This window comes from Cervus elaphus, chromosome 22 (genome assembly GCF_910594005.1).
Source record: "Cervus elaphus chromosome 22, mCerEla1.1, whole genome shotgun sequence".
In the NCBI taxonomy this organism is placed as follows: domain Eukaryota; kingdom Metazoa; phylum Chordata; class Mammalia; order Artiodactyla; family Cervidae; genus Cervus; species Cervus elaphus.
The window spans coordinates 63,017,635-63,088,417 of record NC_057836.1 but is presented as its reverse complement, the minus strand read 5'-3'; positions in this window follow the sequence as shown (position 1 = coordinate 63,088,417).

The following is a 70,783-nucleotide window of genomic DNA, read 5'->3' as shown; positions in this document are numbered from 1 at the left end:
TGCTTGTGGTAAGGTGGTATTCCTCTGGATTTAAAGCCAGGGACTAACCTCTCATCTCGAGTTGATTTTTGGTCCACGGAGTTCTTTCGTGTTGCTACAGTGACCTCAGGATCCCTCGAGCCTTGAAACAGTGTTTTTGGGGTTTCTCTGGAGTCCCATCAAGGAAATCAAGGCTCCTTTCATGTGTGATGTGCAACACGAAATTACTCTGCACGCAGTGCAGGGGAATCGGGCCTCATTTCGCGGCGAGGGGGAAGTCTCATGGTTTTTCTCGAGTTGCGGCGGGAACCTGGGGTATATTCTCGAGTTACGACGGGGATGGCCCTTCCACCCACGTGTTTCTTCAGCGACGTCAGGACTCCTGCCTAGTTGCGAGGGACAACTCGGGATTCTCCTCGAGGCTTGGCAGGGCAATTGGGACGCCTCTCCAGCTGAGGCGGGAGACCAAGGGTCCCTTTCCACGTGCCACAGGAATCCTGGGACCCCTATCAAGTTTCACGAGGAGTCAGGCATTGTCTCCTTTGGAGGCACTGATCTCCGCGTACCTCTGGAGTTTTCAAAGGATGTGAGGCCTCCGGTCGCGATGAGGTGGGGAACTAGGTCTTTCTCTGTGGTCTCACCAGGGGATTCAGACATCCTTTCATCTTGGGAGATGCAAGACGAGCCTGCATTCAAGTCACTGCAGGGATATCCGGCCTTATTTCGAGTCAGGGCATCGCGGTGTCCATTCCACTTGAGGCCGCACACTCCTGGTCCCTCTCACATACATAGAGCTGAGAGAAGCCTCCTCTTGAGGTGCTTGTGGTAAGGTGGTATTCCTCTGCAGTCGAAGCCAGGGACTAACCTCTCATTTCGAGTTGATTTTTGGTCCACGGAGCTCTTTCTTGTTGCTACAGTGACCTCAGGTTCCCTCTAGCCTTGAAACAGTGTTTTTGGGGTTTCTCTGGAGTGCCATCAAGGAAATCAAGGCTCCTTTCATGTGTGATGTGCAACACGGAATTGCTCTGCACGCAGTGGAGGGTATCGGGCTTCATTTTGCGGCGAGGGGGAAGTCTCATGGTTTTCTCGAGTTGCGGCGGGAACCTATGGTATATTCTCGAGTTACGATGGGGATGGACCTTCGAACCACTTGTTTGTTCAGCGATGTCAGGACTCCTGCCTAGTTCCGAGGGACAACTCGGGATTCTCCTCGAGGCTTGGCAGGGCAATTGGGACGCCTCTCCAGCTGAGGCGGGAGACCAAGTGTCCCTTTCCACGTGCCACAGGAATCCTGGGACTCCAATCAAGTTTCATGAGGAGTCAGGCATCGTTTTCTTTGGAGGCACTGATCTCCGCGTACCTCTGAAGTTTTCAAAGGATGTGAGGCCTCCGGTCGTGATGAGGTGGGGAACTAGGTCTTCTCTGTGGTCTCCACAGGGGATTCAGACATCCTTTCGTCTTGGGAGATGCAAGAGAAGCCTGCATTCAAGTCACTGCAGGGATATCCGGCCTTATTTCGAGTCAGGGCATCCCGGTGTCCATTCCACTTGAGGCCGCAAACTCAGGGTCCCTCTCACATACCTAGAGCTGAGAGAAGCCTCCTCTTGAGGTGCTTGTGGTAAGGTGGTATTCCTCTGCAGTCGAAGCCAGGGACTAACCTCTGATCTCGAGGTGATTTTTGGTCAACGGAGCTCTTTCGTGTTTCTACAGTGACCTCAGGATCCCTCTAGCCTTGAAACAGTGTTCTTGGGGTTTCTCTGGAGTGCCATCAAGGAAATCAAGGCTCCTTTCATGTGTGATGTGCACCACGGAATTGCTCTGCTCGCAGTGCAGGGGAATCGGGCCTCAGCTCACGGCGAGGGGGAAGTCTCATGGTTTTTCTCGAGTTGCAGTGGGAACCTGGGGTATATTCTCGAGTTATGACGCGGATGTCCCTTCCACCCACGTGTTTGTTCAGCCACGTCAGGACTCCTGCCTAATTGGGAGGGACAACTCGGGATTCTCCTCGAGGCTTGGCAGGGCAATTGGGACGACTCACCATCTGAGGCGGTAGAACAAGTGTCCCTTTCCACGTGCCACAGGAATCCTGGGACTCCTATCAAGTTTCACGAGGAGTCAGGCATTGTCTCCTTTGGAGGCACTGATCTCCGCGTACCTCTGGAGATTTCAAAGGATGTGAGGCCTCCGGTCGCGATGAGGTGGGGAACTAGGTCTTTCTCTGTGGTCTGCACAGGGGATTCAGACATCCTTTCATCTTGGGAGATGCAAGACGAGCCTGCATTCAAGTCACTGCAGGGATAACCGGCCTTATTTCGAGTCAGGGAATCGCGGTGTCCATTCCACTTGAGGCCGCAAACTCAGGGTCCCTCTCACATACCTAGAGCTGAGAGAAGCCTCCCCTTGAGGTGCTTGTGGTAAGGTGCTATTCCTCTGGAGTCGAAGCCAGGGACTAACCTCTCATCTCGAGTTGATTTTTGGTCCACGAAGCTCTTTCGTGTTGCTACAGTGACCTCAGGATCCCTCTAGCCTTGAAACACTGTTCTTGTGGTTTCTCTGCAGTGCCATCAAGGAAATCAAGGCTCCTTTCATGTGTGATGTGCAACATGGAATTGCTCTGCACGCAGTGCAGGGGAATCGGGCCTCATCTCGCGGCAAGGGGAAAGTCCCATGGTTTTTCTTGAGATGCGGCGGGAACCTGGGGTATATTCTCGAGTTACGACAGGGATGGCCCTTCCACCCACGTGTTTGTTCAGCGACGTCAGGACTCCTGCCTAGTTGTGAGGGACAACTCGGGATTTTCCTCGAGGCTTGGCAGGGCAATTGGGACGCCTCTCCAGCTGAGGCGGGAGACCAAGTGTCCCTTTCCTCGTGCCACAGGAATCCTGGGACTCGTATCAAGTTTCATGAGGAGTCAGGCATCGTCTCCTTTGGAGGCACTGATCTCCGCGTACCTCTGAAGTTTTCAAAGGATATGAGGCCTCCGGCCGCGATGAGGTGGGGAACTAGGTCTTTCTCTGTGGTCTCCACAGGGGATTCAGACATCCTTTCGTCTTGGGAGATGCAAGATGAGCCTGCATTCAAGTCACTACAGGGATATCCGGCCTTATTTCGAGTCAGAGCATCGCGGTGTCCATTCCACTTGAGCCCGCAAACTCAGGGTCCCTCTCACATACCTAGAGCTGAGAGAAGCCTCCTCTTGAGGTGCTTGTGGTAAGGTGGTATTCCTCTGGAGTCGAAGCCAGGGACTAACCTCTCATCTCGAGTTGATTTTTGGTCCACGGAGCTCTTTCATGTGGCTACAGTGACCTCAGGATCCCTCTAGCCTTGAAACAGTGTTCTTGGGGTTTCTCTGCAGTGCCATCAAGGAAATCAAGGCATCTTTCATGTGTGATGTGCAACACGGAATTGCTATGCACGCAGTGCAGGGAAATTGGGCCTCGTCTCGCGGCGAGGGGGAAGTCTCATGGTTTTTCTCGAGTTACGGCGGGAACCTGGGGTATATTCTCGAGTTACGACGGTGATGGCCCTTCCACCCACGTGTTTTTTCAGCGACGGCAGGAATCCTGCCTAGTTACGAGGGACAACTCGGGATTCTCCTCGAGGTTTGGCAGGGAAATTGGGATGCCTCTCCAGCTGAGGCGGGAGACCAAGGGTCCCTTTCCACGTGCCACAGGAATCCTGAAACTCCTATCAAGTTTCACGAGGAGTCAGGCATCGTCCCCTTTGGAGGCACTGATCTCTGTGTACCTCTGGAGTTTTCTAAGGATGTGAGGCCTCCGGTCACGATGAGGTGGGGAACTAGGTCTTTCTCTGTGGTCTCCACAGGGGATTCAGACATCCTTTCGTCTTGGGAGATGCAAGACGAGCCTGCATTCAAGTCACTGCAGGGATATCCGGCCTTATTTCGAGTCAGGGCATCGCGGTGTCCATTCCACTTGAGCCCGCAAACTCAGGGTCCCTCTCACATAGCTAGAGATGAGAGAAGCCTCCTCTTGAGGTGCTTGTGGTAAGGTGGTATTCCTCTGGATTCGAAGCCAGAGACTAACCTCTCATCTCGAGTTGATTTTTCGTCCACGGAGCTCTTTCGTGTTGCTACAGTGACCTCAGGATCCCTCTAGCCTTGAAACAGTGTTCTTGGGGTTTCTCTGGAGTGCCATCAAAGAAATCAGGGCTTCTTTCATGTGTGATGTGCAACAGGGAATTGCTCTGCACGCAGTGCAGGGGAATCGGGCCTCATTTTGCGGCGAGGGGGAAGTCTCATGGTTTTTCTCGAGTTGCGGCGGGAACCTGGGGTATATTCTCGAGTTACGACGCGGATGGCCCTTCCACACACGTGTTTGTTCAGCGACGTCAGGACTCCTGCCTAGTTGCAAGGGACAACTCGGGATTCTCCTCGAGGCTTGGCAGGGCAATTGGGACGCCTCTCCAGCTGAGGCGGGAGACCAAGGGTCCCTTTCCACGTGCCACAGGAATCCTGGGACTCCTATCAAGTTTCACGAGGAGTCAGGCATCGTCTCCTTTGGAGGCACTGATCTCCGCGTACCTCTGGAATTATCAAAGGATGTGAGGCCTCCGGTCGCGATGTGGTGGGGAACTAGGTCTTTCTCTGTGGTCTCCACGTGGGATTCAGACATCCTTTCGTCTTGGGAGATGCAAGACGAGCCTGCATTCAATTCACTGCAGGTGTAACCGGCCTTATTTCGAGTCAGGGCATCGCAGTGTCCATTCCACTTGAGGCCGCAAACTCAGGGTCCCTCTCACATACCTAGAGCTGAGAGAAGCCTCCTCTTGAGGTGCTTGTGGTAACGTGGTATTCCTCTGGAGTCGAAGCCAGGGACTACCTCTCATCTCGAGTTGATTTTTGGTCCACGGAGCTCTTTCGTGTTGCTACAGTGACCTCAGGATCCCTTTGGCCTTGAAACAGTGTTCTTGCGGTTTCTCTGGAGTGCCATCAAGGAAATCAAGGCTCCTTTCATGTGTGATGTGCAACACGGAATTGCTCTGCAGCAGTGCAGTGGAATCGGGCCTCATCTCGCGGCGAGGGGGAAGTCTCATGGTTTTTCTCGAGTTGTGGCGGGAACCTGGGGTATATTCTCGAGTTACGACGGGAATGGCCCTTCCTCACACGTGTTTGTTCAGTGACGTCAGGACTCCTGCCTACTTGCGAGGGACAACTCGGGATTCTCCTCGAGGCTTGGCAGGGCAATTGGGACGCCTCTCCAGCTGAGGCGGGAGACCAAGGGTTCCTTTCCACGTGCCACAGGAATCCTGGGACTCCTATCCAGTTTCCCAAGGAGTCAGGCATCGTCTGCTTTGGAGGCACTGATCTCTGCGTACCTCTGGAGTTTTCAAAGGATGTGAGGCCTCCGGTCGCGATGAGGTGGGGAACTAGGTCTTTCTCTGTGGTCTCCACAGGGGATTCAGACATCCTTTCATCTTGGGAGATGCAAGACGAGCCTGCATTCAAGTCACTGCAGGGATATCCGGCCTTATTTCGAGTCAGGGCATCGCGGTGTCCATTCCACTTGAGGCCGCAAACTCAGGGTCCCTCTCACATAGCTAGAGATGAGAGAAGCCTCCTCTTGAGGTGCTTGTGGTAAGGTGGTATTCCTCTGGAGTCGAAGACAGGGACTAACCTCTCATCTCGAGTTGATTTTTGGTCCACGGAGCTCTTTCGTGCTACTACACTGACCTCAGGTTCCCTCTAGCCTTGAAACAGTGTTCTTGGGGTTTCTCTGGAGTGCCATCACGGAAATCAAGGCTCCTTTCATGTGTGATGTGCAACACGGAATTGCTCTGCACGCAGTGCAGGGTATCGGGCCTCATTTTGCGGCGAGGGGCAAGTCTCATGGTTTTTCTCGAGTTGCGATGGGAACCTGGGGTTTATTCTCGAGTTACGACGGGGATGGCACTTCCACACACGTGCTTGTTCAGCGACGTAAGCACTCCTGCCTAGTTGCGAGGGACAAATCAGAATTCTCTTCGAGGATTGGCAGGGCAATTTGGAGGCCTCTCCAGCTGAGGCTGGAGACCAAGTGTCCCTTTCCACGTGCCACAGGAATCCTGGGACTCCTATCAAGTTTCACGAGGAGTCAGGCATCGTCTCCTTTGGAGGCACTGATCTCCGCGTACCTCTGGAGTTTTCAAAGGATGTGAGGCCTCTGGTGGCCATGAAGTGGGGAACTTGGTCTTTCTCTGTGGTCTCCACAGGGGATTCAGACATCCTTTCGTCTTGGGAGATGCAAGACGAGCCTGCATTCAAGTCACTGCAGGGATATCCGGCCTTATTTCCAGTCAGGGCATCGCGGTGTCCATTCCACCTGAGGCCTCAAACTCAGGGTCCCGCTCACATACCTAGAGCTGAGAGAAGCCTCCTCTTGAGGTGCTTGTGGTAAGGTGGTAATCCTCTGGAGTCGAAGCCAGGGACTAACCTCTCATCTCGAGTTGATTCTTGGTCCACGGAGCTCTTTCGTGTTGCTTCAGTGACCTCAGGATCCCTCTAGCCTTGAAACAGTGTTCTTGTGGTTTATCTGGAGTGCCATCAAGGAAATCAAGGCTCCTTTCATGTGTGATGTGCAACACGGAATTGCTCTGCACGCAGTGCAGGGAAATCGGGCCTCATCTCGCGGAGAGGGGGAAGTCTCATGGTTTTTCTCGAGTTGCGGCGTGAACCTGGGGTATATTCTCGAGTTACGACTGGGATGGCCCTTCCACCCACGAGTTTGTTCAGCGACGTCAGGACTCCTGCCTAGTTTCGAGGGACAACTCGGGATTCTCCTCGAGGCTTGGCAGGGTAATTGGGACGCCTCTCCAGCTGAGGCGGGAGACCAAGGGTCCCTTTCCACGTGCCACAGGAATCCTGGGACTCCTATCAAGTTTCACGAGGAGTCAGGCATTGTCTCCTTTGGAGGCACTGATCTCCGCGTACCTCTGGAGTTTTCAAAGGATGTGAGGCCTCCGGTCGCGATGAGGTGGGGAACTAGGTCTTTCTCTATGGTCTCCACAGGGGATTCAGACATCCTTTCGTCTTGGGAGATGCAAGACGAGCCTGCATTCAAGTCACTGCAGGGATATCCGGCCTTATTTCGAGTCAGGGCATCGTAGTGTTCATTCGACTGGAGGCTGCAAACTCAGGGTCCCTCTCAGATACCTAGAGCTGAGAGAAGCCTCCTCTTGAGGTGCTTGTGGTAAGGTGGTATTCCTCTGGAGTCAAAGCCAGGGATTAACCTCTCATCTTGAGTTGATCTTTGGTTCACGGAGCTCTTTAGTGTTGCTACACTGACCTCAGCATACTCTAGCCTTGAAACAGTGTTCTTGGGGTTTCTCTGGAGTGCCATGAAGGAAATCAAGGCTCCTTTCATGTGTGATGTGCAACATGGAATTTCTCTGCCCACAGTGTAGGGGAATCGGGCCTCATCTCGCAGCGAGGGGGATGTCTCACGGTTTTTCTCGAGTTGCGGCGGGAACCTGGGGTATATTCTCGAATTACGACGGGGATGGCCCTTCCACCCACGTGTTTGTTCAGCCATGTCAGGACTCCTGCCTAGCTGCGAGGGACAAATCGGGATTCTCCTCGAGGCTTGGCAGGGCAATTGGGACGCCTCTCCAACTGAGGCGGGAGACCAAGTTGTCCCTTTCCACGTGCGACAGGAATCCTGGGACTCCTATCAAGTTTCACGAGGAGTCAGGCATCGTCTCCTTTGGAGGCACTGATCTCCGCGTACCTCTGGAGTTTTCAAAGGATGTGAGGCCTCCGGTCGCGATGAGGTGGGGAACTAGGTCTTTCTCTGTGGTCTCCACGTGGGATTCAGACATCCTTTCGTCTTGGGAGATGCAAGACGAGCCTGCATTCAAGTCACTGCAGGGATATCCGGCCTTATTTCGAGTCAGGGCATAGCGGTGTCCATTCCACTTGAGGCCGCTAACTCAGGGTCCCTCTCATATACCTAGAGATGAGAGAAGCCTCCTCTTGAGGTGCTTGTGGTAAGGTGGTATTCCTCTGGAGTCGAAGCCAGGGACTAACCCCTCAACTCGAGTTGATTTTTGGTCCACGGACCTCTTTCATGTTGCTACAGTGACCTCAGGATCCCTCTAGCCTTCAAACAGTGTTCTTGGGGTGTCTCTGGAGTGCCATCAAGGAAACCAAGGCTTCTTTCATGTGTGATGTGCAACACGGAATTGCTCTGCACGCAATGCAGGATATCGGACCTCATTTTGCGGCGAGGGGGAAGTCTCATGGTTTTTCTCGAGTTGCGCCGGGAACCTGGGGTACATTCTCGAGTTACGATGGGGATGGACCTTCCAACCACGTGTTTGTTCAGTGACGTCAGCACTCTTGCCTAGTTGCGAGGGACATCTCGGGATTCTCCTCGAGGCTTGGCAGGGCAATTGGGACGCCTCTCCAGCTGAGTCGGGAGACCAAGCGTCCCTTTCCACGTGCCACAGGAATCCTGGGACTCCTATCAAGTTTCAGGAGTCAGGCATCGTCTCCTTTGGAGGCACTGATCTCCGCGTACCTCTGAAGTTTTCAAAGAAGGTGAGGCCTCCGGTCGCGATGAGGTGGGGAACTAGGTCTTTCTCTGTGGTCTCCACAGGGGATTCAGACATCCTTTCGTCTTGGGAGATGCAAGACGAGCCTGCATTCAAGTCACTGCAGGGATATCCGTCCTTATTTCGAGTCAGGGCATCGCGGTGTCCATTCCACTTGAGACCGCAAACTCAGGGTCCCTCTCACATACCTAGAGCTGAGAGAAGCCTCCTCTTGAGGTGCTTGTGGTAAGGTGGTATTCCTCTGGATTTAAAGCCAGGGACTAACCTCTCATCTCGAGTTGATTTTTGGTCCACGGAGTTCTTTCGTGTTGCTACAGTGACCTCAGGATCCCTCGAGCCTTGAAACAGTGTTTTTGGGGTTTCTCTGGAGTCCCATCAAGGAAATCAAGGCTCCTTTCATGTGTGATGTGCAACACGAAATTACTCTGCACGCAGTGCAGGGGAATCGGGCCTCATTTCGCGGCGAGGGGGAAGTCTCATGGTTTTTCTCGAGTTGCGGCGGGAACCTGGGGTATATTCTCGAGTTACGACGGGGATGGCCCTTCCACCCACGTGTTTCTTCAGCGACGTCAGGACTCCTGCCTAGTTGCGAGGGACAACTCGGGATTCTCCTCGAGGCTTGGCAGGGCAATTGGGACGCCTCTCCAGCTGAGGCGGGAGACCAAGGGTCCCTTTCCACGTGCCACAGGAATCCTGGGACTCCTATCAAGTTTCACGAGGAGTCAGGCATTGTCTCCTTTGGAGGCACTGATCTCCGCGTACCTCTGGAGTTTTCAAAGGATGTGAGGCCTCCGGTCGCGATGAGGTGGGGAACTAGGTCTTTCTCTGTGGTCTCACCAGGGGATTCAGACATCCTTTCATCTTGGGAGATGCAAGACGAGCCTGCATTCAAGTCACTGCAGGGATATCCGGCCTTATTTCGAGTCAGGGCATCGCGGTGTCCATTCCACTTGAGGCCGCACACTCCTGGTCCCTCTCACATACCTAGAGCTGAGAGAAGCCTCCTCTTGAGGTGCTTGTGGTAAGGTGGTATTCCTCTGCAGTCGAAGCCAGGGACTAACCTCTCATTTCGAGTTGATTTTTGGTCCACGGAGCTCTTTCTTGTTGCTACAGTGACCTCAGGTTCCCTCTAGCCTTGAAACAGTGTTTTTGGGGTTTCTCTGGAGTGCCATCAAGGAAATCAAGGCTCCTTTCATGTGTGATGTGCAACACGGAATTGCTCTGCACGCAGTGGAGGGTATCGGGCTTCATTTTGCGGCGAGGGGGAAGTCTCATGGTTTTCTCGAGTTGCGGCGGGAACCTGGGGTATATTCTCGAGTTACGATGGGGATGGACCTTCGAACCACTTGTTTGTTCAGCGATGTCAGGACTCCTGCCTAGTTCCGAGGGACAACTCGGGATTCTCCTCGAGGCTTGGCAGGGCAATTGGGACGCCTCTCCAGCTGAGGCGGGAGACCAAGTGTCCCTTTCCACGTGCCACAGGAATCCTGGGACTCCAATCAAGTTTCATGAGGAGTCAGGCATCGTTTTCTTTGGAGGCACTGATCTCCGCGTACCTCTGAAGTTTTCAAAGGATGTGAGGCCTCCGGTCGTGATGAGGTGGGGAACTAGGTCTTCTCTGTGGTCTCCACAGGGGATTCAGACATCCTTTCGTCTTGGGAGATACAAGAGAAGCCTGCATTCAAGTCACTGCAGGGATATCCGGCCTTATTTCGAGTCAGGGCATCCCGGTGTCCATTCCACTTGAGGCCGCAAACTCAGGGTCCCTCTCACATACCTAGAGCTGAGAGAAGCCTCCTCTTGAGGTGCTTGTGGTAAGGTGGTATTCCTCTGGAGTCGAAGCCAGGGACTAACCTCTGATCTCGAGGTGATTTTTGGTCAACGGAGCTCTTTCGTGTTTCTACAGTGACCTCAGGATCCCTCTAGCCTTGAAACAGTGTTCTTGGGGTTTCTCTGGAGTGCCATCAAGGAAATCAAGGCTCCTTTCATGTGTGATGTGCACCACGGAATTGCTCTGCTCGCAGTGCAGGGGAATCGGGGCTCAGCTCACGGCGAGGGGGAAGTCTCATGGTTTTTCTCGAGTTGCAGTGGGAACCTGGGGTATATTCTCGAGTTATGACGCGGATGTCCCTTCCACCCACGTGTTTGTTCAGCCACGTCAGGACTCCTGCCTAATTGGGAGGGACAACTCGGGATTCTCCTCGAGGCTTGGCAGGGCAATTGGGACGACTCACCATCTGAGGCGGTAGAACAAGTGTCCCTTTCCACGTGCCACAGGAATCCTGGGACTCCTATCAAGTTTCACGAGGAGTCAGGCATTGTCTCCTTTGGAGGCACTGATCTCCGCGTACCTCTGGAGATTTCAAAGGATGTGAGGCCTCCGGTCGCGATGAGGTGGGGAACTAGGTCTTTCTCTGTGGTCTGCACAGGGGATTCAGACATCCTTTCATCTTGGGAGATGCAAGACGAGCCTGCATTCAAGTCACTGCAGGGATAACCGGCCTTATTTCGAGTCAGGGAATCGCGGTGTCCATTCCACTTGAGGCCGCAAACTCAGGGTCCCTCTCACATACCTAGAGCTGAGAGAAGCCTCCCCTTGAGGTGCTTGTGGTAAGGTGCTATTCCTCTGGAGTCGAAGCCAGGGACTAACCTCTCATCTCGAGTTGATTTTTGGTCCACGGAGCTCTTTCGTGTTGCTACAGTGACCTCAGGATCCCTCTAGCCTTGAAACACTGTTCTTGTGGTTTCTCTGCAGTGCCATCAAGGAAATCAAGGCTCCTTTCATGTGTGATGTGCAACATGGAATTGCTCTGCACGCAGTGTAGGGGAATCGGGCCTCATCTCGCGGCAAGGGGAAAGTCCCATGGTTTTTCTTGAGATGCGGCGGGAACCTGGGGTATATTCTCGAGTTACGACAGGGATGGCCCTTCCACCCACGTGTTTGTTCAGCGACGTCAGGACTCCTGCCTAGTTGTGAGGGACAACTCGGGATTTTCCTCGAGGCTTGGCAGGGCAATTGGGACGCCTCTCCAGCTGAGGCGGGAGACCAAGTGTCCCTTTCCTCGTGCCACAGGAATCCTGGGACTCGTATCAAGTTTCATGAGGAGTCAGGCATCGTCTCCTTTGGAGGCACTGATCTCCGCGTACCTCTGAAGTTTTCAAAGGATATGAGGCCTCCGGCCGCGATGAGGTGGGGAACTAGGTCTTTCTCTGTGGTCTCCACAGGGGATTCAGACATCCTTTCGTCTTGGGAGATGCAAGATGAGCCTGCATTCAAGTCACTACAGGGATATCCGGCCTTATTTCGAGTCAGAGCATCGCGGTGTCCATTCCACTTGAGCCCGCAAACTCAGGGTCCCTCTCACATACCTAGAGCTGAGAGAAGCCTCCTCTTGAGGTGCTTGTGGTAAGGTGGTATTCCTCTGGAGTCGAAGCCAGGGACTAACCTCTCATCTCGAGTTGATTTTTGGTCCACGGAGCTCTTTCATGTGGCTACAGTGACCTCAGGATCCCTCTAGCCTTGAAACAGTGTTCTTGGGGTTTCTCTGCAGTGTCATCAAGGAAATCAAGGCATCTTTCATGTGTGATGTGCAACACGGAATTGCTATGCACGCAGTGCAGGGAAATTGGGCCTCGTCTCGCGGCGAGGTGGAAGTCTCATGGTTTTTCTCGAGTTGCGGCGGGAACCTGGGGTATATTCTCGAGTTACGACGGTGATGGCCCTTCCACCCACGTGTTTTTTCAGCGACGGCAGGAATCCTGCCTAGTTACGAGGGACAACTCGGGATTCTCCTCGAGGTTTGGCAGGGAAATTGGGATGCCTCTCCAGCTGAGGCGGGAGACCAAGGGTCCCTTTCCACGTGCCACAGGAATCCTGAAACTCCTATCAAGTTTCACGAGGAGTCAGGCATCGTCCCCTTTGGAGGCACTGATCTCCGCGTACCTCTGGAATTTTCAAAGGATGTGAGGCCTCCGGTCGCAATGAGGTGGGGAAGTAGGTCTTTCTCTGTGGTCTGCACAGGGGATTCAAACATCCTTTCATCTTGGGAGATGCAAGACGAGCCGGCATTCAAGTCACTGCAGGGATATCCGGCCTTATTTCGAGTCAGGGAATCGCGGTGTCCATTCCACTTGAGGCCGCAAACTCAGGGTCCCTCTCACATACCTAGAGCTGAGAGAAGCCTCCTCTTGAGGTGCTTGTGGTAAGGTGGTATTCCTCTGGAGTCGAAGCCAGGGACTAACCTCTCATCTCGAGTTGATTTTTGGTCCACAGAGCTCTTTCATGTTGCTACAGTGACCTCAGGATCCTGCTAGCCTAGAAACAGTGTTCTTGGGGTTTCTCTGGAGTGCCATCAAGGAAATCAAGGCTCCTTTCATGTGTGATGTGCAACATGGAATTGCTCTGCACGCAGTGCAGGGGAATCGGGCCTCATCTCGTGGCGAGGGGGAAGTCTGATGGTTTTTCTCGAGTTGCGGCGGGAACCTGGGATATATTCTCGAGTTACGACGGGGATGGCCCTTCCACCCACGTGTTTGCTCAGCGACGTCAGGACTCCTGCCTAGTTGTGAGGGACAACTCGTGATTCTTCTCGAGGCTTGGCAGGGCAATTGGGACGCCTCTCCAGCTGAGGCGGGAGACCAAGTGTCCCTTTCCTCGTGCCACAGGAATCCTGGGACTCGTATCAAGTTTCATGAGGAGTCAGGCATCGTTTCCTTTGGAGGCACTGATCTCCGCGTACCTCTGGAGTTTTCATAGGATGTGAGGCCTCCGGTCGCGATGAGGTGGGGCACTAGGTCTTTCTCTTTGGTCTCCACAGGGGATTCAGACATTCTTTCATCTTGGGAGATGCAAGATGAGCCTGCATTCAAGTCACTGCAGGGATATCCGGCCTTATTTCAAGTCAGGGCATCGCGGTGTCCATTCCACTTGAGGCCGCAAACTCAGGGTCCCTCTCACATACCTAGACCTGAGAGAAGCCTCCTCTTGAGGTGCTTGTCGTAAGGTGGTATTCCTCTGAAGTCGAAGCCAGGGACTAACCTCTCATCTCGAGTTGATTATTGGTCCACGGAGCTCTTTCGTGTTGCTACAGTGACCTCAGGATCCCTCTAGCCTTGAAACACTCTTCTTGGGGTTTCTCTGGAGTGCCACCAAGGAAATCAAGGCTCCTTTCATGTGTGATCTGGAACACGGAATTGCTTTGCATGCAGTGCAGGGGAATGGGGCCTCATCTCGCGGCGAGGGGGAAGTCTCATGGTTTTTCTCGAGTTGCGGCGGGAACCTGGGGTATATTCTCGAGTTACGACGGGGATGGCCCTTCCAACCACCTGTTTCTTCAGCGACGTCAGGACTCCTGCATAGTTGCGAGGGACAACTCGGGATTCTACTCGAAGCTTGGCAGGGCAATTGGGACGCCTCTCCAGCTGAGGCGGGAGACCAAGGCTTCCTTTCCACGTGCCACAGGAATCCTGGGACTCCTATCAAGTTTCACGAGGAGTCAGGCATCATCTCCTTTGGAGGCACTGATCTCCGTGTACCTCTGGAGTTTTCAAAGGATGTGAGGCCTCCGGTCGTGATGAGGTGGGAAACTAGGTCTTTCTGTGTGGTCTCCACAGCGGATTCAGACATCCTTTCGTCTTGGGAGATGCAAGACGAGCCTGCATTCAGTCACTGCAGGGATATCCGGCCTCATTTCGAGTCAGGGCATCGCGGTGTCCATTCCACTTGAGGCCGCAAACTCAGGGTCCCTCTCACATACCTAGAGCTGAGAGAAGCCTCCTCTTGAGGTGCTTGTGGTAAGGTGGTATTCCTCTGGAGTCGAAGCCAGGGACTAACCTCTCATCTCGAGTTGATTTTTGGTCCACGGAGCTCTTTCGTGTTGCTACACTGACCTCAGGATCCCTCTAGCCTTAAAACAGTGTTCTTGGGGTTTCTCTGGAGTGCCACCAAGGAAATCAAGGCTCCTTTCATGTGTGATGTGCAACACGGAATTGCTCTGCACGCAGTGCAGGGGAATCGGGCCTCATATCGCGGCGAGGGGAAAGTCTCATGGTTTTTCTCGAGTTGCGGCGGGAACCTGGGGTATATTCTCGAGTTACGACGGGGATGGCCCTTTCAACCACGTGTTTGTTCAGCGACGTCAGGACTCCTGCCTAGTTGGGAGGGACAACTCGGGATTCTCCTCGAGGCTTGGCAGGGCAATTGGGACGCCTCTCCACCTGAGGCTGGAGACCAAGTGTCCCTATCCACGTGCATAGGAATCCTGGGACTCCTATCAAGTTTCACGAGGAGTCAGGCATCGTCTCCTTTGTAGGCACTGATCTCCGTGTACCTCTGGAGTTTTCTAAGGATGTGAGGCCTCCGGTCACGATGAGGTGGGGAACTAGGTCTTTCTCTGTGGTCTCCACAGGGGATTCAGACATCCTTTCGTCTTGGGAGATGCAAGACGAGCCTGCATTGAAGTCACTGCAGGGATATCCGGCCTTATTTCGAGTCAGGGCATCGCGGTGTCCATTCCACTTGAGGCCGCAAACTCAGGGTCCCTCTCACATACCTAGAGCTGAGAGAAGCCTCCTCTTGAGGTGCTTGTGGTAAGGTGGTATTCCTCTGGATTCGAAGCCAGAGACTAACCTCTCATCTCGAGTTGATTTTTCGTCCACGGAGCTCTTTCGTGTTGCTACAGTGACCTCAGGATCCCTCTAGCCTTGAAACAGTGTTCTTGGGGTTTCTCTGGAGTGCCATCAAAGAAATCAGGGCTTCTTTCATGTGTGATGTGCAACAGGGAATTGCTGTGCACGCAGTGCAGGGGAATCGGGCCTCATTTTGCGGCGAGGGGGAAGTCTCATGGTTTTTCTCGAGTTGCGGCGGGAACCTGGGGTATATTCTCGAGTTACGACGCGGATGGCCCTTCCACACACGTGTTTGTTCAGCGACGTCAGGACTCCTGCCTAGTTGCAAGGGACAACTCGGGATTCTCCTCGAGGCTTGGCAGGGCAATTGGGACGCCTCTCCAGCTGAGGCGGGAGACCAAGGGTCCCTTTCCACGTGCCACAGGAATCCTGGGACTCCTATCAAGTTTCATGAGGAGTCAGGCATCGTTTCCTTTGGAGGCACTGATCTCCGCGTACCTCTGAAGTTCTCAAAGGATGTGAGGCCTCCGGTCGTGATGAGGTGGGGAACTAGATCTTCTCTGTGGTCTCCACAGGGGATTCAGACATCCTTTCGTCTTGGGAGATGCAAGACGAGCCTGCATTCAAGTCACTGCAGGGATATCCGGCCTTATTTCGAGTCAGGGCATCGCGGTGTCCATTCCACTTGAGGCCGCAAACTCAGGGTCCCTCTTACATACCTAGAGCTGAGAGAAGCCTCCTCTTGAGGTGCTTGTGGTAAGGTGGTATTCCTCTGGAGTCGAAGCCAGGGCCTAACCTCTAATCTCGAGTTGATTCTTGGTCCACGGAGCTCTTTCGTGTTGCTACAGTGACCTCAGGATCCCTCTAGCCTTGAAACAATGTTCTTGGGGTTTCTCTGGAGTGCCATCAAGGAAATCAAGGCTTTTTTCATGTGTGATGTGCAACACGGAACTGCTCTACACGCAGTGCAGGGGAATCGGACCTCATCTCGCGGCGAGGGGGAAGTCTTATGGTTTTTCTCGAGTTGCGGCGGGAACCTGGGGTATATTCTCGAGTTACGATGGGGATGGACCTTCGAACCACTTGATTGTTCAGCGATGTCAGGACTCCTGCCTAGTTGCGAGGGACAACTCGGGATTCTCCTCGAGGCTTGGCAGGTCAATTGGGACGCCTCTCCAGCTGAGACAGGAGACCAAGGGTCCCTTTCAACGTGCCACAGGAATCCTGGGACTCCTATCAAGTTTCAGAGGTGTCAGGCATCGTCTCCTTTGGAGGCACTGATCTCCGCGTACCTCTGGAGTTTTCAAAGGATGTGAGGCCTCCGGTCGCGATGAGGTGGGGAACTAGGTCTTTCTCTGTGGTCTCCACAGGGGATTCAGACATCCTTTCGTCTTGGGAGATGCAAGACGAGCCTGCATTCAAGTCACTGCAGGGATATCCGGCCTTATTTCGAGTCAGGGCATAGAGGTGTCCATTCCACTTGAGGCTGCAAACTCAGGGTCCCCCTAACATACCTAGAGCTGAGAGAAGCCTCCTCTTGAGGTGCTTGTGGTAAGGTGGTATTCCTCTGGAGTCGAAGCCAGGGACTAACCTCTCATCTCGAGTTGATTTTTGGTCCACGGAGCTCTTTCGTGTTGCTACAGTGACCTCAGGATCCCTCTAGCCTTGAAACAGTGTTCTTGGGGTTTCTCTGGAGTGCCATCAAAGAAATCAAGGATCCTTTCATGTGTGACGTGCAACACGGAATTGCTCTGCACGCAGTGCAGGGGAATCGGGCCTCATTTTGCGGCGAGGGGGAAGTCTCATGGTTTTTCTCGAGTTGCAGTGGGAACCTGGGGTATATTCTCGAGTTATGACGCGGATGGCCCTTCCACCCACGTGTTTGTTCAGCCACGTCAGGACTCCTGCCTAATTGCGAGGGACAACTCTGGATTCTCCTCGAGGCTTTGCAGGGCAATTGGGACGACTCACCATCTGAGGCGGTAGAACAAGTGTCCCTTTCCACGTGCCACAGGAATCCTGGGACTCCTATCAAGTTTCACGAGGAGTCAGGCATCGTCTCCTTTGGAGGCACTGATCTCCGCGTACCTCTGGAGATTTCAAAGGATGTGAGGCCTCCGGTCGCGAGGAGGGGGGAAACTAGGTCTTTCTCTTTGGTCTCCACAGGGGATTCAGACATCCTTTCGTCTTGGGAGATGCAAGATGAGCCTGCATTCAAGTCACTGCAGGGATATCCGGCCTTATTTCGAGTCAGAGCATCGCGGTGTCCATTCCACTTGAGCCCGCAAACTCAGGGTCCCTCTCACATACCTAGAGCTGAGAGAAGCCTCCTCTTGAGGTGCTTGTGGTAAGGTGGTATTCCTCTGGAGTCGAAGCCAGGGACTAACCTCTCATCTCGAGTTGATTTTTGGTCCACGGAGCTCTTTCATGTGGCTACAGTGACCTCAGGATCCCTCTAGCCTTGAAACAGTGTTCTTGGGGTTTCTCTGCAGTGCCATCAAGGAAATCAAGGCTCCTTTCATGTGTGATGTGCAACACGGAATTGCTCTGCACGCAGTGCAGGGAAATTGGGCCTCGTCTCGCCGCGAGGGGGAAGTCTCATGGTTTTTCTCGAGTTGCGGAGGGAACCTGGGGTATATTCTCGAGTTACGACAGGGATGGCCCTTCCACCCACGTGTTTTTTCAGCGACGTCAGGAATCCTGCCTAGTTACGAGGGACAACTCGGGATTCTCCTCGAGGCTTCGCAGGGCAATTGGGATTCCTCTCCAGCTGAGGCGGGAGACCAAGGGTCCCCTTCCACGTGCCACAGGAATCCTGAGACTCCTATCAAGTTTCACGAGGAGTCAGGCATCGTCCCCTTTGGAGGCACTGATCTCCGCGTACCTCTGGAGTTTTCAGAGGATGTGAGGCCTCCGGTCGCGATGAGGTGGGGAAGTAGGTCTTTCTCTGTGGTCTGCACAGGGGATTCAAACATCCTTTCATCTTGGGAGATGCAAGACGAGCCTGCATTCAAGTCACTGCAGGGATATCCGGCCTTATTTCGAGTCAGGGCATCGCGGTGTCCATTCCACTTGAGGCTGCAAACTCAGGGTCCCTCTAACATACCTAGAGCTGAGAGAAGCCTCCTCTTGAGGTGCTTGTGGTAAGGTGGTATTCCTCTGGAGTCGAAGCCAGGGACTAACCTCTCATCTCGAGTTGATTTTTGGTCCACAGAGCTCTTTCATGTTGCTACAGTGACCTCAGGATCCTGCTAGCCTAGAAACAGTGTTCTTGGGGTTTCTCTGGAGTGCCATCAAGGAAATCAAGGCTCCTTTCATGTGTGATATGCAACATGGAATTGCTCTGCACGCAGTGCAGGGGAATCGGGCCTCATCTCGTGGCGAGGGGGAAGTCTGATGGCTTTTCTCGAGTTGCGGCGGGAACCTGGGTTATATTCTCGAGTTAAGACGGGGATGGCCCTTCCACACACGTGTTTCTTCAGCGACGTCAGGACTCCTTCCTAGTTGCGAGGGACAACTCGTGATTCTCCTCGAGGCTTGGCAGGGCAATTGGGACGCCTCTCCAGCTGAGGCGGGAGACCAAGGGTCCCTTTCCTCGTGCCACAGGAATCCTGGGACTCATATCAAGTTTCACGAGGAGTCAGGCATCGTCTCCTTTGGAGGCACTGATCTCCGCGTACCTCTGGAGTTTTCATAGGATGTGAGGCCTCCGGTCGCGATGAGGTGGGGCACTAGGTCTTTCTCTTTGGTCTCCACAGGGGATTCAGACATCCTTTCATCTTGGGAGATGCAAGATGAGCCTGCATTCAAGTCACTGCAGGGATATCCGGCCTTATTTCGAGTCAGGGCATCGCGGTGTCCATTCCACTTGAGGCCACAAACTCAGGGTCCCTCTCAGATACCTAGAGCTGAGAGAAGCCTCCTCTTGAGGTGCTTGTCGTAAGGTGGTATTCCTCTGGAGTCGAAGCCAGGGACTAACCTCTCATCTCGAGTTGATTATTGGTCCACGGAGCTCTTTCGTGTTGCTACAGTGACCTCAGGATCCCTCTAGCCTTGAAACACTCTTCTTGGGGTTTCTCTGGAGTGCCATCAAGGAAATCAAGGCTCCTTTCATGTGTGATCTGCAACACGGAATTGCTCTGCACGCAGTGCAGGGGAATCGGGCCTCATCTCGCGGCGAGGGGGAAGTGTCATGGTTTTTCTCGTGTTGCGGCGGGAACCTGGGCTATATTATAGAGTTACGATGGGGATGGCTCTTCCACACACGTGTTTGTTCACCGACGTCAGGACTCCTGCCTAGTTGCGAGGGACAACTCGGGATTCTCCTTGAGGCTTGGCAGGGCAATTGGAACGCCTCTCCAGCTGAGGCGGGAGACCAAGTGTCCCTTTCCACGTGCCACAGGAATCCTGGGACTCCTATCAAGTTTCACGAGGAGTCAGGCATTGTCTCCTTTGGAGGCACTGATCTCCACGTACCTCTGGAGTTTTCAAATGATGTGAGGCCTCCGGTCGCGATGAGGTGGGGATCTAGGTCTTTCTCTGTGGTCTCCACAGGGGATTCAGACATCCTTTCGTCTTGGGAGATGCAAGACGAGCCTGCATTCAAGTTACTGCAGGGATATCCGGCCTTATTTCGAGTCAGGGCATCGTAGTGTTCATTCGACTGGAGGCTGCAAACTCAGGGTCCCTCTCAGATACCTAGAGCTGAGAGAAGCCTCCTCTTGAGGTGCTTGTGGTAAGTTGGTATTCCTCTGGAGTCAAAGCCAGGGGTTAACCTCTCATCTCGAGTTGATTTTTGGTTCACGGAGCTCTTTAGTGTTGCTACACTGACCTCAGCATACTCTAGCCTGGAAACAGTGTTCTTGGGGTTTCTCTGGAGTGCCATGAAGGAAATCAAGGCTCCTTTCATGTGTGATGTGCAACATGGAATTTCTCTGCCCGCAGTGTAGGGGAATCGGGCCTCATCTCGCAGCGAGGGGGAAGTCTCATGGTTTTTCTCGAGTTGCGGCGGGAACCTGGGGTATATTCTCGAATTACGACGGGGATGGCCCTTCCACCCACGTGTTTGTTCAGCCATGTCAGGACTCCTGCCTAGCTGCGAGGGACAAATCGGGATTCTCCTCGAGGCTTGGCAGGGCAATTGGGACGCCTCTCCAGCTGAGGCGGGAGACCAAGTTGTCCCTTTCCACGTGCGACAGGAATCCTGGGACTCCTATCAAGTTTCACGAGGAGTCAGGCATCGTCTCCTTTGGAGACACTGATCTCCGCGTACCTCTGGAGTTTTCAAAGGATGTGAGGCCTCCGGTCGCGATGAGGTGGGGAACTAGGTCTTTCTCTGTGGTCTCCACGTGGGATTCAGACATCCTTTCGTCTTGGGAGATGCAAGACGAGCCTGCATTCAAGTCACTGCAGGGATATCCGGCCTTATTTCGAGCCAGGGCATCGCGGTGTCCATTCCACTTGAGGCCGCAAACTCAGGGTCCCTCTCACATACCTAGAGATGAGAGAAGCCTCCTCTTGAGGTGCTTGTGGTAAGGTGGTATTCCTCTGGAGTCGAAGCCAGGGACTAACCCCTCAACTCGAGTTGATTTTTGGTCCACGGACCACTTTCATGTTGCTACAGTGACCTCAGGATCCCTCTAGCCTTCAAACAGTGTTCTTGGGGTGTCTCTGGAGTGCCATCAAGGAAATCAAGGCTCTTTTCATGTGTGATGTGCAACACGGAATTGCTCTGCACGCAGTGCAGGGGAATCGGGCCTCATCTCGCGGCGAGGGGGAAGTCTCATGGTTTTTCTCGAGTTGCGGCGGGAACCTGGGCTATATTATAGAGTTACGATGGGGATGGCCCTTCCACACACGTGTTTGTTCAGCGACGTCAGGACTCCTGCCTAGTTGCGAGGGACAACTCGGGATTCTCCTTGAGGCTTGGCAGGGCAATTGGAACGCCTCTCCAGCTGAGGCGGGAGACCAAGGGTACCTTTCCACGTGCCACAGGAAACCTGGGACTCCTATCAAGTTTCACGAGGAGTCAGGCATTGTCTCCTTTGGAGGCACTGATCTCCGCGTACCTCTGGAGTTTTCAAAGGATGTGAGGCCTCCGGTCGCGATGAGGTGGGGATCTAGGTCTTTCTCTGTGATCTCCACAGGGGATTCAGACATCCTTTCGTCTTGGGAGATGCAAGACGAGCCTGCATTCAAGTCACTGCAGGGATATCCGGCCTTATTTCGAGTCAGGGCATCGCGGTGTCCATTCCACTTGAGACCGCAAACTCAGGGTCCCTCTCACATACCTAGAGCTGAGAGAAGCCTCCTCTTGAGGTGCTTGTGGTAAGGTGGTATTCCTCTGGAGTTGAAGCCAGGGACTAACCTCTCATCTCGAGTTGATTTTTGGTCCACGGAGTTCTTTCGTGTTGCTACAGTGACCTCAGGATCCCTCGAGCCTTGAAACAGTGTTTTTGGGGTTTCTCTGGAGTCCTATCAAGGAAATCAAGGCTCCTTTCATGTGTGATGTGCAACACGGAATTGCTCTGCACGCAGTGCAGGGGAATCGGGCCTCATTTCGCAGTGAGGGGGAAGTCTCATGGTTTTTCTCGAGTTGCGGCGGGAACCTGGGGTATATTCTCGAGTTACGACGGGGATGGCCCTTCCACACACGTGTTTCTTCAGCGACGTCAGGACTCCTGCCTAGTTGCGAGGGACAACTCGGGATTCTCCTCGAGGCTTGGCAGGGCAATTGGGACGCCTCTCCACCTGAGGCGGGAGACCAAGGGTCCCTTTCCACGTGCCACAGGAATCCTGGGACTCCTATCAAGTTTCACGAGGAGTCAGGCATTGTCTCCTTTGGAGGCACTGATCTCCGCGTACCTCTGGAGTTTTCAAAGGATGTGAGGCCTCCGGTCGCGATGAGGTGGGGAACTAGGTCTTTCTCTGTGGTCTCCACAGGGGATTCAGACATCCTTTCATCTTGGGAGATGCAAGACGAGCCTGCATTCAAGTCACTGCAGGGATATCCGGCCTTATTTCGAGTCAGGGCATCGCGGTGTCCATTCCACTTGAGGCCGCACACTCCTGGTCCCTCTCACATACATAGAGCTGAGAGAAGCCTCCTCTTGAGGTGCTTGTTGTAAGGTGGTATTCCTCTGCAGTCGAAGCCAGGGAGTAACCTCTCATTTCGAGTTGATTTTTGGTCCATGGAGCTCTTTCGTGTTGGTACAGTGACCTCAGGATCCCTCTAGCCTTGAAACAGTTCTTGGGGTTTCTCTGGAGTGCCATCAAGGAAATCAAGGTTCCTTTCATGTGTGATGTGCAACACTGAATTGCTCTGCACGCAGTGCAGGGGAATCGGGCCTCATCTCGCGGCGAGGGGGAAGTCTCATGGTTTTTCTCGAGTTGCGGCGGGAACCTTGGGTATATTCTCGAGTTCGGACGGGAATGGCCCTTCCAACCACGTGTTTGTTCAGCGACGTCAGCACTCCTGCCTAGTTGCGAGGGAAAACTCGGGATTCTCCTCGAGGCTTGGCAGGGCAATTGGGACGCCTCTCAATCTGAGGCGGGAGACCAAGGGTCCCTTTCCACGTGCCGCAGGAATCCTGGGACTCCTATCAAGTTTCCCGTGGAGTCAGGCATCGTCTCCTTTGGAGGCACTGATCTCCGCTTACCTCTGGAGTTTTCAAAGGATGTGAGGCCTCCGGTTGCGATGAGGTGGGGAACTAGGTCTTTCTCTGTGGTCTACACAGGGGATTCAGACATCCTTTCGTCTTGGGAGATGCAAGACGAGCCTGCATTCAAGTCACTGCAGGGAAATCCAGCCTTATTTCAAGTCAGGGCATCGCGGTGTCCATTCCACTTGAGGCCGCAAACTCAGGATCCCTCTCACATACCTAGAGCTGAGAGAAGCCTCCTCTTCAGGTGCTTGTGGTAAGGTGGTGTTCCTGTGGAGTTGAAGCCAGTGTCTAACCTCTCATTTCGAGTTGATTTTTGGTCCACGGTGCTCTTTCATTTTGCTACAGTCACCTCAGGATCCCGATAGCCTTGAAACAGTGTTTTTGGGGTTTCTCTGGAGTGCCATCAAGGAAATCAAGGCTCCTTTCATGTGTGATGTGCAACACGGAATTGCTCTGCACGCAGTGCAGGGGAATCGGGCCTCATCTCGCGGCGAGGGGGAAGTCTCATGGTTTTTCTCGAGTTGCGGTGGGAACCTGGAGTATATTCTCGAGTTACGACGGGCATGGCCCTTCCACACACGTGTTTCTTCAGCGACTTCAGGACTCCTGCCTACTTGCGAGGGACAACTCGGGATTCACCTCGAGGCTTGGCAGGGCAATTGGGACGCCTCTCCAGCTGAGGTGGGAGACAAAGGGTCCCTTTCCACGTGCACAGGAATCCTGGGACTCCTATCAAGTTTCACGAGGAGTCAGGCATCGTCTCCTTTGGAGGCACTGATCTCCGCGTACCTCTGAACTTTTCAAAGGATGTGAGGCATCCGATCGCGATGAGGTGGGGAACTAGGTCTTTCTCTGTGGTCTCCACAGGGGATTCAGACATCCTTTCGTCTTGGGAGATGCAAGACGAGCCTGCATTCAAGTCACTGCAGGGATATCCGGCCTTATTTCGAGTCAGGGCATCGCGGTGTCCATTCCACTTGAGGCCGCAAACTCAGGGTCCCTCTCACATACCTAGAGCTGAGAGAACCCTCCTCTTGAGGTGCTTGTGGTAAGGTGGTATTCCTCTGTAGTCGAAGCCAGGGACTAACCTCTCATCTCGAGTTGATTCTTGGTCCACGGAGCTCTTTCGTGTTGCTACAGTGACCTCAGGATCCCTCTAGCCTTGAAACAGTGTTCTTGGGGTTTCTCTGGAGTGCCATCAAGGAAATCAAGGCTCCTTTCATGTGTGATGTGCAAGACGGAATTGCTCTGAACGCAGTGCAGGGGAATCGGGCCTCATCTCGTGGCGCGGGGGAAGTGTCATGGCTTTTCTCGAGTTGCGGCGGGAACCTGGGGTATATTCTCGAGTTACGACGGGGATGGCCCTTCCACCCACGTGTTTATTCAGCGACGTCAGGACTCCTTCCTAGTTGCGAGGGACAACTCGGGATTCTCCTCGAGGCTTGGCAGCGCAATTGGGATGCCTCTCCAGCTGAGGAGGGAGACCAAGGGTCCCTTTCCACGTGCCACAGGAATCCTGGGACTCCTATCAAGTTTCTCGAGGAGTCAGGCATCGTCTCCTTTGGAGGCACTGATCTCCGCGTACCTCTGGAATTTTCAAAGGATGTGAGGCCTCCGGTCGCGATGAGGTGGGGAACTAGGTCTTTCTCTGTGGTCTCCACAGGGGATTCAGACATCCTTTCGTCTTGGCCGATGCAAGACGAGCCTGCATTCAAGTCACTGCAGGGATATCCGGCCTTATTTCGAGTCAGGGCATCGCGGTGTCCATTCCACTTGTGGCCGCAAACTCAGGGTCACTCTCACATACCTAGAGCTGAGAGAAGCCTCCTCTTGAGGTGCTTGTGGTAAGGTGGTATTCCTCTGGAGTCGAAGCCAGGGACTAACCTCTCATCTCGAGTTGATTCTTGGTCCACGGATCTCTTTCGTGATGCTACAGTGACGTCAGGATCCCTCTAGCCTTGAAACAGTGTTCTTTGGGTTTCTCTGGAGTGCCACCAAGGAAATCAAGGCTCCTTTCATGTGTGATGTGCAAGACGGAATTGCTCTGCACGCAGTGCAGGGGAATCGGGCCTCATCTCGCGGCGAGGGGGAAGTCTCATGGTTTTTCTCGAGTTGCGGCGGGAACCTGGGGTATATTCTCGAGTTACGACGGGGATGGCCCTTCCACACACGTGTTTCTTCAGCGACGTCAGGACTCCTGCCTAGTTGCGAGGGACAACTCGGGATTCTCCTCGAGGCTTGGCAGGGCAATTGGGACGCCTCTCCAGCTGAGGCGGGAGACCAAGGGTCCCTTTCCATGTGCCACAGGAATCCTGGGACTCCTATCAAGTTTCACGAGGAGTCAGGCATCGTCTCCTTTGGAGGCACTGATCTCCGCGTACCTCTGGAGTTTTCAAAGGATGTGAGGCCTCCGGTTGCAAGAGGTGGGGAACTAGGTCTTTCTCTGTGGTCTCCACAGGGGATTCAGACATCCTTTCGTTTTGGGCGATGCAAGACGAGCCTGCATTCAAGTCACTGCAGGGATATCCGGCCTTATTTCGCGTCAGGGCATCGCGGTGTCCATTCCACTTGAGGCCGCAAACTCAGGGTCCCTCTCACATACCTAGAGCTGAGAGAAGCCTCCTCTTGAGGTGCTTGTGGTAAGGTGGTATTCCTCTGGAGTCGAAGCCAGGGACTAACCTCTCATCTCGAGTTGATTTTTTGTCCACGGAGCTCTTTCATGTTGCTACAGTGACCTCAGGATCCCTCTTGCCTTGAAACAGTGTTCTTGGGGTTTCTCTGGAGTGCCATTAAGGAAATCAAGGCTCCTTTCATGTGTGATGTGCTACACGGAATTGCTCTGCATGCAGTGCAGGGGAATCGGGCCTCATCTCGCGGCGAGGGGGAAGTCTCATGTTTTTTCTCGAGTTGCGGCAGGAACCTGGGGTACATTCTCGAGTTACGACGGGGATGGCCCTTCCACCCACGTGTTTGTTCAGCGACGTCAGGACTCCTGCCTAGTTGCGAGGGACAACTCGGGATTCTCCTCGAGGCTTGGCAGGGCAATTGGGACGCCTCTCCAGCTGAGGCGGGAGACCAAGGGTCCCTTTCCACGTGCCACAGGAATCCTGGGACTCCTATCAAGTTTCACGAGGAGTCAGGCATTGTCTCCTTTGGAGGCACTGATCTCCGCGTACCTCTGGAGGTTTCAAAGGATGTGAGGCCTCTGGTCGCGATGAGGTGGGAAACTAGGTTTTTCTCTGTGGTCTCCACAGGGGATTCAGACATCCTTTCGTCTTGGGAGATGCAAGACGAGCCCGCATTCAGTCACTGCAGGGATATCCGGCCTTATTTCGAGTCAGGGCATCGCGGTGTCGATTCCACTTGAGGCCGCAAACTCAGGATCCCTCTCACATACCTAGAGCTGAGAGAAGCCTCCTCTTGAGGTGCTTGTGGTAAGGTGGTATTCCTGTGGAGTCGAAGCCAGGGACTAACCTCTCATCTCGAGTTGATTTTTGGTCCACGGAGCTCTTTCCTGTTACTACAGTGACCTCAGGATCCCTCTAGCCTTGAAACAGTGTTCTTGGGGTTTCTCTGGAGTGCCATCAAGGAAATCAAGGCTCCTTTCATGTGTGATGTGCAACACGGAATTGCTCTGCACGCAGTGCAGGGGAATCGGGCCTCATCTCGCGGCGAGGGGGAAGTCTCATGGTTTTTCTCGAGTTGCGGCGGGAACCTGGGGTATATTCTCGAGTTACGATGGGAATGGCCCTTCCACACACGTGTTTGTTCAGCGACGGCAGGACTCCTGCCTAGCTGCGAGGGACAACTCGGGATTCTCCTCGAGGCTTGGCAGGGCAATTGGGACGCCTCTCCAGCTGAGGCGGGAGACCAAGGGTCCCTTTCCATGTGCCACAGGAATCCTGGGACTCCTCAAGTTTCACGAGGAGTCAGGCATCATCTCCTTTGGAGGCACTGATCTCCGCGTACCTCTGGAGTTTTCATAGGATGTGAGGCCTCCGGTCGCGACGAGGTGGGGAACTAGGTCTTTCTCTGTGGTCTACACTGGGGATTCAGACATCCTTTCGTCTTGGGAGATGCAAGTCGAGCCTGCATTCAAGTCACTGCAGGGATATCCGGCCTTATTTCGAGTCAGGGCATCGCGGTGTCCATTCCACTTGAGGCCGCAAACTCAGGGTCCCTCTCACATAGCTAGAGCTGAGAGAAGCCTCCTCTTGAGGTGCTTGTGGTAAGGTGGTATTCCTCTGGAGTCGAAGCCAGGGACTAACCTCTCTTCTCGAGTTGACTTTTGGTCCACGGAGCTCTTTCATGTTGCTACATTGCCCTCAGGATCCCTCTAGTCTTGAAACAGTGTTCTTGGGGTTTCTCTGGAGTGCCACCAAGGAAATTAAGGCTGCTTTCATGTGTGATGTGCAACACGGAATTGCTCTGCACGCAGTGCAAGGGAATCGGGCCTCATCTCGCGGCGAGGGGGAAGTCTCATGGTTTTTCTCGAGTTGCGGCGGGAACCTGGGGTATATTCTCGAGTTACGACGGGGATGGCCCTTCCACACACGTGTTTGTTCAGCGACGTCAGGACTCCTGCCTAGTTGCAAGGGACAACTCGGGATTCTCCTCGAGGCTTGGCAGGGCAATTGGGACGCCTATCCAGCTGAGGCGGGAGACCAAGTGTCCCTTTCCACGTGCCGCAGGAATCCTGGGACTCCTATCAAGTTTCACGAGGAGTCAGGCATCGTCTCCTTTGGAGGCACTGATCTCCGCGTACCTCTGGTGTTTTCAAAGGATGTGAGGCCTCCGGTCGCCTTGAGGTGGGGAACTAGGTCTTTCTCTGTGGAATCCACAGGGGATTCAGACATCCTTTCGTCTTGGGAGATGCAAGACGAGCCTGCATTCAAGTCACTGCAGGGATATCCGGCCTTATTTCGAGTCAGGGCATCGAGGTGTCCATTCCACTTGAGGCCGCAAACTCAGGGTCCCTCTCACATACCTAGAGCTGAGAGAAGCCTCCTCTTGAGGTGCTTGTGGTAAGGTGGTATTCCTCTGTAGTCAAAGCCAAGGACTAACCTCTCATTTCGAGTTGACTTTTGGTCCACGGAGCACTTTCGTGTTGCTACAGTGACCTCAGGATCCCTCTAGCCTTGAAACAGTGTTCTTGGGGTTTCTCTGCAGTGCCATCAAGGAAATCAAGGCTCCTTTCATGTGTGATGTGCAACACGGAATTGCTCTGCACGCAGTGCAGGGGAATCGGGCCTCATCTCGCGGCGAGGGGGAAGTCTCATGGTTTTTCTCGAGTTGCGGCGGGAACCTGGGGTATATTCTCGAGTTACGACGGGGATGGCCCTTCCAGCCTCGTGTTTGTTCAGCGACGGCAGGACTCCTGCCTAGTTGCGAGGGACAACTCGGGATTCTCCTCGAGGCTTGGCAGGGCAATTGGGACGTCTCTCCAGCGGAGGCGGTAGACCAAGGGTCCCTTTCCACGTGCCAGAGGAATCCTGGGACTCCTATCAAGTTTCACGAGGAGTCAGGCATCGTCTCCTTTGGAGGCACTGATCTCCGCGTACCTCTGGAGTTTTCAAAGGATGTAAGGCCTCCGGTCGCAATGAGGTGGGGAACTAGGTCTTTCTCTATGGTCTCCACAGGGGATTCAGACATCCTTTCGTCTTGGGAGATGCAAGACGAGCCTGCATTCAAGTCACTGCCGGGATATCCAGACTTATTTCGAGCCAGGGCATCGCAGTGTCCATTCCACTTGAGGCCGCAAACTCAGGGTCCCTCTCCCATACCTAGAGCTGAGAGAAGCCTCCTCTTGAGGTGCTTGTGGTAAGGTGGTATTCCTCTGGAGTCGAAGCCAGGGACTAACCTCTCATCTCGAGTTGATTTTTGGTCCACGGAGCTCTTTCGTGTTGCTACAGTGAGCTCAGGATCCCTCTAGCCTTGAAACAGTGTTCTTGGGTTTTCTCTGGAGTGCCACTAAGGAAATCAAGGCTCCTTTCATGTGTGATGTGCAACACGGAATTGCTCTGCACGCAGTGCAGGGGAATCGGGCCTCATCTCGCGGCGAGGGGGACGTCTCATGGTTTTTCTCGAGTTGCGGCGGGAACCTGGGGTATATTATCGAGTTACGACGGGGATGGCCCTTCCACCCACGTGATTGTTCAGCGACGTCAGGACTCCTGCCTAGTTGCGAGGGACAACTCGGGATTCTCCTCGAGGTTTGGCAGGGCAATTGGGACGCCTCTCCAGCTGAGGCGGGAGACCAAGGGTCCCTTTCCACGTGCCACAGGAATCCTGGGACTCCTATCAAGTTTCACGAGGAGTCAGGCATCGTCTCCTTTGGAGGCACTGATCTCCGCGTACCTCTGGAGTTTTCAAAGGATGTGAGGCCTCCGGTCACGATGAGGTGGGGAACTAGGTCTTTCTCTGTGGTCTCCACAGGGGATTCAGACATCCTTTCGTCTTGGGAGATGCAAGACGAGCCTGCATTCAAGTCACTGCAGGGATATCCGGCCTTATTTCGAGTCAGGGCGTCGCGGTGTCCATTTCACTTGAGGCCACAAACTCAGGGTCCCTCTCACATACCTAGAGCTGAGAGAAGCCTCCTCTTGAGGTGCTTGTGGTAAGGTGGTATTCCTCTGGAGTCCAAGCCAGGGACTACCCTCTCATCTCGAGTTGATTTTTGGTCCACGGAGCTCTTTCGTGTTGCTACAGTGACCTCAGGATCCCTCTAGCCTTGAAACAGTGTTCTTGGGGTTTCTCTGGAGTGCCATCAAGGAAATCAAGGCTCCTTTCATGTGTGATGTGCAACATGGAATTGCTCTGCACGCAGTGCAGGGGAATCGGGCCTCATCTCGCGGCAAGGGGTAAGTCTCATGGTTTTTCTCGAGTTGCGGCAGGAACCTGGGGTATATTCTCGAGTTACGATGGGGATGGTCCTTCCACCCACGTGTTTGTTCAGCGACGTCAGGACTCCTGCCTAGTTTCGAGGGACAACTCGGGATTCTCCTCGAGGCTTGGCAGGGCAATTGGGACGCCTCTCCAGCTGAGGCGGGAGACCAAGGGTCCCTTTCCACGTGCCACAGGAATCCTGGGACTCCTATCAAATTTCACGAGGAGTCAAGCATCGTCTCCTTTGGAGGCACTGATCTCCGCGTACCTCTGGAATTTTCAAAGGATGTGAGGTCTCCGGTCGCCATGAATTGGGGAACTAGGTCTTTCTCTGTGGTCTCAACAGGGGATTCAGACATCCTTTCATGTTGGGAGATGCAAGTCGAGCCTGCATTCAAGTCACTGCAGGGTTATCCGGCCTTATTTCGCGTCAGGGCATCGCGGTGTCCATTCTTCTTGAGGCCGCAAACTCAGCGTCCCTCTCACATACCTAGAGCTGAGAGAAGCCTCCTCTTGAGGTGCTTGTGGTAAGGTGGTATTCCTCTGGAGTCGAAGCCATGGACTAACCTCTCATCTCGAGTTGATTTTTGGTCCACGGAGCTCTTTCGTGTGGCTACAGTGACCTCAGAATCCCTCTAGCCTTGAAACAGTGTTCTTGGGGTTTCTCTGTAGTGCCATCAAGGAAATCAAGGCTCCTTTCATGTGTGATGTGCAACACGGAATTGCTCTGCACGCAGTGCAGGGGAATCGGGCCTCATCTCGCGGCGAGGGGGACGTCTCATGGTTTTTCTCGAGTTGCGGCAGGAACCTGGGGTATATTCTCGAGTTACGATGGGGATGGCCCTTCCACACACGAGTTTGTTCAGCGACGTCAGGACTCCTGCCTAGTTCTGAGGGACACTCGGGATTCTCCTCGAGGCTTGGCAGGGCAATTGGGACGCCTCTCCAGCTGAGGCGGGAGACCAAGTTTCCCTATCCACGTGCCACAGGAATCCTGGGACTCCTATCAAGTTTCACGAGGAGTCAGGCATCGTCTCCTTTGGAGGCAGTGATCTCCGCGTACCTCTGGAGTTTTTCAAAGGATGTGAGGCTTCCGGTCGCGACGAGGTGGGGAACTAGGTCTTTCTCTGTGGTCTCCACAGGGGATTCAGACATCCTTTCATCTTGGGAGATGCAAGACGAGCCTGCATTCAAGTCACTGCAGGGATATCCGGCCTTATTTCGAGTCAGGGCATCGCAGTGTCCATTCCACTTTAAGCCGCAAAATCAGGGTCCCTCTCACATACTTAGAGCTGAGTGAAGCCTCCTCTTGAGGTGCTTGTGGTAAGGTGGTATTCCTCTGGAGTCGAAGCCAGGGACTAACCTCTAATCTCGAGTTGATTTTTGGTCCACAGAGATCTTTCCTGTTGCTATAGTGACCTCAGGATCCCTCTAGCCTTGAAACAGTGATCTTGGGGTTTCTCTGGAGTGTCATCAAGAAAATCAAGGCTCCTTTCATGTGTGATGTGCAACACGGAATTGCTCTGCATGCAGTGTAGGGGAATCAGGCCTCATCTCGCGGCGAGGGGGAAGTCTCATGGTTTTTCTCGAGTTGCGGCGGGAACCTGGGGTATATTCTCGAGTTACGACGGGGATGGCCCTTCCACACACGTGTTTGTTCAGCGACGGCAGGACTCCTGCCTAGTTGCGAGGGACAACTCGGGATTTTCCTCGAGGCTTGGCAGGGCAATTGGGACGCCTCTCCAGCTGAGGCGGGAGACCAAGGGTCCCTTTCCACGTGCCACAGGAATCCTGGGACTCCTATCATGTTTCATGAGGAGTCAGGCATCGTCTCCTTTGGAGGCACTGATCTCCGCGTACCTCTGGAGTTTTCAAAGGATGTGAGGCCTCCGGTCGCGATGAGGTGGGGAACTAGGTCTTTCTCTGTGGTCTCCACAGGGGATTCAGACATCCTTTCATCTTGGGAAATGCAAGACGAGCCTGCATTCAAGTCACTGCAGGGATATCCGGCCTTATTTTGCGTCAGGTCATCGTAGTGTCCATTCACTTGAGGCCGCAAACTCACGGTCCCTCTCACATACCTAGAGTTGAGAGAAGCCTCCTCTTGAGGTGCTTGTGGTAAGGTGGTATTCCTCTGGAGTCGAAGCCAGGGACTAACCTCTCATCTCGAGTTGATTTTTGGTCCACGGAGCTCTTTCTTGTTGTTACAGTGATTTCAGAATCCCTCTAGCCTTGAAACAGTGTTCTTGGGGATTATCTGGAGTGCCACCAAGGAAATCAAGGCTCCTTTCATGTATGATGTGCAACACGGAACTGCTCTGCACGCAGTGCAGGGGAATCGGGCTTCATCTTGCGGCGAGGGGGAAGTCTCATGGTTTTTCTCGAGTTGCGGCGGGAACCTGGGGTATATTCTCGAGTTACGACGGGGATGGCCCTTCCACCCACGTGTTTCTTCAGCGATGTCAGGACTCCTGCCTAGTTGCGAGGGACAACTCGGGATTCTCCTCGAGGTTTGGCAGGGCAATTGGGACGCCTCTCCAGCTGAGGGGGGAGACCAAGGGTCCCTTTCCACGTGCCACAGGAATCCTGGGACTCCTATCAAGTTTCACGAGGAGTCAGGCATCGTCTCCTTTGGAGGCACTGATTTCCGCGTAGCTCTGGAGTTTTCAAAGGATGTGAGGCCTCCGTTCGCGATGAGGTGGGTAACTACGTCTTTCTCTGTGGTCTCCACAGGGGATTCAGACATTCTTTCGTCTTGGGAGAGGCAAGACGAGTCTGCATTCAAGTCACTGCAGGGATATCCGGCCTTATTTCGAGCCAAGGCATCGCAGTGTCCATTCCACTTGAGGCCGCAAACTCAGGGTCCCTCTCACATACCTAGAGCTGAGAGAAGCCTCCTCTTGAGGTGCTTGTGGTAAGGTGGTATTCCTCTGGAGTCGAAGCCTGGGACTAACCTCTCATCTCGAGTTGATTTTTCGTCCACGGAGCTCTTTCGTGTTGCTACAGTGACCTCAGGATCCCTCTAGCCTTGAAACAGTGTTCTTGGTGTTTCTCTGGAGTGCCATGAAAGAAATCAAGGCTCCTTCCATGTGTGATGTGCAACACGGCATTGCTCTGCACGCAGTGCAGGTGAATCAGGCCTCATATCGGGGCGAGGGGGAAGTCTCATGGTTTTTCTCGATTTGCGGCAGGATCCTGGGGTATATTCTCGAGTTACGAAAGGGATGGCCCTTCCACACACGTGTTTGTTCAGCGACGTCAGGACTCCTGCCTAGTTGCGAGGGACAACTCGGGATTCTCCTCGTGGCTTGGCAGGGCAATTGGGACGCCTCTCCAGCTGAGGATGGAGACCAAGGGTCCCTTTCCACGTGCCACAGGAATCCTGGGACTCCTATCAAGTTTCACGAGGAGTCAGGCATCGTCTCCTTTGGAGGCACTGATCTCCGCGTACAACTGGAGTTTTCAAAGGATGTGAGGTCTCCGGTCGCCATGAGGTGGGAAACTAGGTCTTTCTCTGTGGTCTCCACAGGGGATTCAGACATCCTTTCGTCTTGGGAGATGCAAGACGAGCCTGCATTCAAGTCACTGCAGGGATATCAGGCCTTATTTCGAGTCAGGGCATCGCGGTGTCCATTCCACTTGAGGCCGCAAACTCAGGGTCCCTGTCACATAGCTAGAGCTGAGAGAAGCCTCCTCTTGAGGTGCTTGTGGTAAGGTGGTTTCCTCTGGAGTCGAAGCAAGGGACTAACCTCTCATCTCGAGTTGATTTTTGGTCCACGGAGCTCTTTCCTGTAGCTGCAGTGACCTCAGAATCCCTCTAGTCTTGAAACAGTGTTCTTGGGATTTCGCTGGAGTGCCATCAAGGAAATCTAGGCTCCTTTCATGTGTGATGTGCAACACGGAATTGCTCTGCACGCACTGCAGGAGAATCTGGCCTCATCTCGCGGCGAGGGGGACGTCACATGGTTTTTCTCGAGTTGCGGCGGGAACCTGGGGTATATTCTCGAGTTACGACGGGGATGGCCCTTCCACCCACCTGTTTGTTCAGCGACGTCAGGACTGCTGCCTAGTTGCGAGGGAAAACTCGGGATTCTCCTCGAGGCTTGGCAGGGCAAATGGGATGCCTCTCCAGCTGAGGCAGGAGACCAAGGGTCCCTTTCCACGTGCCACAGGAATCCTGGGACTCCTATCAAGTTTCACGAGGAGTCAGGCATCGTCTCCTTTGGAGGCACTGATCTCCGCGTACCTCTGGAGTTTTCAAAGGATGTGAGGCCTCCGGTCGCGATGAGGTGGGGAACTAGGTCTTTCTCTGTGGTCTCCACAGGGGATTCAGACATCCTTTCATCTTGGGAGATGCAAGACGAGCCTGCATTCAAGTCACTGCAGGGATATCCGGCCTTATTTCGCGTCAGGGCATCGCGGTGTCCATTCCACTTGAGGCCGCAAACTCAGCTTACTTCTCACATACCTAGAGCTGAGAGAAGCCTCCTCTTGAGGTGCTTGTGGTAAGGTGGTATTACTCTGGAGTCGAAGCCAGGGACTAACCTCTCATCTCGAGTTGATTTTTTGTCCACGGAGCTCTTTCATGTTGCTACAGTGACCTCAGGATCCCTCTAGCCTTGAAACAGTGTTCTTGGGGTTTCTCTGGAGTGCCATCAAGGAAATCAAGGCTCCTTTCATGTGTGATGTGCAACACGGAATTGCTCTGCAGGCAGTGCAGGGGAATCGGGCCTCATCTCGCGGCGAGGGGGAAGTCTCATGGTTTTTCTCGAGTTGCGGCGGGAACCAGGGATATATTCTCGAGTTACGACGGGAATGGCCCTTCCACCCACGTGTTTGTTCAGCGACGACAGGACTCCTGCCTACTTGCGAGGGACAACTCGGGATTCTCCTCGAGGCTTGGCAGGGCAATTGGGACGCCTCTCCAGCAGAGGCGGGAGACCAAGGGTCCTTTTCCACGTGCCACAGGAATCCTGGGACTCCTATCACGTTTCACGAGGAGTCAGGCATCGTCTCCTTTGGAGGCACTGATCTCCGCGTACCTGTGGAGTTTTCAAAGGATGTGAGGCCTCCGGTCGCGATGAGGTGGGGAACTAGGTCTTTCTCTGTGGTCTCCACAGGGGATTCAAACATCCTTTCATCTTGGGAGATGCAAGACGAGCCTGCATTCAAGTCACTGCAGGGATATCCGGCCTTATTTCGCGTCAGGGCATCGCAGTGTCCATTCCACTTGAGGCCGCAAAATCAGGGTTCCTCTCACATAGCTAGAGCTGAGAGAAGCCTCCTCTTGAGGTGCTTGTGGTAAGGTGGTATTTCTCTGGAGTCGAAGCCAGGGACTAACCTCTCATCTCGAGTTGATTTTTGGTCCACGGAGCTCTTTCGTGTTGCTACAGTGACCTCAGGATCCCTCTAGCCTTGAAACAGTGTTCTTGGGGTTTCTCTGGAGTGTCATCAAGGAAATCAAGGGTCCTTTCATGTTTGATGTGCAACACGGAATTGCTTTGAATGCAGTGCAGGGGAATCGGGCCTCATCTTGCGGCGAGGGGGAAGTCTCATGGTTTTTCTCGAGTTGCGGCGGGAACCTGGGGTATATTCTCGAGTTGCGACGGGGATGGCCTGTCCACCCACGTGTTTGTTCAGCGACGGCAGGACTCCTGCCTAGTAGCGAGGGAAAACTCGCGATTCTCGTCTAGGCTTGGCAGGGCAATTGGGACGCCTCTCCAGCTGCGGCGGGAGACCAAGGGTCCCTTTCCACGTGCCACAGGCATCCTGGGACTCCTATCAAATTTCACGAGGAGTCAGGCATCGTCTCCTTTGGAGGCACTGATCTCCGCGTACCTCTGGAATTTTCAAAGGATGTGAGGTCTCCGGTCGCCATGAAGTGGGGAACTAGGTCTTTCTCTGTGGTCTCCACAGGGGATTCAGACCTCCTTTCATCTTGGGAGATGCAAGTCGAGCCTGCATTCAAGTCACTGCAGGGATATCCGGCCTTATTTCGCGTCAGGGCATCGCGGTGTCCATTCCACTTGAGACCGCAAACTCAGCGTCCCTCTCACATACCTAGAGCTGAGAGAAGCCTCCTCTTGAGGTGCTTGTGGTAAGGTGGTATTCCTCTGGAGTCGAAGCCAGGGACTAACCTCTCATCTCGAGTTGATTTTTGGTCCACGGAGCTCTTTCGTGTGGCTAGAGTGACCTCAGAATCCCTCTAGCCTTGAAACAGTGTTCTTGGGCTTTCTCTGGAGTGCCATCAAGGAAATCAAGGCTCCTTTCATGTGAGATGTGCAACACGGAATTGCTCTGCACGCAGTGCAGGGGAATCGGGCCTCATCTCGCGGCGAGGGGGAAGTCTCATGGTTTTTCTCGAGTTGCGGCAGGAACCTGGGGTATATTCTAGAGTTACGACGGGGATGGCCCTTCCACACACGTGTTTGTTCAGCGACGTCAGGACTCCTGCCTTCTTGCGAGGGACAACTCGGGATTCTTCTCGAGGCTTGGCAGGGCAATTGGGACGCCTCTCCAGCTGAGGCGGGAGACCAAGTTTCCCTTTCCAGGTGCCACAGGAATGCTGGGACTCCTATCAAGTTTCACGAGGAGTCAGGCATCGTCTCCTTTGGAGGCAGTGATCTCCGCGTACCTCTGGAGTTTTTCAAAGGATGTGAGGCTTCCGTTCGCGATGAGGTGGGGAACTAGGTCTTTCTCTGTGGTCTCCACAGGGGATTCAGACATCCTTTCATCTTGGGAGATGCAAGACGAGCCTGCATTCAAGTCACTGCAGGGATATCCGGCCTTATTTTGAGTCAGGGCATCGCAGTGTCCATTCCACTTTAAGCCTCAAAATCAGGGTCCCTCTCACATACTTAGAGCTGAGAGAAGCCTCCTCTTGAGGTGCTTGTGGTAAGGTGGTATTCCTCTGGTGTCGAAGCCAGGGACTAACCTCTCATCTCGAGTTGATTTTTGGTCCACGGAGCTCTTTCGTGTTGTTACAGTGACCTCAGGATCACTCTAACTTTGAAACAGTGTTCTTGGGGTTTCTCTGGAGTGCCATCAAGGAAATCAAGGCTCCTTTCATGTTTGATGTGCAACACGGAATTGCTCTGCATGCAGTGCAGGGAATCGGGCCTCATCTCGCGACGAGGGGGAAGTCTCATGGTTTTTCTCGAGTTGCGGCGGGAACCTGGGGTATATTCTCGAGTTACGACGGAGATGGCCCTTCCACCCACGTGTTTCTTCAGCGACGTCAGGACTCCTGCCTAGTTGCGAGGGACAACTCGGGATTCTCCTCGAGGCTTGGCAGGGCAATTGGGACGCCTCTCCAGCTGAGGCGGGAGACCAAGGGTCCCTTTCCACGTGCCACAGGAATCCTGGGACTCCTATCATGTTTCACGAGGAGTCAGGCATCGTCTCCTTTGGAGGCACTGATCTCCGCGTACCTTTGGAGTTTTCAAAGGATGTCAGGCCTCCGGTCGCGATGAGGTGGGGAACTAGGTCTTTCTCTGTGGTCTCCACAGGGGATTCAGACATCCTTTCATCTTGGGAGATGCAAGACGAGCCTGCATTCAAGTTACTGCAGGGATATCCGGACTTATTTCGAGCCAGGACATCGCAGTGTCCATTCCACTTGAGGCCGCAAACTCAGGGTCCCTCTCACATACCTAGAGCTGAGAGAAGCCTCCTCTTGAGGTGCTTGTGGTAAGGTGGTATTCCTCTGGAGTCGAAGCCAGGGACTAACCTCTCATCTCGAGTTGATTTTTGGTCCTCGGAGCTCTTTCGTGTTGCTACAGTGTATTCAGGATCCCTCTAGCCTTGAAACAGTGTTCTTGGGGTTTCTCTGGAGTGCCATCAAGGAAATCAAGGCTCCTTTCATGTGAGATGTGCAACACGGAATTGCTCTGCACGCAGTGCAGGGGAATCGGGCCTCATCTCGCGGCGAGGGGGAAGTCTAATGGTTTTTCTCGAGTTGCGGCGGGAACCTGGGGTATATTCTCGAGTTCCGACGGGAATGGCCCTTCCAACCACGTGTTTGTCCATCGACGTCAGGACTCCTGCCTAGTTGTGAGGGACAACTCGGGATTCTCCTCGAGGCTTGGCAGGGCAATTGGGACGCCTCTCCAGCTGAGGCCGGAGACCAAGGGTCCCTTTCCACGTGCCACAGGAATCCTGGGACTCCTATCAAGTTTGACGAGGAGTCAGGCATCGTCTCCTTTGGAGGCACTGATCTCCGCGTACCTCTGGAGTTTTCAAAGGATGTGAGGCCTCCGTTCGCGATGAGGTGGGGAACTAGGTCTTTCTCTGTGGTCTGCACAGGGAATTCAGACATCTTTTCGTCTTGGGAGATGCAAGACGAGCCTGCGTTCAAGTCACTGCAGGGAAATCCAGCCTTATTTCGAGTCAGGGCATCGCGGTGTCCATTCCACTTGAGGCCGCAAACTCAGGGTCCCTCTCACATACCTAGAGCTGAGAGAAGCCTCCTCTTGAGGTGCTTGTGGTAAGGTGGTGTTCCTGTGGAGTTGAAGCCAGGGACTAACCTCTCATCTCGAGTTGATTTGTGGTCCACGGAGCTCTTTCGTGTTGCTACAGTGACCTCAGGATCCCTCTAGCCTTGAAACAGTGTTCTTGGGTTTTCACTGGAGTGCCATCAAGGAAATCAAGGCTCCTTTCATGTGTGGTGTGCAACACGGAATTGCTCTGCACGCAGTGCAGGGAAATCGGGCCTCATCTCGCGGCGAGGGGGAAGTCTCATGGTTTTTCTCGAGCTTGGCGGGAACCTGGGGTATATTCTCGAGTTACGACGGGGATGGCCCTTCCACCCACGTGATTGTTCAGCGACGTCAGGACTCCTGCCGAGTTGCGAGGGACAACTCGGGATTCTCCTCGAGGCTTGGCAGGGCAATTGGGACGCCTCTCCAGCTGAGGCGGGAGACCAAGGGTCCCTTTCCACGTGCCACAGGAATCCTGGGACTCCTATCAAGTTTCACGAGGACTCAGGCATCGTCTCCTTTGGAGGCACTGATCTCCGCGTACCTCTGGAGTTTTCAAAGGATGTGAGGCCTCCGTTCGCGATGAGGTGGGGAACTAGGTCTTTCTCTGTGGTCTGCACAGGGAATTCAGACATCTTTTCGTCTTGGGAGATGCAAGACGAGCCTGCATTCAAGTCACTGCAGGGAAATCCAGCCTTATTTCGAGTCAGGGCATCGCGGTGTCCATTCCACTTGAGGCCGCAAACTCAGCGTCCCTCTCACATACCTAGAGCTGAGAGAAGCCTCCTCTTGAGGTGCTTGTGGTAAGGTGGTATTCCTCTGGAGTCGAAGCCAGGGACTAACCTCTCATCTCGAGTTGATTTTTGGTCCACGGAGCTCTTTCGTGTGGCTAGAGTGACCTCAGAATCCCTCTAGCCTTGAAACAGTGTTCTTGGGGTTTCTCTGGAATGCCATCAAGGAAATCAAGGCTCCTTTCATGTGTGATGTGCAACACGGAATTGCTCTGCACGCAGTGCAGGGGAATCGGGCCTCATCTCGCGGCGAGGGGGAAGTCTCATGGTTTTTCTCGAGTTGCGGCAGGAACCTGGGGTATATTCTAGAGTTACGACGGGGATGGCCCTTCCACACACGTGTTTGTTCAGCGACGTCAGGACTCCTGCCTTCTTGCGAGGGACAACTCGGGATTCTTCTCGAGGCTTGGCAGGGCAATTGGGACGCCTCTCCAGCTGAGGCGGGAGACCAAGTTTCCCTTTCCAGGTGCCACAGGAATGCTGGGACTCCTATCAAGTTTCACGAGGAGTCAGGCATCGTCTCCTTTGGAGGCAGTGATCTCCGCGTACCTCTGGAGTTTTTCAAAGGATGTGAGGCTTCCGGTCGCGACGAGGTGGGGAACTAGGTCTTTCTCTGTGGTCTCCACAGGGGATTCAGACATCCTTTCATCTTGGGAGATGCAAGACGAGCCTGCATTCAAGTCACTGCAGGGATATCCGGCCTTATTTCGAGTCAGGGCATCGCAGTGTCCATTCCACTTTAAGCCGTAAAATCAGGGTCCCTCTCACATACTTAGAGCTGAGTGAAGCCTCCTCTTGAGGTGCTTGTGGTAAGGTGGTATTCCTCTGGAGTCGAAGCCAGGGACTAACCTCTCATCTCGAGTTGATTTTTGGTCCACAGAGATCTTTCCTGTTGCTATAGTGACCTCAGGATCCCTCTAGCCTTGAAACAGTGATCTTGGGGTTTCTCTGGAGTGCCATCAAGGAAATCAAGGCTCCTTTCTTGTGTGATGTGCAACACGGAATTGCTCTGCATGCAGTGTAGGGGAATCAGGCCTCATCTCGCGGCGAGGGGGAAGTCTCATGGTTTTTCTCGAGTTGCGGCGGGAACCTGGGGTATATTCTCGAGTTACGACGGGGATGGCCCTTCCACACACGTGTTTGTTCAGCGACGGCAGGACTCCTGCCTAGTTGCGAGGGACAACTCGGGATTCTCCTCGAGGCTTGGCAGGGCAATTGGGACGCCTCTCCAGCTGAGGGGGGAGACCAAGGGTCCCTTTCCACGTGCCACAGGAATCCTGGGACTCCTATCAAGTTTCACGAGGAGTCAGGCATCGTCTCCTTTGGAGGAACTGATTTCCGCGTAGCTCTGGAGTTTTCAAAGGATGTGAGGCCTCCGGTCGCGATGAGGTGGGTAACTACGTCTTTCTCTGTGGTCTCAACAGGGGATTCAGACATCCTTTCGTCTTGGGAGAGGCAAGACGAGCCTGCATTCAAGTCACTGCAGGGATATCCGGCCTTATTTCGAGTAAGGGCATCGCGGTGTCCATTCCACTTGAAGCCGCAAACTCAGGGTCCCTGTCACATAGCTAGAGCTGAGAGAAGCCTCCTCTTGAGGTGCTTGTGGTAAGGTGGTTTCCTCTGGAGTCGAAGCCAGGGACTAACCTCTCATCTCGAGTTGATTTTTGGTCCACGGAGCTCTTTCGTGTAGCTGCAGTGACCTCAGAATCCCTCTAACCTTGAAACAGTGTTCTTGGGATTTCGCTGGAGTGCCATAAAGGAAATCTAGGCTCCTTTCATGTGTGATGTGCAACACGGAATTGCTCTGCACGCACTGCAGGAGAATCTGGCCTCATCTCGCGGCGAGGGGGACGTCACATGGTTTTTCTCGAGTTGCGGCGGGAACCTGGGGTATATTCTCGAGTTACGACGGGGATGGCCCTTCCACCCACCTGTTTGTTCAGCGACGTCAGGACTCCTGCCTAGTTGCGAGGGAAAACTCGGGATTCTCCTCGAGGCTTGGCAGGGCAAATGGGATGCCTCTCCAGCTGAGGCAGGAGACCAAGGGTCCCTTTCCACGTGCCACAGGAATCCTGGGACTCCTATCAAGTTTCACGAGGAGTCAGGCATCGTCTCCTTTGGAGGCACTGATCTCCGCGTACCTCTGGAGTTTTCAAAGGATGTGAGGCCTCCGGTCGCGATGAGGTGGGGAACTAGGTCTTTCTCTGTGGTCTCCACAGGGGATTCAGACATCCTTTCATCTTGGGAGATGCAAGACGAGCCTGCATTCAAGTCACTGCAGGGATATCCGGCCTTATTTCGCGTCAGGGCATCGCGGTGTCCATTCCACTTGAGGCCGCAAACTCAGCTTACCTCTCACATACCAAGAGCTGAGAGAAGCCTCCTCTTGAGGTGCTTGTGGTAAGGTGGTATTACTCTGGAGTCGAAGCCAGGGACTAACCTCTCATCTCGAGTTGATTTTTTGTCCACGGAGCTCTTTCATGTTGCTACAGTGACCTCAGGATCCCTCTAGCCTTGAAACAGTGTTCTTGGGGTTTATCTGGAGTGCCATCAAGGAAATCAAGGCTCCTTTCATGTGTGATGTGCAACACGGAATTGCTCTGCACGCAGTGCAGGGGAATCGGGCCTCATCTCGCGGCGAGGGGGAAGTCTCATGGTTTTTCTCGAGTTGCGGCAGGAACCTGGGGTATATTCTCGAGTTACGACTGGGATGGCCCTTCCACACACGTGTTTGTTCAGCGACGTCAGGACTCCTGCCTAGTTGCGAGGGACAACTCGGGATTCTCCTCGAGGGTTGGCAGGGCAAGTGGGATGCCTCTCCAGCTGAGGCGGGAGACCAAGGGTCCCTTTCCACGTGCCACAGGAATCCTGGGACTCCTATCAAGTTTCACGAGGAGTCAGGCATCGTCTCCTTTGGAGGCACTGATCTCCGCATACCTCTGGAGTTTTCAAAGGATGTGAGGCCTCCGGTCGCCATGAAGTGGGGAACTAGGTCTTTCTCTGTGGTCTCCACAGAGGATTCAGACATCCTTTCATGTTGGGAGATGCAAGTCGAGCCTGCATTCAAGTCACTGCATGGATATCCGGCCTTATTTCGAGTCAGGGCATCGCAGTGTCCATTCCACATGAGGCCGCAAACTCAGGGTCCCTCTCACATACCTAGAGCTGAGAGAAGCCTCGTATTGAGGTGCTTGTGGTAAGGTGGTATTCCTCTGGAGTCGAAGCCAGGAACTAACCTCTCATCTCGAGTTGATTTTTGGTCCACGGAGCTCTTTCGTGTTGCTACAGTGACCTCAGGATCCCTCTAGCCTTGAAACAGTGTTCTTGGGGTTTCTCTGGAGTGCCATCAAGGAAATCAAGGATTCTTTCACGTTTGATGTGCAACACGGAATTGCTCTGCATGCAGTGCAGGGGAATCGGGCCTCATCTCATGGCGAGGGGGAAGTCTCATGGTTTTTCTCGAGTTGCGGCGAGAACCTGGGGTATATTCTCGAGTTACGACGGGGATGGCCGCTCCACCCACGTGTTTATTCAGAGACGTCAGGACTCCTTCCTAGTTGCGAGGGACAACTCGGGATTCTCCTCGAGGCATGGCAGGGCAATTGGAACACCTCTCCAGCTGAGGCGGGAGACCAAGGGTCCCTTTTCACGTGCCACAGGAATCCTGGGACTCCTATCAAAATTCACGAGGAGTCAGGCATCGTCTCTTTTGGAGGCACTGATCTCCGCATACCTCTGGAGTTTTCAAAGGATGTGAGGCCTCCGGTCGCGATGAGGTGGGGAACTAGGTCTTTCTCTGTGGTCTCCACAGGGGATGCAGACATCCTTTCGTCTTGGGAGATGCAAGACGAGCCTGCATTCAAGTCACTGCAGGGATATCCGGCCTTATTTCGAGTCAGGGCATCGCGGTGTCCATTCCACTTGAGGCCGCAAACTCAGGGTCCCTCTCACATACCTAGAGCTGAGAGAAGCCTCCACTTGAAGTGCTTGTGGTAAGGTGGTATTCCTCTGGAGTCGAAGCCAGGGACTAACCTCTCATCTCGAGTTGATTTGTGGTCCACGGAGCTCTTTCGTGTTGCTACAGTGACCTCCGGATTGCTCTAGCCCTGAAACACTGCTCTTGGGGTTTCTCTGGAGTGCCATCAAGGAAATCAAGGCTCCTTTCATGTGTGACGTGCAACACGGAATTGCTCTGCACGCAGTGCAGGGGATTCGGGCCTCATCTCGCGGCGAGGGGGAAGTCTCATGGTTTTTCTCGAGTTGCGGCGGGAACCTGGGGTATATTCTCGAGTTACGACGGGGATAGCCCTTCCTCACACGTGTTTGTTCACGAAGTCAGGACTCCTGCCTAGTTGCGAGGGACAACTCGGGATTCTCCTCGAGGCTTGGGAGGGCAATTGGGACGCCTCTCCAGCTGAGGCGGGAGATCAAGGGTCCCTTTCCAGGTGCCACAGGAATCCTGGGACTCCTATCAAGTTTCACGAGGAGTCAGGTATCGTCTCCTGTGGAGGCACTGATCTCCGCGTACCTCTGGAGTTTTCAAAGGATGTGAGGCCTCCAGTCACGATGAGGTGGGGAACTAGGTCTTTCTCTGTGGTCTCCACAGGGAATTCAGACATCCTTTCGTCTTGGGAGATGCAAGACGAGCCTGCATTCAAGTCACTGCAGGGATATCCGGCCTTATTTCGAGTCAGGGCACTGCGGTGTCCATTCCACTTGAGGCCGCAAACTCAGGGTCCCTCTCACATACCTAGAGCTGAGAGAAGCCTCCTCCTGAGGTGCTTGTGGTAAGGTGGTATAACTCTGGAGTCGAAGCCAGGGACTAACCTCTCATCTCGAGTTGATTTTTGGTCCACGGAGCTCTTTCCTGTTCCTACAGTGACCTCAGAAACCCTCTAGCCTTGAAACAGTGTTCTTGGGGTTTCTCTGGAGTGCCATCAAGGAAATCAAGGCTCCTTTCATGTGTGATGTGCAACACGGAATTGCTCTGCACGCAGTGCAGGGGAATCGGGCCTCATCTCGCGGCGAGGGGGAAGTCTCATGATTTTTCTCGAGTTGCGGCGGGAACCTGGGGTATATTCTCGAGTTACGACGGGGATGGCCCTTCCACCCACGTGTTTGTTCAGCGACGGCAGGACTCCTGCCTAGTTGCGAGGGACAACTCGGGATTCTCCTCGAGGCTTGGCAGGGCAATTGGGACGCCTCTCCAGCTGAGGCGGGAGACCAAGGGTCCCTTTCCACGTGCCACAGGAATCCTGGGACTCCTATCAAGTTTCACGAGGAGTCAGGCATCGTCTCCCTTGGAGGCACTGATCTCTGCGTACGTCTGGAGTTTTCAAGGATGTGAGGCCTCACGTCGCGATGAGGTGGGGAACTAGGTCTTTCTCTGTGGTCTCCACAGGGGATTCAGACATCCTTTCATCTTATGAGATGCAAGACGAGCCTGCATTCAAGTCACTGCAGGGATATCCGGCCTTATTTTGCATCAGGGCATCACAGTGTCCATTTCACTTGAGGCCGCAAACTCAGGGTCCCTCTCACATACCTAGAGCTGAGAGAAGCCTCCTCTTGAGGTGCTTGTGGTAAGGTGGTATTCCTCTGGAGTCGAAGCCAGGGACTAACCTCTCATCTCGAGTTGATTTTTGGTCCACGGAGCTCTTTCGTGTTGCTACAGTGACCTCAGGATCCCTCTAGCCTTCAAACTGTGTTCTTGGGGTTTCTCTGGAGTGCCATCAAGGAAATCAAGGCTCCTTTCATGTGTGATGTGCAACACGGAATTGCTCTGCATGCAGTGCAGGGGAATCAGGCCTCATCTCGCGGCGAGGGGGAAGTCTCATGGTTTTTCTCGAGTTGCGGCGGGAACCTGGGGTATATTCTCGAGTTACCAGGGGGATGGTCCTACCACCCACGTGTTTGTTCAGCGACGTCAGGACTCCTGCCTAGATGCGAGGGACAACTCTGGATTCTCCTCGTGGCTTGGCAGGGCAATTGGGACGCCTCTCCAGCTGAGGATGGAGACCAAGGGTCCCTTTCCACGTGCCACAGGAATCCTGGGACTCCTATCAAGTTTCACGAGGAGTCAGGCATCATCTCCTTTGGAGGCACTGATCTCCGCGTACCTCTGGAGTTTTCAAAGGATGTGAGGCCTCCGGTCGCCATGAAGTGGGGAACTCGGTCTTTCTCTGTGGTCTCCACAGGAGATTCAGACATCCTTTCATCTTGGGAGATGCAAGACGAGCCTGCATTCAAGTCACTGCAGGGATATCCGGCCTTATTTCGAGTAAGTGCATCGCGGTGTCTATTCCACTTGAGGCCGCAATCTCAGGGTCCCTCTCACATACCTAGAGCTGAGAGAAGCCTCCTCTTGAGGTGCTTGTGGTAAGGTGGTATTCCTCTGGAGTCGAAGCCAGGGACTAACCTCTCATCTCGAGTTGATTTTTGGTCCACGGAGGTCTTTCGTGTTGCTACAGTGACCTCAGGATCCCTCTATCCTTGAAACAGTGTTCTAGGGGTTTCTCTGGAGTGCCATCAAGCAAATCAAGGCTCCTTTCATGTGTGATGTGCAACACGGAATTGCTCTGCACGCACTGCAGGGGAATCTGGCCTCATCTCGCGGCGAGGGGGACGTCTCATGGTTTTTATCGAGTTGCGGCGGGAACCTGGGGTATATTCTCGAGTTACGCGGGGATGGCCCTTCCACACACGTGTTTGTTCAGCGACGTCAGGACTCCTGCCTAGTTGCGAGGGACAACTCGGGATTTTCCTCGAGGCTTGGCAGGGCAATTGGGACGCCTCTCCAGCTGAGGCGGGAGACCAAGGGTCCCTTTCCACGTGCCACAGGAATCCTGGGACTCCTACCAAGTTTCACGAGGAGTCAGGCATCGTCTCCTTTGGAGGCACTGATCTCCGCGTACGTCTGGAGTTTTCAAAGGATGTGAGGCCTCCGGTCGCCATGAAGTGGGGAACTAGGTCTTTCTCTGTGGTCTCCACAGGGGATTCAGACATCCTTTCGTCTTGGGAGATGCAAGACGAGCCTGCATTCAAGTCACTGAAGGGATAACCGGCCTTATTTCGAGTCAGGGCATCACGGTGTCCATTCCACTTGAGGCCGCAAACTCAGGGTCCCTCTCACATACCTAGAGCTGAGAGAAGCCTCCTCTTGAGGTGCTTGTGGTAAGGTGGTATTCCTCTGGAGTCGAAGCCAGGGACTAACCTCTCATCTCGAGTTGATTTTTGGTCCACGGAGCTCTTTCGTGTTGCTACAGTGACCTCAGGATCCCTCTAGCCTTGAAACAGTGTTCTTGGGGTTTCTCTGGAGTGCCATCAAGGAAATCAAGGCTTCTTTCATGTGTGATGTGCAACAGGGAATTGCTCTGCACGCAGTGCAGGGGAATCGGGCCTCATCTCGCGGCGAGGGGGAAGTCTCATGGTTTTTCTCGTGTTGCGGCGGGAACCTGGGGTATATTCTCGAGTTACGACGGGGATGGTCCTACCACCCACGTGTTTGTTCAGCGACGTCAGGACTCCTGCCTAGTTGCGAGGGACAACTCGGAATTCTCCTCGAGGCTTGGCAGGGCAATTGGGACCCCTCTCCTGCTGAGGCGGGAGACCAAGGGTCCCTTTCCACGTGCCACAGGAATCCTGGGACTCCTATCAAGTTTCACGAGGAGTCAGGCATCGTCTCCTTTGGAGGCACTGATCTCAGTGTACCTCTGGAATTTTCAAAGTATGTGAGGCCTCCGGTCTCAATGAAGTGGGGAAGTAGGTCTTTCTCTGTGGTCTCCACAGGGGATTCAGACATCCTTCCGTCTTGGGAGATGAAAGACGAGCCTTCATTCAAGTCACTGCAAGGATATCTGGCCTTATTTCGAGTCAGGGCATCGCGGTGTCCATTCCACTTGAGGCCGCAAACTCAGGGTCCCTCTCACATACCTAGAGCTGAGAGAAGCCTCCTCTTGAGGTGCTTGTGGTAAGGTGGTTTCCTCTGGAGTCGAAGCCAGGGACTAACATCTCATCTCGATTTGATTTTTGGTCCACGGAGGTTTTTCGTGTAGCTACACTGACCTCAGGATCTCTCTAGCCTTGAAACAGTGTTCTTGGGGTTTCTCTGGAGTGCCATCAAGGAAATCAAGGCTCCTTTCATGTGTGATGTGCAACACGGAATTTGTCTGCACGCAGTGCAGGGGAATCGGGCCTCATCTCGCGGCGGGGGGGAAGTCTCATTGTTTTTCTCGAGTTGCGGCGGGAACCTGGGGTATATTCTCGAGTTACGACGGCGATGTCCCTTCCACACACGTGTTTGTTCAGCGACGGCAGGACTCCTGCCTAGTTGCGAGGGAAAACTCGGGATTCACCTCGAGGCTTGGCAGGGCAATTGGGACGCCTCTCCAGCTGCGGCGGGAGACCAAGGGTCCCTTTCCACGTGCCACAGGAATCCTGGGACTCCTATCAAGTTTCACGAGGAGTCAGGCCTCGTTTCCTTTGGAGGCACTGATCTCCGTATACATCTGGAGTTTTCAAAGGATGTGAGGCCTCCGGTCGCGATGAGGTGGGGAACTAGGTCTTTCTCTGTGGTCTCCACAGGGGATTCAGACATCCTTTCGTCTTGGGAGATGCAAGACGAGCCTGCATTCAAGTCACTGCAGGGATATCCGGCCTTATTTCGAGTCAGGGCATCGCAGTGTCCATTCCACTTGAGGCCGCAATCTCAGGGTCCCTCTCATATACCTAGAGGTGAGAGAAGCCTCCTCTTGAGGTGCTTGTGGTAAGGTGGTTTCCTCTGGAGTCGAAGCCAGGGACTAACCTCTCATCTCGAGTTGAATTTTGGTCCCCGGAGCTCTTTCGTGTTGCTACAGGGACCTCAGGATCCCACTATCCTTGAAACAGTGTTCTTGGGGTTTCTCTGGAGTGCCATCAAGGATATCAAGGCTCCTTTCATGTGTGATGTGCAACACGGAATTGCTCTGCACGCAGTGCAGGGGAATCGGGCCTCATCTCGCGGCGAGGGGGAAGTCTCATGGTTTTTCTCGAGTTGCGGCGGTAACCTGGGGTATATTCTCGAGTTACTATGGGGATGGTCCTTCCACCCACGTGTTTGTTCAGCGACGTCAGGACTCCTGCCTAGTTGCGAGGGACAACTCGGGATTCTCCTCGAGGCTTGGCAGGGCAATTGGGACGCCTCTCCAGCTGAGGCGGGAGACCAAGGCTCCCTTTCCACGTGCCACAGGAATCCTGGGACTCCTATCAAATTTCACGAGGAGTCAGGCATCGTCTCCTTTGGAGGCACTGATCTCCGCGTACCTCTGGAGTTTTCAAAGGATGTGAGGCCTCCGGTCGCCATGAAGTGGGGAACTAGGTCTTTCTCTGTGGTCTCCACAGGGGATTCTGACATCCTTTCATCTTGGGCGATGCAAGACGAGCCTGCATTCAAGTCACTGCAGGGATATCCGGCCTTATTTCGCGTCAGGGCATCGCAGTGTCCATTCCACTTGAGGCCGCAAACTCAGGGTCCCTCTCACATACCTAGAGCTGAGAGAAGCCTCCTCTTGAGGTGCTTGTGGTAAGGTGGTATTTCTCTGGAGTCGAAGCCAGGAACTAACCTCTCATCTCGAGTTGATTCTTGGTCCACGGAGCTCTTTCTTGTTGCTACAGTGACCTCAGGATCCCTCTAGCCTTGAAACAGTGTTCTTGGGGTTTCTCTGGAGTGCCATCAAGGAAATCAAGGCTTCTTTCATGTTTGATGTGCAACACGGAATTGCTGTGCATGCAGTGCAGGGGAATCGGGCCTCATCTCACGGCGAGGGGGAAGTCTCATGGTTTTTCTCGAGTTGCGGTGAGAACCTGGGGTATATTCTCGAGTTACGACGGGGATGTCCCTTCCTCACACGTGTTTGTTTAACGTCGTCAGGACTCCTGCCTAGTTGCGAGGGACAACTCGGGATTTTCCTCGAGGCTTGGGAGGCCAATTGGGACGCCTCTCCAGCTGAGGCGGGAGACCAAGGGTCCCTGTCCAGGTGCCACAGGAATCCTGGGACTCCTATCAAGTTTCACGAGGAGTCAGGCATCGTCTCCTTTGGAGGCACTGATCTCCGCGTACCTCTGGAATTTTCAAAGATGTGAGGCTTACTGTCGCCATGAAGTGGGGAACTGGTCTTTCTGTGTGGTCTCCACAGGGGATTCAGACATCCTTTCATCTTGGGAGATGCAAGACGAGCCTGCATTCAAGTCACTGCAGGGATATCCGGCCTTATTTCGCGTCAGGGCATCGCAGTGTCCATTCCACTTGAGGCCGCAAACTCAGGGTCCTCTCACATACCTAGAGCTGAGAGAAGCCTCCTCTTGAGGTGCTTGTGGTAAGGTGGTATTCCTCTGAAGTCGAAGCCAGGGACTAACCTCTCATCTCGAGTTGATTTTTCGTCCACGGAGCTCTTTCGTGTTGCTACAGTGACCTCAGGATCCCTCTAGCCTTGCAACAGTGTTCTTGGGGTTTCTCTGGAGTGCCATCAAGGAAATCAAGGCTCCTTTCATGTGTGATGTGCAACACGGAATTGCTCTGCACGCAGTGCAGGGGAATCGGGCCTCATCTCAGGGCGAGGGGGAAGTCTCATGGTTTTTCTCGAGTGGCAGCGGGAACCTGGGGTATATTCTCGAGTTACGAGGGGGATGGCCCTTCCACCCACGTGTTTTTTCAGCGACGTCAGGACTCCTGCCTAGTTGCGAGGGACAACTCGGGATTCTCCTCGAGGCTTGGCAGGGCAATTGGGACGCCTCTCCAGCTGAGGCGGGAGACCAAGGGTCCCTTTCCACGTGCCACAGGAATCCTGGGACTCCTATCAAGTTTCACGAGGAGTCAGGCATCGTCTCCTTTGGAGGCACTGATCTCCGCGTACCTCTGGAGTTCTCAAAGGATGTGAGGCCTCCGGTCGTGATGAGGTGGGGAACTAGGTCTTTCTCTGTGGTCTCCACAGGGGATTCAGACAACCTTTCGTCTTGGGAGATGCAAGACGAGCCTGCATTCAAGTCACTGCAGGGATATCCGGCGTTATTTCGAGTCAGGGCATCGCGGTGTCTATTCCACTTGAGGCCGCAATCTCAGGGTCCCTCTCACATACCTAGAGCTGAGAGAAGCCTCCTCTTGAGGTGCTTGTGGTAAGGTGGTATTCCTCTGGAGTCGAAGCCAGGGACTAACCTCTCATCTCGAGTTGATGTTTGGTCCACGGAGGTCTTTCGTGTTGCTACAGTGACCTCAGGATCCCTCTAGCCTTGAAACAGTGTTCTAGGGGTTTCTCTGGAGTGCCATCAAGGTAATCAAGGCTCCTTTCATGTGTGATGTGCAACACGGAATTGCTCTGCACGCAGTGCAGGGGAATCGGGCCTCATCTCGCGGCGAGGGGGACGTCTCATGATTTTTATCGAGTTGCGGCGAGAACCTGGGGTATATTCTCGAGTTACGCGGGGATGGCCCTTCCACACACGTGTTTGTTCAGCGACGTCAGGACTCCTGCCTAGTTGCGAGGGACAACTCGGGATTTTCCTCGAGGCTTGGCAGGGCAATTGGGACGCCTCTCCAGCTGAGGCGGGAGACCAAGGGTCCCTTTCCACGTGCCACAGGAATCCTGGGACTCCTACCAAGTTTCACGAGGAGTCAGGCATCGTCTCCTTTGGAGGCACTGATCTCCGCGTACGTCTGGAGTTTTCAAAGGATGTGAGGCCTCCGGTCGCCATGAAGTGGGGAACTAGGTCTTTCTCTGTGGTCTCCACAGGGGATTCAGACATCCTTTCGTCTTGGGAGATGCAAGACGAGCCTGCATTCAAGTCACTGAAGGGATAACCGGCCTTATTTCGAGTCAGGGCATCACGGTGTCCATTCCACTTGAGGCCGCAAACTCAGGGTCCCTCTCACATAGCTAGAGCTGAGAGAAGCCTCCTCTTGAGGTGCTTGTGGTAAGGTGGTATTCCTCTGGAGTCGAAGCCAGGGACTAACCTCTCATCTCGAGTTGATTTTTGGTCCACGGAGCTCTTTCGGGATGCTACAGTGACCTCAGGATCCCTCTCGCCTTGAAACAATGTTCTTGGGGATTCTCTGGAGTGCATCAAGGAAATCAAGGCTCCTTTCATGTGTGATGTGCAACACGGAATTGCTCTGCACACAGTGCAGGGGAATCGGGCCTCATCTCGCGGTGAGGGGGAAGTCTCATGGTTTTTCTCGAGTTGCGGTGAGAACCTGGGGTATATTCTCGAGTTACGACGGGGATGGTCCTTCCACACACGTGTTTGTTCAGCGACGTCAGGACTCCTGCCTAGTTGCGAGGGACAACTCGGGATTCTCCTCGAGGCTTGGCAGGGCAATTGGGACGCCTCTCCAGCTGAGGCGGGAGACCAAGGGTCCCTTTCCACGTGCCACAGGAATCCTGGGACTCCTAAGAAGTTTCACGAGGAGTCAGGCATCGTCTCCTTTGGAGGCACTGATCTCCGCGTACCTCTGGACTTTTCAAAGGATGTGAGGCCTCCGGTCGCGATCAGGTGGGAACTAGGTCTTTCTCTGTTGTCTCCACAGGGGATTCAGACATCCTTTCGTCTTGGGAGATGCAAGACGAGCCTGCATTCAAGTCACTGCATGAATATCCGGCCTTATTTCGAGTCAGGGCATCGCGGTGTCCATTTCACTTGAGGCCGCAAAATCAGGGTCCCTCCTACATAGCTAGAGCTTAGAGAAGCCTCCTCTTGAGGTGCTTGTGGTAAGGTGGTATTCCTCTGGAGTCGAAGCCAGGGACTAACCTCTCATCTCGAGTTGATTTTTGGTCCACGGAGCTCTTTCGTGTTGCTACAGTGACCTCAGGATCCCTCTAGCCTTGAAACAGTGTTCTTGGGGTTTCTCTGGAGTGCCATCAAGGAAATCAAGGCTCCTTTCATGTGTGATGTGCAACACGGAATTGCTGTGCACCCAGTACAGGGGAATCGGGCCTCATCTCGCGCCGAGGAGGAAGTCTCATGGTTTTTCTCGAGTTGCGGCCGGAACCTGGTGTATATTCTCGAGTTAAGACGGGGATGGACCTTCCTCCCACGTGTTTGTTCAGCGACGTCAGGACTCCTGCCTAGTTGCGAGGGACAACTCGGGATTCTCCTCGAGGCTTGGCAGGGCAATTGGGACGCCTCTCCAGCTGAGGCGGGAGACCAAGGGTCCCTTTCCACGTGCCACAGGAATCCTGGGACTCCTAAGAATTTTCACAAGGAGTCAGGCATCGTCTCCTTTGGAGGCACTGATCTCCGCGTATCTCTGGACTTTTCAAAGGATGTGAGGCCTCCGGTCACGATGAGGTGGGGAACTAGGTCTTTCTCTGTGGTCTCCACAGGGGATTCAGACATCCTTTCATCTTGGGAGATGCAAGACGAGCCTGCATTCAAGTCACTGCAGGGATATCCGCCGTTATTTCGCGTCAGGGCATCGTAGTGCCCATTCCACTTGAGGCCGCAAAATCAGGGTCACTCTCACATACCTAGAGCTGAGAGAAGCCTCCTCTTGAGGTGCTTGTGGTAAGGTGGTATTCCTCTGGAGTCGAAGCCAGGGACTAACCTCTCATCTCCAGTTGATTTTTGGTCCACGGAGCTCTTTCGTGTTTCTACAGTGACCTCAGGATCCCTCTAGCCTTGAAAGACTGTTCTTGGGGTTTCTCTGGAGTGCCATCAAGGAAATCAAGGCTCCTTTCATGTGTGATGTGCAACACGGAATTGCTTTGAATGCAGTGCAGGGGAATCGGGCCTCATCTTGCGGCATGGGGGAAGTCTTATGGTTTTTCTCGAGTTGCGGTGGGAACCTGGGGTATATTCTCGAGTTACGACGAGGATGGCCCTTTCACCCACGTGTTTGTTCAGCGACGTCAGGACTCCTGCCTAGTTGCGAGGGACAACTCGAGATTCTCCTCGAGGCTTGGCAGGGCAATTGGGACGCCTCTCCAGCTGAGGCGGGAGACCAAGGGTCCCTTTCCACGTGCCACAGGAATCCTGGGACTCCTATCAAGTTTCACGAGGAGTCAGGCATCGTCTCCTTTGGAGGCACTGATGTCCGCGTACCTCTGGAGGTTTCAAAGGATGTGAGGCCTCCGGTCGCGATGAGGTGGGGAACTAGGTCTTTCTCTGTGGTCTCCACAGGGGATTCAGACATCCTTTCGTCTTGGCAGATGCAAGACGAGCCTGCATTCAAGTTACTGCAGGGATATCCGGCCTTATTTCGAGTCAGGGCATCGCGGTGTCCATTCCCCTTGAGTCCACAAACTCAGGGTCCCTCTCACATAGCTAGAGCTGAGAGAAGCCTCCTCTTGAGGTGCGTGTGGTAAGGTGGTATTCCTCTGGAGTCGAAGCCAGGGACTAACCTCTCATCTCGAGTTGATTTTTGGTCCACGGAGCTCTTTCGGGATGCTACAGTGACCTCAGGATCCCTCTCGCCTTGAAACAGTGTTCTTGGGGATTCTCTGGAGTGCATCAAGGAAATCAAGGCTCCTTTCATGTGTGATGTGCAACACGGAATTGCTCTGCACACAGTGCAGGGGAATCGGGCCTCATCTCGCGGTGAGGGGGAAGTCTCATGGTTTTTCTCGAGTTGCGGTGAGAACCTGGGGTATATTCTCGAGTTACGACGGGGATGGTCCTTCCACACACGTGTTTGTTCAGCGACGTCAGGACTCCTGCCTAGTTGCGAGGGACAACTCGGGATTCTCCTCGAGGCTTGGCAGGGCAATTGGGACGCCTCTCCAGCTGAGGCGGGAGACCAAGGGTCCCTTTCCACGTGCCACAGGAATCCTGGGACTCCTAAGAAGTTTCACGAGGAGTCAGGCATCGTCTCCTTTGGAGGCACTGATCTCCGCGTACCTCTGGACTTTTCAAAGGATGTGAGGCCTCCGGTCGCGATCAGGTGGGAACTAGGTCTTTCTCTGTTGTCTCCACAGGGGATTCAGACATCCTTTCGTCTTGGGAGATGCAAGACGAGCCTGCATTCAAGTCACTGCATGAATATCCGGCCTTATTTCGAGTCAGGGCATCGCGGTGTCCATTTCACTTGAGGCCGCAAAATCAGGGTCCCTCCTACATAGCTAGAGCTGAGAGAAGCCTCCTCTTGAGGTGCTTGTGGTAAGGTGGTATTCCTCTGGAGTCGAAGCCAGGGACTAACCTCTCATCTCGAGTTGATTTTTGGTCCACAGAGCTCTTTCGTGTTGCTACAGTGACCTCAGGATCCCTCTAGCCTTGAAACAGTGTTCTTGGGGTTTCTCTGGAGTGCCATCAAGGAAATCAAGGCTCCTTTCATGTGTGATGTGCAACACGGAATTGCTGTGCACCCAGTACAGGGGAATCGGGCCTCATCTCGCGCCGAGGAGGAAGTCTCATGGTTTTTCTCGAGTTGCGGCCGGAACCTGGTGTATATTCTCGAGTTAAGACGGGGATGGACCTTCCTCCCACGTGTTTCTTCAGCGACGTCAGGACTCCTGCCTAGTTGCGAGGGACAACTCGGGATTCTCCTCGAGGCTTGGCAGGGCAATTGGGACGCCTCTCCAGCTGAGGCGGGAGACCAAGGGTCCCTTTCCACGTGCCACAGGAATCCTGGGACTCCTAAGAAGTTTCACGAGGAGTCAGGCATCGTCTCCTTTGGAGGCACTGATCTCCGCGTATCTCTGGACTTTTCAAAGGATGTGAGGCCTCCGGTCACGATGAGGTTGGGAACTAGGTCTTTCTCTGTGGTCTCCACAGGGGATTCAGACATCCTTTCATCTTGGGAGATGCAAGACGAGCCTGCATTCAAGTCACTGCAGGGATATCCGCCGTTATTTCGCGTCAGGGCATCGTAGTGCCCATTCCACTTGAGGCCGCAAAATCAGGGTCACTCTCACATACCTAGAGCTGAGAGAAGCCTCCTCTTGAGGTGCTTGTGGTAAGGTGGTATTCCTCTGGAGTCGAAGCCAGGGACTAACCTCTCATCTCGAGTTGATTTTTGGTCCACGGAGCTCTTTCGAGTTGCTACAGTGACCTCAGGATGCCTCTAGCCTTGAAAAGGTGTTCTTGGGGTTTCTCTGGAGTACCATCAAGAAATCATGGCTCCTTTCATGTGTGATGTGCAACACGGTATTGCTCTGCATGCAGTGCAGGGGAATCGGGCCTCATCTCGCGGCGAGGGGAAGTCTCATGGTTTCCTCGAGTTGCGGTGGGAACCTGGGGTATATTCTCGAGTTACGACGGGGATGGCCCTTCCACCCACGTGTTTGTTCAGCGACATCAGGACTCCTGCCTAGTTGCGAGGGACAACTCGGGATTCTCCTCGAGGCTTGGCAGGGCAATTCGGACGCCTCTCCAGCTGAGGCGGGAGACCAAGGGTCCCTTTCCACGTGCCACAGGAATCCTGGGACTCCTATCAAGTTTCCCGAGGAGTCAGGCATCGTCTCCTTTGGAGGCACTGATCTCCGCGTACGTCTGGAGTTTTCAAAGGATGTGAGGCCTCCGGTCGCCATGAAGTGGGGAACTAGGTCTTTCTCTGTGGTCTCCACAGGGGATTCAGACATCCTTTCGTCTTGGGAGATGCAAGACGAGCCTGCATTCAAGTCACTGAAGGGATAACCGGCCTTATTTCGAGTCAGGGCATCACGGTGTCCATTCCACTTGAGGCCGCAAACTCAGGGTCCCTCTCACATACCTAGAGCTGAGAGAAGCCTCCTCTTGAGGTGCTTGTGGTAAGGTGGTATTCCTCTGGAGTCGAAGCCAGGGACTAACCTCTCATCTCGAGTTGATTTTTGGTCCACGGAGCTCTTTCGTGTTGCTACAGTGACCTCAGGATCCCTCTAGCCTTGAAACAGTGTTCTTGGGGTTTCTCTGGAGTGCCATCAAGGAAATCAAGGCTTCTTTCATGTGTGATGTGCAACAGGGAATTGCTCTGCACGCAGTGCAGGGGAATCGGGCCTCATCTCGCGGCGAGGGGGAAGTCTCATGGTTTTTCTCGTGTTGCGGCGGGAACCTGGGGTATATTCTCGAGTTACGACGGGGATGGTCCTACCACCCACGTGTTTGTTCAGCGACGTCAGGACTCCTGCCTAGTTGCGAGGGACAACTCGGAATTCTCCTCGAGGCTTGGCAGGGCAATTGGGACCCCTCTCCTGCTGAGGCGGGAGACCAAGGGTCCCTTTCCACGTGCCACAGGAATCCTGGGACTCCTATCAAGTTTCACGAGGAGTCAGGCATCGTCTCCTTTGGAGGCACTGATCTCAGTGTACCTCTGGAATTTTCAAAGTATGTGAGGCCTCCGGTCTCAATGAAGTGGGGAAGTAGGTCTTTCTCTGTGGTCTCCACAGGGGATTCAGACATCCTTCCGTCTTGGGAGATGAAAGACGAGCCTTCATTCAAGTCACTGCAAGGATATCTGGCCTTATTTCGAGTCAGGGCATCGCGGTGTCCATTCCACTTGAGGCCGCAAACTCAGGGTCCCTCTCACATACCTAGAGCTGAGAGAAGCCTCCTCTTGAGGTGCTTGTGGTAAGGTGGTTTCCTCTGGAGTCGAAGCCAGGGACTAACATCTCATCTCGATTTGATTTTTGGTCCACGGAGGTTTTTCGTGTAGCTACACTGACCTCAGGATCTCTCTAGCCTTGAAACAGTGTTCTTGGGGTTTCTCTGGAGTGCCATCAAGGAAATCAAGGCTCCTTTCATGTGTGATGTGCAACACGGAATTTGTCTGCACGCAGTGCAGGGGAATCGGGCCTCATCTCGCGGCGGGGGGGAAGTCTCATTGTTTTTCTCGAGTTGCGGCGGGAACCTGGGGTATATTCTCGAGTTACGACGGCGATGTCCCTTCCACACACGTGTTTGTTCAGCGACGGCAGGACTCCTGCCTAGTTGCGAGGGAAAACTCGGGATTCACCTCGAGGCTTGGCAGGGCAATTGGGACGCCTCTCCAGCTGCGGCGGGAGACCAAGGGTCCCTTTCCACGTGCCACAGGAATCCTGGGACTCCTATCAAGTTTCACGAGGAGTCAGGCCTCGTTTCCTTTGGAGGCACTGATCTCCGTATACATCTGGAGTTTTCAAAGGATGTGAGGCCTCCGGTCGCGTTGAGGTGGGGAACTAGGTCTTTCTCTGTGGTCTCCACAGGGGATTCAGACATCCTTTCGTCTTGGGAGATGCAAGACGAGCCTGCATTCAAGTCACTGCAGGGATATCCGGCCTTATTTCGAGTCAGGGCATCGCAGTGTCCATTCCACTTGAGGCCGCAATCTCAGGGTCCCTCTCATATACCTAGAGGTGAGAGAAGCCTCCTCTTGAGGTGCTTGTGGTAAGGTGGTTTCCTCTGGAGTCGAAGCCAGGGACTAACCTCTCATCTCGAGTTGAATTTTGGTCCCCGGAGCTCTTTCGTGTTGCTACAGGGACCTCAGGATCCCACTATCCTTGAAACAGTGTTCTTGGGGTTTCTCTGGAGTGCCATCAAGGATATCAAGGCTCCTTTCATGTGTGATGTGCAACACGGAATTGCTCTGCACGCAGTGCAGGGGAATCGGGCCTCATCTCGCGGCGAGGGGGAAGTCTCATGGTTTTTCTCGAGTTGCGGCGGTAACCTGGGGTATATTCTCGAGTTACTATGGGGATGGTCCTTCCACCCACGTGTTTGTTCAGCGACGTCAGGACTCCTGCCTAGTTGCGAGGGACAACTCGGGATTCTCCTCGAGGCTTGGCAGGGCAATTGGGACGCCTCTCCAGCTGAGGCGGGAGACCAAGGGTCCCTTTCCACGTGCCACAGGAATCCTGGGACTCCTATCAAATTTCACGAGGAGTCAGGCATCGTCTCCTTTGGAGGCACTGATCTCCGCGTACCTCTGGAGTTTTCAAAGGATGTGAGGCCTCCGGTCGCCATGAAGTGGGGAACTAGGTCTTTCTCTGTGGTCTCCACAGGGGATTCTGACATCCTTTCATCTTGGGAGATGCAAGACGAGCCTGCATTCAAGTCACTGCAGGGATATCCGGCCTTATTTCGCGTCAGGGCATCGCAGTGTCCATTCCACTTGAGGCCGCAAACTCAGGGTCCCTCTCACATACCTAGAGCTGAGAGAAGCCTCCTCTTGAGGTGCTTGTGGTAAGGTGGTATTTCTCTGGAGTCGAAGCCAGGAACTAACCTCTCATCTCGAGTTGATTCTTGGTCCACGGAGCTCTTTCTTGTTGCTACAGTGACCTCAGGATCCCTCTAGCCTTGAAACAGTGTTCTTGGGGTTTCTCTGGAGTGCCATCAAGGAAATCAAGGCTTCTTTCATGTTTGATGTGCAACACGGAATTGCTGTGCATGCAGTGCAGGGGAATCGGGCCTCATCTCACGGCGAGGGGGAAGTCTCATGGTTTTTCTCGAGTTGCGGTGAGAACCTGGGGTATATTCTCGAGTTACGACGGGGATGTCCCTTCCTCACACGTGTTTGTTTAACGTCGTCAGGACTCCTGCCTAGTTGCGAGGGACAACTCGGGATTTTCCTCGAGGCTTGGGAGGCCAATTGGGACGCCTCTCCAGCTGAGGCGGGAGACCAAGGGTCCCTGTCCAGGTGCCACAGGAATCCTGGGACTCCTATCAAGTTTCACGAGGAGTCAGGCATCGTCTCCTTTGGAGGCACTGATCTCCGCGTACCTCTGGAATTTTCAAAGATGTGAGGCTTACTGTCGCCATGAAGTGGGGAACTGGTCTTTCTGTGTGGTCTCCACAGGGGATTCAGACATCCTTTCATCTTGGGAGATGCAAGACGAGCCTGCATTCAAGTCACTGCAGGGATATCCGGCCTTATTTCGCGTCAGGGCATCGCAGTGTCCATTCCACTTGAGGCCGCAAACTCAGGGTCCTCTCACATACCTAGAGCTGAGAGAAGCCTCCTCTTGAGGTGCTTGTGGTAAGGTGGTATTCCTCTGAAGTCGAAGCCAGGGACTAACCTCTCATCTCGAGTTGATTTTTCGTCCACGGAGCTCTTTCGTGTTGCTACAGTGACCTCAGGATCCCTCTAGCCTTGCAACAGTGTTCTTGGGGTTTCTCTGGAGTGCCATCAAGGAAATCAAGGCTCCTTTCATGTGTGATGTGCAACACGGAATTGCTCTGCACGCAGTGCAGGGGAATCGGGCCTCATCTCAGGGCGAGGGGGAAGTCTCATGGTTTTTCTCGAGTGGCAGCGGGAACCTGGGGTATATTCTCGAGTTACGAGGGGGATGGCCCTTCCACCCACGTGTTTTTTCAGCGACGTCAGGACTCCTGCCTAGTTGCGAGGGACAACTCGGGATTCTCCTCGAGGCTTGGCAGGGCAATTGGGACGCCTCTCCAGCTGAGGCGGGAGACCAAGGGTCCCTTTCCACGTGCCACAGGAATCCTGGGACTCCTATCAAGTTTCACGAGGAGTCAGGCATCGTCTCCTTTGGAGGCACTGATCTCCGCGTACCTCTGGAGTTCTCAAAGGATGTGAGGCCTCCGGTCGTGATGAGGTGGGGAACTAGGTCTTTCTCTGTGGTCTCCACAGGGGATTCAGACAACCTTTCGTCTTGGGAGATGCAAGACGAGCCTGCATTCAAGTCACTGCAGGGATATCCGGCGTTATTTCGAGTCAGGGCATCGCGGTGTCTATTCCACTTGAGGCCGCAATCTCAGGGTCCCTCTCACATACCTAGAGCTGAGAGAAGCCTCCTCTTGAGGTGCTTGTGGTAAGGTGGTATTCCTCTGGAGTCGAAGCCAGGGACTAACCTCTCATCTCGAGTTGATGTTTGGTCCACGGAGGTCTTTCGTGTTGCTACAGTGACCTCAGGATCCCTCTAGCCTTGAAACAGTGTTCTAGGGGTTTCTCTGGAGTGCCATCAAGGTAATCAAGGCTCCTTTCATGTGTGATGTGCAACACGGAATTGCTCTGCACGCAGTGCAGGGGAATCGGGCCTCATCTCGCGGCGAGGGGGACGTCTCATGATTTTTATCGAGTTGCGGCGAGAACCTGGGGTATATTCTCGAGTTACGCGGGGATGGCCCTTCCACACACGTGTTTGTTCAGCGACGTCAGGACTCCTGCCTAGTTGCGAGGGACAACTCGGGATTTTCCTCGAGGCTTGGCAGGGCAATTGGGACGCCTCTCCAGCTGAGGCGGGAGACCAAGGGTCCCTTTCCACGTGCCACAGGAATCCTGGGACTCCTACCAAGTTTCACGAGGAGTCAGGCATCGTCTCCTTTGGAGGCACTGATCTCCGCGTACGTCTGGAGTTTTCAAAGGATGTGAGGCCTCCGGTCGCCATGAAGTGGGGAACTAGGTCTTTCTCTGTGGTCTCCACAGGGGATTCAGACATCCTTTCGTCTTGGGAGATGCAAGACGAGCCTGCATTCAAGTCACTGAAGGGATAACCGGCCTTATTTCGAGTCAGGGCATCACGGTGTCCATTCCACTTGAGGCCGCAAACTCAGGGTCCCTCTCACATACCTAGAGCTGAGAGAAGCCTCCTCTTGAGGTGCTTGTGGTAAGGTGGTATTCCTCTGGAGTCGAAGCCAGGGACTAACCTCTCATCTCGAGTTGATTTTTGGTCCACGGAGCTCTTTCGTGTTGCTACAGTGACCTCAGGATCCCTCTAGCCTTGAAACAGTGTTCTTGGGGTTTCTCTGGAGTGCCATCAAGGAAATCAAGGCTTCTTTCATGTGTGATGTGCAACAGGGAATTGCTCTGCACGCAGTGCAGGGGATTCGGGCCTCATCTCGCGGCGAGGGGGAAGTCTCATGGTTTTTCTCGTGTTGCGGCGGGAACCTGGGGTATATTCTCGAGTTACGACGGGGATGGTCCTACCACCCACGTGTTTGTTCAGCGACGTCAGGACTCCTGCCTAGTTGCGAGGGACAACTCGGAATTCTCCTCGAGGCTTGGCAGGGCAATTGGGACCCCTCTCCTGCTGAGGCGGGAGACCAAGGGTCCCTTTCCACGTGCCACAGGAATCCTGGGACTCCTATCAAGTTTCACGAGGAGTCAGGCATCGTCTCCTTTGGAGGCACTGATCTCAGTGTACCTCTGGAATTTTCAAAGTATGTGAGGCCTCCGGTCTCAATGAAGTGGGGAAGTAGGTCTTTCTCTGTGGTCTCCACAGGGGATTCAGACATCCTTCCGTCTTGGGAGATGAAAGACGAGCCTTCATTCAAGTCACTGCAAGGATATCTGGCCTTATTTCGAGTCAGGGCATCGCGGTGTCCATTCCACTTGAGGCCGCAAACTCAGGGTCCCTCTCACATACCTAGAGCTGAGAGAAGCCTCCTCTTGAGGTGCTTGTGGTAAGGTGGTTTCCTCTGGAGTCGAAGCCAGGGACTAACATCTCATCTCGATTTGATTTTTGGTCCACGGAGGTTTTTCGTGTAGCTACACTGACCTCAGGATCTCTCTAGCCTTGAAACAGTGTTCTTGGGGTTTCTCTGGAGTGCCATCAAGGAAATCAAGGCTCCTTTCATGTGTGATGTGCAACACGGAATTTGTCTGCACGCAGTGCAGGGGAATCGGGCCTCATCTCGCGGCGGGGGGGAAGTCTCATTGTTTTTCTCGAGTTGCGGCGGGAACCTGGGGTATATTCTCGAGTTACGACGGCGATGTCCCTTCCACACACGTGTTTGTTCAGCGACGGCAGGACTCCTGCCTAGTTGCGAGGGAAAACTCGGGATTCACCTCGAGGCTTGGCAGGGCAATTGGGACGCCTCTTCAGCTGCGGCGGGAGACCAAGGGTCCCTTTCCACGTGCCACAGGAATCCTGGGACTCCTATCAAGTTTCACGAGGAGTCAGGCCTCGTTTCCTTTGGAGGCACTGATCTCCGTATACATCTGGAGTTTTCAAAGGATGTGAGGCCTCCGGTCGCGATGAGGTGGGGAACTAGGTCTTTCTCTGTGGTCTCCACAGGGGATTCAGACATCCTTTCGTCTTGGGAGATGCAAGACGAGCCTGCATTCAAGTCACTGCAGGGTTATCCGGCCTTATTTCGAGTCAGGGCATCGCAGTGTCCATTCCACTTGAGGCCGCAATCTCAGGGTCCCTCTCATATACCTAGAGGTGAGAGAAGCCTTCTCTTGAGGTGCTTGTGGTAAGGTGGTATTCCTCTGGAGTCGAAGCCAGGGACTAACCTCTCATCTCGAGTTGAATTTTGGTCCCCGGAGCTCTTTCGTGTTGCTACAGGGACCTCAGGATCCCACTATCCTTGAAACAGTGTTCTTGGGGTTTCTCTGGAGTGCCATCAAGGAAATCAAGGCTCCTTTCATGTGTGATGTGCAACACGGAATTGCTCTGCACGCAGTGCAGGGGAATCGGGCCTCATCTCGCGGCGAAGGGGAAGTCTCATGGTTTTTCTCGAGTTGCGGCGGTAACCTGGGGTATATTCTCGAGTTACTATGGGGATGGTCCTTCCACCCACGTGTTTGTTCAGCGACGTCAGGACTCCTGCCTAGTTGCGAGGGACAACTCGGGATTCTCCTCGAGGCTTGGCAGGGCAATTGGGACGCCTCTCCAGCTGAGGCGGGAGACCAAGGCTCCCTTTCCACGTGCCACAGGAATCCTGGGACTCCTATCAAATTTCACGAGGAGTCAGGCATCGTCTCCTTTGGAGGCACTGATCTCCGCGTACCTCTGGAGTTTTCAAAGGATGTGAGGCCTCCGGTCGCCATGAAGTGGGGAACTAGGTCTTTCTCTGTGGTCTCCACAGGGGATTCTGACATCCTTTCATCTTGGGCGATGCAAGACGAGCCTGCATTCAAGTCACTGCAGGGATATCCGGCCTTATTTCGCGTCAGGGCATCGCAGTGTCCATTCCACTTGAGGCCGCAAACTCAGGGTCCCTCTCACATACCTAGAGCTGAGAGAAGCCTCCTCTTGAGGTGCTTGTGGTAAGGTGGTATTTCTCTGGAGTCGAAGCCAGGAACTAACCTCTCATCTCGAGTTGATTCTTGGTCCACGGAGCTCTTTCTTGTTGCTACAGTGACCTCAGGATCCCTCTAGCCTTGAAACAGTGTTCTTGGGGTTTCTCTGGAGTGCCATCAAGGAAATCAAGGCTCCTTTCACGTGTGATGTGCAACACGGAATTGCTGTGCACGCAGTGCAGGGGAATCGGGCCTCATCTCGCGGCGAAGGGGAAGTCTCATGGTTTTTCTCGAGTTGCGGCGGGAACCTGGGGTATATTCTCGAGTTACGACGGGGATGGTCCTACCACCCACGTGTTTGTTCAGCGACGTCAGGACTCCTGCCTAGTTGCGAGGGACAACTCGGGATTCTCCTCGTGGCTTGGCAGGGCAATTCTGACGCCTCTCCAGCTGAGGATGGAGACCAAGGGTCCCTTTCCACGTGCCACAGGAATCCTGGGACTCCTATCAAGTTTCACGAGGAGTCAGGCATCATCTCCTTTGGAGGCACTGATCTCCGCGTACCTCTGGAGTTTTCAAAGGATGTGAGGCCTCCGGTCGCCATGAAGTGGGGAACTCGGTCTTTCTCTATGGTCTCCACAGGGGATTCAGACATCCTTTCATCTTGGGAGATGCAAGACGAGCCTGCATTCAAGTCACTGCAGGCATATCCGGCCTTATTTCGAGTAAGTGCATCGCGGTGTCCATTCCACTTGAGGCCGCAAACTCAGGGTCCCTCTCACATACCTAGAGCTGAGAGAAGCCTCCTCTTGAGGTGCTTGTGGTAAGGTGGTTTCCTCTGGAGTCGAAGCCAGGGACTAACCTCTCATCTCGAGTTGATTTTTGGTCCACCGAGCTCTTTCGTGTAGCTGCCGTGACCTCAGAATCCCTCTAGCCTTGAAACAGTGTTCTTGGGGTTTCTCTGGAGTGCCATCAAGCAAATCAAGGCTCCTTTCATGTGTGATGTGCAGCACGGAATTGCTCTGCACGCAGTGCAGGGGAATCTGGCCTCATCTCGCGGCGAGGGGGAAGTCTCATGGTTTTTCTCGAGTTGCGGCGGGAACCTGGGGTATATTCTCGAGTTATGACTGGGATGGCCCTTCCACCCACGTGTTTGTTCAGCGACGTCAGGACTCCTGCCTAGTTGCGAGGGAAAACTCGGGATTCTCCTCGAGGCTTGGCAGGGCAATTGGGATGCCTCTCCAGTTGAGGCGGGAGACCAAGGGTCCCTTTCCACGTGCCACAGGAATCCTGCGATTCCTATCAAGTTTCACAAGGAGTCAGGCATCGTCTCCTTTGGAGGCACTGATCTCCACGTATCTCTGGAGTTTTCAAACGATGTGAGACCTCCGGTCGCGATGAGGTGGGGAACTAGCTCTTTCTCTGTGGTCTCTACAGGGGATTCAGACATCCTTTCGTCTTGGGAGATGCAAGACGAGCCTGCATTCGAGTCACTGCAGGGATATCCGGTCTTATTTCGAGTCAGGGCATCGCGGTGTCTATTCCACTTGAGGCCGCAAACTCAGGGTCCCTCTCACATACCTAGAGCTGAGAGAAGCCTCCTCTTGAGGTGCTTGTGGTAAGGTGGTATTCCTCTGGAGTCGAAGCCAGGGACTAACCTCTCATCTCGAGTTGAATTTTGGTCCACGGAGCTCTTTCATGTTGCTACAGTGACCTCAGGATTCCTCTAGCCTTGAAACAGTGTTCTTGGGGTTTCTCTGGAGTGCCATCAAGGAAATCAAGGCTCCTTTCATGTGTGATGTGCAATACGAAATTGCTTTGCATGCAGTGCAGGGGAATCGGGCCTCATGTTGCGGCGAGGGGGAAGTCTCATGGTTTTTCTCGAGTTGCGGCGGGAACCTGGGGTATACTCTCGAGTTACGACGGGGATGGCCCTTCCACCCACCTGTTTGTTCAGCGACGTCAGGACTGCTGCCTAGTTGCGAGGGACAACTCGGGATTCTCCTCGAGGCTTGGCAGGGCAATTGGGACGCCTCTCCAGCTGAGGCGGGAGACGAAGGGTCCCTTTCCACGTGCCACAGGAATCCTGGGACTCCTATCAAGTTTCACGAGGAGTCAGACATCGTCTCCTTTGGAGGCACTGATCTCCGCGTACCTCTGGAGTTTTCAAAGGATGTGAGGCCTCCGGTCGCCATGAGGTGGGGAACTAGGTCTTTCTCTGTGGTCTCCACAGGGGATTCAGACATCCTTTCGTCTTGGGAGATGCAAGACGAGCCTGCATTCAAGTCACTGCAGGGATATCCGGCCTTATTTCGCGTCAGGGCGTCGCGGTGTCAATTTCACTTGAGGCCACAAACTCAGGGTCCCTCTCACAAAGCTAGAGCTGAGAGAAGCCTCCTCTTGAGGTGCTTGTGGTAAGGTGGTATTCCTCTGGAGTCCAAGCCAGGGACTACCCTCTCATCTCGAGTTGATTTTTGGTCCACGGAGCTCTTTCGTGTTGCTACAGTGACCTCAGGATCCCTCTAGCCTTGAAACAATGTTCTTGGGGTTTCTCTGGAGTGCCATCAAGGAAATCAAGGCTCCTTTCATGTTTGATGTGCAGAACGGAATTGCTTTGAATGCAGTGCAGGGGAATCGGGCCTCATCTTGCGGCGAGGGGGAAGTCTCATGGTTTTTCTCGAGTTGCGGCGGGAACCTGGGGTATATTCTCGAGTTACGACGGGGATGGCCCTTCCACCCACGTGTTTGTTCAGCGACGTCAGGACTGCTGCCTAGTTGCGAGGGACAACTCGGGATTCTCCTCGAGGCTTGGCAGGGCAATTGGGACGCCTCTCCAGCTGAGGCGGGAGACCAAGGGTCCCTTTCCACGTGCCACAGGAATCCTGGGACTCCTATCAAGTTTCACGAGGAGTCAGGCATCGTCTCCTTTGGAGGCACTGATCTCAGTGTACCTCTGGAATTTTCAAAGTATGTGAGGCCTCCGGTCGTAATGAAGTGGGGAACTAGGTCTTTCTCTGTGGTCTCCACATGGGATTCAGACATTCTTTCGTCTTGGGAGATGCAAGACGAGCCTGAATTCAAGTCACTGCAGGGATATCCGGCCTTATTTCGAGTCAGGGTGTCGCGGTGTCCATTTCACTTGAGGCCACAAACTCAGGGTCCCTCTCACAGAGCTAGAGCTGAGAGAAGCCTCCTCTTGAGGTGCTTGTGGTAAGGTGGTATTCCTCTGGAGTCCAAGCCAGGGACTACCCTCTCATCTCGAGTTGATTTTTGGTCCACGGAGCTCTTTCGTGTTGCTACAGTGACCTCAGGATCCCTCTAGCCTTGAAGCAGTGTTCTTGGGATTTCTCTGGAGTGCCATCAAGGAAATCAAGGCTCCTTTCATGTGTGATGTGCAACACGGAATTGCTCTGCACGCAGTGCAGGGGAATCGGGCCTCATCTCGCGGCGAGGGGGAAGTCTCATGGTTTTTCTCGAGTTGCGGCGAGAACCTGGGGTATATTCTCGAGGTACGACGGGGATGGCCGCTCCACCCACGTGTTTATTCAGAGACGTCAGGACTCCTTCCTAGTTCCGAGGGACAACTCGGGATTCTCCTCGAGGCTTGGCAGGGCAATTGGAACGCCTCTCCAGCTGAGGCGGGAGACCAAGGATCCCTTTCCACGTGCCACAGGAATCTTGGGACTCCTATCAAGTTTCACGAGGAGTCAGGCATCGTCTCCTTGGAGGCACTGATCTCCGCGTACCTCTGGAGTTTTGAAAGGATGTGAGGCCTCCGGTCGCGATGAGGTGGGGAACTAGGTCTTTCTCTGTGGTCTCCACAGGGGATTCAGACATCCTTTCGTCTTGGGAGATGCAAGACGAGCCTGCATTCAAGTCACCGCAGGGATATCCGGCCTTATTTCGAGTCAGGGCATCGCGGTGCCCATTCCACTTGAGGCCGCAAACTCAAGGTCCCTCTCACATACCTAGAGCTGAGAGAAGCCTCCTCTTGAGGTGCTTGTGGTAAGGTGGTATTCCTCTGGAGTCGAAGCCCGGGACTAACCTCTCATCTCGAGTTGATTTGTGGTCCACGGAGCTCTTTCGTGTTGCTACAGTGACCTCAGGATTCCTCTAGCCTTGAAACAGTGTTCTTGGGGTTTCTCTGGAGTGCCATCAAGGAAATCAAGGCTCCTTTCATGTGTGATGTGCAACACGGAATTGCTCTGCACGCAGTTCAGGGGAATCGGGCCTCATCTCGCGGCGAGGGGGAAGTCTCATGGTTTTTCTCGAGTTGCGCCGGGAACCTGGGGTATATTCTCGAGTTACGACGGGGATGTCCCTTCCTCACACGTGTTTGTTCAACGTCGTCAGGACTCATGCCTAGTTGCGAGGGACAAGTCGGGATTCTCCTCGAGGCTTGGCAGGGCAATTGGAACGCCTCTCCAGCTGAGGCGGGAGACCAAGTGTCCCTTTTCACGTGCCACAGGAATCCTGGGACTCCTATCAAGTTTCACGAGGAGTCAGGCATCGTCTCCTTTGGAGGCACTGATCTCCGCATACCTCTGGAGTTTTCAAAGAATGTGAGGCCTCCGGTCGCGATGAGGTGGGGAACTAGGTTTTTCTCTGTGGTCTCCACAGAGGATTCAGACATCCTTTCGTCTTGGGAGATGCAAGACGAGCCTGCATTCAAGTCACTGCAGGGATATCCGCCCTTATTTCGAGTCAGGGCATCGCGGTGTCCATTCCACTTGAGCCCGCAAACTCAGGGTCCCTCTCACATACATAGAGCTGAGAGAAGCCTCCTCTTGAGGTGCTTGTGGTAAGGTGGTATTCCTCTGGAGTCGAAGCCCGGGACTAACCTCTCATCTCGAGTTGATTTGTGGTCCACGGAGCTCTTTCGTGTTGCTACAGTGACCTCAGGATTCCTCTAGCCTTGAAACACTGCTCTTGGGGTTTCTCTGGAGTGCCATCAAGGAAATCAAGGCTCCTTTCATGTGTGATGTGCAACACGGAATTGCTCTGCACGCACTGCAGGGGAATCTGGCCTCATCTCGCGGCGAGGGGGACGTCTCATGGTTTTTCTCGAGTTGCGGTGGGAACCTGGGGTATATTCTCGAGTTACGACGGGGATGGCCCTTCCACCCACGTGTTTGTTCAGCGACGTCATTACTCCTGCCTAGTTGCGAGGGACAACTCGGAATTCTCCTCGAGGCTTGGCAGGGCAATTGGGACGCCTCTCCAGCTGAGGCGGGAGACCAAGGGTCCCTTTCCACGTGCCACAGGAATTCTGGGACTCCTATCAAGTTTCACGAGGAGTCAGGCATCGTCTCCTTTGAAGGCACTGATCTCCGCGTGCCTCTGGAGTTTTCAAAGGATGTGAGGTCTCCGGTCGTGATGAGGTGGGGAACTAGGTCTTTCTCTGTGGTCTCCACAGGGGATTCAGACAACCTTTCGTCTTGGGAGATGCAAGACGAGCCTGCATTCAAGTCACTGCAGGGATATCCGGCCTTATTTCGAGTCAGGGCATCGCGGTGTCCATTCCACTTGAGGCCGCAAACTCAGGGTCCCTCTCACATACCTAGAGCTGAGAGAAGCCTCCTCTTGAGGTGCTTGTGGTAAGGTGGTATTCCTCTGGAGTCGAAGCCAGGGACTAACCTCTCATCTCGAGTTGATTTTTGGTCCACGGAGCTCTTTCTTGTTGCTACAGTGACCTCAGGATCCCTCTAGTCTTGAAACAGTGTTCTTGGGGTTTCTCTGGAGTGCCATCAAGGAAATCAAGGCTCCTTTCATGTGTGATATGCAACACGGAATTGCTCTGCACGCAGTGCAGGGGAATCGGGCCTCATCTCGTGGCGAGGGGGAAGTCTCATGGTTTTTCTCGAGTTGCGGTGGGAACCTGGGGTATATTCTCGAGTTACGACGGGGATGGCCCTTCCACACACGTGTTTGTTCAGCGACGTCAGGACTCCTGCCTAGTTGCGAGGGACAACTCGGGATTCTCCTCGAGGCTTGGCAGGGCAATGGAGACGCCTCTCCAGCTGAGGCGGGAGACCAAGGGTCCCTTTCCACGTGCCACAGGAGTCCTGGGACTCCTATAAAGTTTCACGAGGAATCAGGCATCGTCTCCTTTGGAGGCACTGATCTCCGCATACCTCTGGAGTTTTCAAATGATGTGAGGCCTCCGGTCGCCAAGAGGTGGGGAACTAGGTCTTTCTCTGTGGTCTCCACAGGGGATTCAGACATCCTTTCATCTTGGGAGATGCAAGACAAGCCTGCATTCAAGTCACTGCAGGGATATCCGGCCTTATTTCGCGTCAGGGCATCGCAGTGTCCATTCCACTTGAGGCCGCAAACTCAGGGTCCCTCTCACATACCTAGAGCTGAGAGAAGCCTCCTCTTGAGGTGCTTCTGGTAAGGTGGTATTCCTCTGAAGTCGAAGTTAGGGACTAACCTCTCATCTCGAGATGATTTTTGGTCCACGGAGCTCTTTCGTGTTGCTACAGTGACCTCAGGATCCCTCTAGCCTTGAAACAGTGTTCTTGGGGTTTCTCTGGAGTGCCATGAAGGAAATCAAGGCTCCTTTCATGTGTGATGTGCAACACGGAATTACTCTGCACGCAGTGCAGGGGAATCGGGCCTCATCTCGCGGCGAGGGGGAAGTCTCCTGGTTTTTCTCGAGTTGCGGCGGGAACCTGGGGTATATTCTCGAGTTACGACGGGGATGGCCCTTCTACACACGTGTTTGTTCAGCGACGTCAGGACTCCTGCCTAGTTGTGAGGGAAAACTCGCGATTCTCCTCGAGGCTTGGCAGGGCAATGGGGACGCCTCTCCAGCTGAGGCGGGAGACCAAGGGTCCCTTTCCACGTGGCACAGGAATCCTGGGACTCCTATCAAGTTTCACGAGGAGTCAGGCATCGTCTCCTTTGGAGCCACTGATCTCCGCGTACCTCTGGAGTTTTCAAAGGATGTGAGGCCTCCGGTCGCGATGAGGTGGGGAACTAGGTCTTTCTCTGTGGTCTCCACAGGGGATTCAGACATCCTTTCGTCTTGGGAGATGCAAGACGAGCCTGCATTCAAGTCACTGCAGGGATATCCGGCCTTATTTCGCGTCAGGGCATCGCAGTGTCCATTCCACTTGAGGCCGCAAAATCAGGGTCCCTCTCACATACCTAGAGCTGAGAGAAGCCTCCTCTTGAGGTCCTTGTGGTAAGGTGGTATTCCTCTGGAGTCGAAGTTAGGGACTAACCTCTCATCTCGAGTTGATTTTTGGTCCACGGAGCTCTTTCGTGTTGCTACAGTGACCTCAGGATCCCTCTAGCCTTGAAACAGTGTTCTTGGGGTTTCTCTGGAGTGCCATCAAGGAAATCAAGGCTCCTTTCATGTGTGATGTGCAACACGGAATTGCTCTGCACGCAGTGCAGGGGAATCGGGCCTCATCTCGCGGCGAGGGGGAAGTCTCATGGTTGTTCTCGAGTTGCGGCGGGAACCTGGGGTATATTCTCGAGTTACGACGGGGATGGCCCTTCCACCCACGTGTTTGTTCAGTGACGTCAGGACTCCTACCTTGTTGCGAGGGACAACTCGCGATTCACCTCGAGGCTTGGCAGGGCAATTGGGACGCCTCTCCAGCTGAGGCGGGAGACCAAGTTTCCCTTTCCACGTGCCACAGGAATCCTGGGACTCCTATCAAGTTTCACTAGGAGTCAGGCATCGTCTCCTTTGGAGGCAGTGATCTCCACGTACCTCTGGAGTTTTTCAAAGGATGTGAGGCTTCCGGTCGCGATGAGGTGGGGAACTAGGTCTTTCTCTGTGGTCTCCACAGGGGATTCAGACATCCTTTCATCTTGGGAGATGTAAGACGAGCCTGCATTCAAGTCACTGCAGGGATATCCGGCCTTATTTCGCGTCAGGGCATCGCGATGTCCATTCCACTTGAGGCCGCAAACTCAGGGTCCCTCTCACATACTTAGAGCTGAAAGAAGCCT